Source organism: Myodes glareolus, chromosome 4 (assembly GCF_982192425.1).
Source record: "Myodes glareolus chromosome 4, mMyoGla1.1, whole genome shotgun sequence".
NCBI lineage: Eukaryota > Metazoa > Chordata > Mammalia > Rodentia > Cricetidae > Myodes > Myodes glareolus.
In genome coordinates this window covers 90,548,274-90,609,221 of record NC_142029.1, presented here as the reverse complement: position 1 = coordinate 90,609,221, position 60,948 = coordinate 90,548,274, and the positions used below count along the sequence as shown (strand labels likewise).

General features: G+C 43.0%; 4 protein-coding genes across 5 annotated transcripts; 1 reads left to right on the top strand and 3 right to left on the bottom strand.

Annotated features, from left to right (window-relative positions):
* Positions 1–8,314: 8,314 nt before the first annotated feature.
* Ddx25 (DEAD-box helicase 25) lies at positions 8,315–23,987 on the bottom strand. 2 transcript variants are annotated; one of them, XM_048458772.3, is made up of 12 exons: positions 23,832–23,987; positions 23,196–23,262; positions 22,903–22,947; positions 22,302–22,437; positions 21,641–21,733; positions 21,430–21,532; positions 19,870–19,984; positions 18,429–18,606; positions 12,193–12,430; positions 11,151–11,313; positions 9,897–10,085; positions 8,315–8,531 (listed from the first exon to the last, which is right to left on the bottom strand). In XM_048458772.3, the coding sequence occupies exons 1-12, from the start codon at positions 23,892–23,894 to the stop codon at positions 8,470–8,472; spliced, it is 1,452 nt and encodes a 483-aa protein (XP_048314729.3). In that variant the 5' UTR covers positions 23,895–23,987; the 3' UTR covers positions 8,315–8,469. The 2 variants fall into 2 exon arrangements, with proteins under 2 accessions (XP_048314729.3, XP_085545875.1); XM_085689749.2 differs by having other exon boundaries at positions 23,196–23,239; positions 23,832–23,947.
* Positions 23,988–24,890: 903 nt separating this feature from the next.
* Positions 24,891–32,615, top strand: Pus3 (pseudouridine synthase 3). The gene is made up of 4 exons (XM_048458721.3): positions 24,891–25,023; positions 30,009–30,416; positions 30,519–31,084; positions 31,883–32,615. Exons 2-4 carry the CDS (start codon positions 30,042–30,044, stop codon positions 32,382–32,384), a joined length of 1,443 nt encoding a protein of 480 aa, XP_048314678.1. The 5' UTR covers positions 24,891–25,023; positions 30,009–30,041; the 3' UTR covers positions 32,385–32,615.
* Hyls1 (HYLS1 centriolar and ciliogenesis associated) lies at positions 26,328–35,665 on the bottom strand. The gene is made up of 4 exons (XM_048458722.3): positions 35,376–35,665; positions 34,044–34,087; positions 29,329–29,446; positions 26,328–27,579 (listed from the first exon to the last, which is right to left on the bottom strand). The coding sequence occupies exons 3-4, from the start codon at positions 29,340–29,342 to the stop codon at positions 26,649–26,651; spliced, it is 945 nt and encodes a 314-aa protein (XP_048314679.1). The 5' UTR covers positions 29,343–29,446; positions 34,044–34,087; positions 35,376–35,665; the 3' UTR covers positions 26,328–26,648.
* Positions 35,666–52,664: 16,999 nt separating this feature from the next.
* On the bottom strand, positions 52,665–56,489 carry Pate4 (prostate and testis expressed 4). The gene is made up of 3 exons (XM_048458788.3): positions 56,393–56,489; positions 53,726–53,836; positions 52,665–53,400 (listed from the first exon to the last, which is right to left on the bottom strand). The coding sequence occupies exons 1-3, from the start codon at positions 56,457–56,459 to the stop codon at positions 53,279–53,281; spliced, it is 300 nt and encodes a 99-aa protein (XP_048314745.2). The 5' UTR covers positions 56,460–56,489; the 3' UTR covers positions 52,665–53,278.
* Between the last annotated feature and the right edge of the window lie 4,459 nt (positions 56,490–60,948).

Here is a 60,948-nt window from a genome sequence, read left to right as displayed (position 1 = left end):
CCTTACAACTCCCATAATGTGTCAGGTAGTTTTATGTTTCCAAGCTTGTACATACACAAATTTATATAGGCTTTAAGTATAGTTGTGACCAGTACTGAAGCAAGCTCCTTCTCTCTTGGGCAGTCTTACCCAGGCAAACATTCTGAAACTGAACTATACAATCCCCAAGAGACTGAAGTCAGTGCTGCAAAATGCAGTGGCCCACATGACTCTTCTCCACGCTGGGGCTGCCTGCTTTCCCTCCCCACTTTCTACTCTCTTCCCATCTTTGGGAAACACATGTTGGGTGCCCAGGCCTAGGAAGGGCATTGGTGCCAAAGAGGAGGAAATACAGAAGACATGGCTCTGCTGTCTCTAAGTCAGGGAAGATGAAGCAGAGATTGAAGCTTAGGGCACAGAGGCATCGGTAATGAAAAGGATTGCAGAGATGGGCAGGGCCTGGAAGCGATGCCATGTCAGGTAAAGAGCCTTCATCAAGCCTGGAGCTTCTGCTGGGGCCTCTACTTGAGCATGGCCCTCCGAGGACTACCTCACCCCTGCACCCATCCGATCAACAGCCACGGCTTCGTGGTCTGGTGTCTGTGTGTCTTTATACCTGGCATGGCTCCTGATGTTTTCCTTGAGACAGGACTGACTGATCCAGCACTTGGTCAAAATGTGTAAAGAAACCAAGATGTGGTGGTGCCTGGCTGTAATCTCAGCGCAAGAGGATTACAGGTGTGAGACCAACTGTATCTATGTAATGAGACTTTGTCTCAAAACACAAAACAAAACCTAGACACAACAAGAAACAGATTCTCGGCAGAGTGATATATGGACTACATTAATTATTATAGCCAAATGGTGCAGCCAAAACCCAGAGGGTTTGATTAATAAATTCTAAAGTTAATCTTGAAGAATGGGTGAGGATTTTGTTTTAAAAAAATGAAGCAGAGTAACCTAGAGGGGAAATAAATATTAAAAATACAGTCTGTAATGGTTAATCTTTCAACTGGTACTAGAAAAAAACAAAACAAAACAAAACAAAACAAATCAATAGATCCCAGAATCCTATGTGTTCAGGATATAGAAGTGTATTACGAAAACAAGAGATAGCAGAAGAAATGCAGAACAGATTTCTCCACAGCAGAGGTTAGACTTGCCCCACCCTGGCTGCAGGACAGTGGATCAAGGGCTTCACACACGCCAGGCAAGTGCTCTACCACGCGCTAAGCCTGGAGCCTCACAGTCATTGTTTCTTAAGCAGAAAAATATGGTATGAATTTGCTATGCCTCACGTAGGAAGATGTTTCTGGTGGGTTAAAGCAGGGTGCGGGCACTGGCTGCCAAACTGGTGAACTTAGTTTGGCTCCCACACGGTTGAAGGGGAGAACTGACTCCTGAAGATTCTCTTCTGACCTCCTCGTCCATACCATGGCATGGATATGCACAGACACCAAACAAATAAGTGAAATCAAATATTAAAATCACAAAATAACGTAGCATAAATCTGAAATGTTTCTAGAGTATTATTAACATTTAGAATCAATAAATGAAAAAATATTACAGGATTATGAACCTATTTCATTACAAGATTAAAAGTTATTTTTAATTGTGTGTGCACACGCATGCACCTACATGAGTTTATTATTTCAGTGCAAGTGTTTCAAGAGGCCAGAGGCTTTGAAACCCTAGGAACTGAAGTCACAGGCAGTTAGGAGCTACCTGATGTGGGTGCTGAGAATCGAACTTAGGTTCTCTGCAAGAGCAGTCTAAGCTCTTAACCTCTGAGCCACATCATTTTATATTGGACTGTAACTTAAAATTTAAAAAGGCAGGCATGGGGGGAAATATATTCTCAATAATAAGGTTAATATCTTTATTGTCTCTGGGGAAAAATCACACAGGTATTTCATACAACTTGATAGCATGATCTTACAAGACAAATGATACTACAGATGCTTTCCAAGTGGTAAATCACATACAAATAAATAATCCCATTTGCATGGAGAAAAAGTGAGCCTGCAGTTTGAAAATGAAACTACTTTGGCCTTGGGAAGCAGCTTGCTGCGTCTGTTTACAGTCATAAAAATCCTTCAGCTTGGCATTCAAACTTAACATCCAGACAAGATAATCTAGTTAATTATTTTATTAAATAATAATTCCAAAAGACTTGGCAACAAAAGGCAAAACCACACTTAGTTATTTTCCTATCAGATACACACTATGGTGAACTGTGCTTATGTCAAGATGAAAAGGGTACATCAAGGCAGCAACTGCTACAGCGGGGGAGAGTTTTGTTAACAGCACTTGCTTTTTATTGCTTTTATAATAGAAATATTAAACTAAAAGTAGCCCATATTCTGCATAAGCTGAAGGAGCATGGTGTAAAGACGTAACCACGTGAGGAAGAATCCAGTGGATCTGAGAGCATAGACGCCAATGCCCACCCACCCCTCTCATTTGGAAGCAACGGTCTGTACAAAACCTCCATAGCTTATATTCTTCATGTGTGTTGCCTTTTTGTGTGGTTGCAGAAACATGGTTGTAGTAAGAGGAGCGGATTACTAGTTCCGGCTGCCCGGCTAGCTTAACCCCCAAAATAACCACACAGAAATTGTATTAATTAAATTACTGCCTGGCCCATTAGCTCTAGCCTCTTATTGGCTAACTCTCACATCTTGATTAACCCATTTCTATTAAATCTGTGTATCACCACATGACTGTGGCTGACCGGCAAGATTCTAACCTACGTCTGTCTCAGGCCGGAGATTCATGGCATCTCAATTCTGCCCTTCTTCCTCCCAGTATTCCAGTTCTGTCTACTCTGCCTATCTAAGTTCTGCCCTATCAAAAGGCCAAGGCAGTTTCTTTAATAACCAATGAAAGCAACACAAATACAGAAGAACCTCCTACACCACATGGTGTCTCAAATAGGCAGAGCCTTAGAGATCATTTTATGCCAAATTTGCACTGATTGTACATGTGCATACAAGTCACCGTCTGTTTTCTGACTGGATATTCCCACGAAGGATGGTGAGTTCTCACCAATGTCAGCTCTCTGACTGGACACTCCCACAAAGGATGGTGAATCCTCACCACTTCACTGAGTGGACTGTTCAGTGCATCTCAGTACCAGCAGAGGCTTTTATATGTGACTGGGCCTCTGAACTTAAAACTGGGCTTCCTAGTCAAGCACTTCATTCCAACCAAGATTTCAAGCTACTGACCACGAACCATAGGCCTAGAGTAAGACTGTCTATTGGTTCTGACTTAGAAAATTATTAAGTTCAAAATAGGAGAACATCCATATTCAGTGAAGATATATTCTCAAATGTGAAATAAATTCATGGTTATTCTGATCAAGAAGAACAGTAAATGGGTTGCTATTAAATGGTGGATAGAGTCTCCCCCAGAGTTTGTCTTCCTTATAGCAGAGCTTTCTGTTTGTTTAACATCCCCAGAAGTAGAAGGTGAAAATGCTGGTCCAAGGAGGCTGGGAACTTAAGGAGCTGGGCTCGGGGGCCTTCTGTGGGGTTACTTTTAGACAGTTACTTTTCTCGTCCAGCCTCAGCATACTTTGTGTGCATTTCCTATTATTTTACTAGTTCTGTCTGAAGCAGAAATTCTACATTAAAAATGGAGAATGGGTACCTGCTTTAATCCTACTCAGGAGGCAGAGGCAGCTGGATCTTTGTGAGTTTGAGGCCTAGACTGGTCTAAATAGCAAGCTCCAGACCAGGCAGGGCTGCACAATGAGACTTGTCTCAAACATCTCTCTCTCTCATACACACACGAGGGTTGGGGGAACAAATTGGGGGCCAATGAGGTGGCTCATTGGTAGAGGCACTTGCCACTAAGCCTGACAGCCTGAGTTCCACACCAGAACCAATATGGTAGTAGGAAAGAACCAACTGTGAAAAATGCTCTCTGACTTCTACGCGTGTTCTTTGGTATGTACATGGCACGACAGTGTGAAAAAATAAATGTAATTAAGAACTGTGATTGGTACTTCAGCCCCACCCACATTATAAACAAGAGTTTGCAAAGCTGTTGGGGAAATCAGAAGAGTAGAGAGAATGGCCCAGGCCACACTGTATGAACAGGCCAGAGCATGGTGTATCTGACCTTCTGGGATGCCCAAGGCAAATGAGAAGGCAGAGTCTGTACAAGAACCCTATCCTAGAAATGAGGGGCAGCAGCGGAAGGAGAAGAAGCCAGCCGACAGGCATGAGGGGGTAGAGTGATACCTAATTCTCCCCATGGTAGACTGTAAAAGTCAGTATTCCTCAAAACTTATAGCTAGGCTATATTTCACGTGTGGTGGGGCAAGATGACACACGGGTCTTAGATAGTCCTGATTATTCTCTGGAAGTGGTGGAGGGCTGGAGCAGTCAGGATCGAAAGGAATGGAACCTTCTGGAGCTCCTTTGGAAGACTAACAGTGTCGCAGCGCAGCGCAGGCTCTGGGAGGACCACTGCGAGGATCAGTTGGCACGACTGGTCAGTGTGCCGAATGGAAGAGGGTCCCGTGGGAAAGAGCTGCAGGCCTAGTCTGAGAGGCCCAGGTCAGGACTTGTCTCCCTGTTAGCAGCCCAGCAGCAGGGATGTCTCTGGGTTCTTTTTTTAACCTGGGCACCTACATGAACCAAGAGGCCCAAGAACCAAAGGCAGGTTTGGCACAACCAGCTCCCCTCCCCCCCAAAACTCCTGCAATCCTCTAAAACTTTAAGGGGAGGAGCAACACTTTGCCTAATCACAATAACGTCCCTTGAGCTGTCAGACATCCTTACAGACTGTGGGGAAACCCTTCACCTTTCCTTAGATCTGGCACCTCACCTCACAGCAACAGGGCCCAGGCTGATCACTGGTCACTCATGGTTCCCCTGCAGGTCACAACCCTGCCACATGTGATCACCAAGTTCAGTAGGCTAACAGGATGGAGCTGGCCAATATAAATCTCCTGGATTTGGTTTGGTCTTTGGTGCCAAGGAACACACAGCTGATTAAGCCAGCACACAGATGTTCTGAAAGCATGTGGTTGTTTCTTGCCTATTTATTCCTTCCTCAAGCCAGCACTCAGACGACCCGGTCAGGTCATTGTGGAGACAGGGAAACTGCTTATGGTTCTGAGCACGGAGCTGCCCCTGCAAACAGTCTCAGGATGGCTGGCGTGCCGACCTGTGACAGCAGTTTCATACAGCTGTGGCCTTGCTGCCTCCTAGGTGGTGATACAAAGGGATGGGAAGAGAGGGACAAAGGGCAAGGCAGAAGAATGTCTGGTGTTTGCAGACTCCGTGGGAAGAGCTGCAGGGGAAGCCTCCCAAGGGCTCTTGTGGGGCAGTGACCTGCTGAGGCCTCGCCAGAGATCTGCACAGGGGATGGTGTGTGTGCGTGCGGCTTCATTTAGGACACTGAGCTGACTGGGATGGAGAGCCCAACTCATTTTTCAAACAGCGAGACAAAAAAACAAAACAAAACCTTATTATGTCTCTCACGCTTGCTTATCCTATGTTTTCCTATTGGGGTTTAAAATTATGGAAAAATGTGAATGGACAAGGAGGCATCAAAAGAAGAAAAATACTTACAAGGAGAGTTGCTATCATAGGCACCATGCCGGGCGAGGTACTGAGTACACAAGGTAACAGTTTCCAGTCACAGAGAGGAGAGGTGATGCAGTGTAAACAGGCAAGCAGATATTCCCAAATGACAGCTCTTCTTGCAAACTCTGTGCCTGAGAACCTCTTGGTCTCAGCGTGTTGTAGACAGTGCCCTTTCTATCCACTGCTCAGCCAACACTTAGAGTTCTCTGCCTAACATCTTCTGGATTCTAGCCTCAGAGCTTTGTTTATCCAGACGGGGATGGGCAGGATGAGCTGCATCTGGGACACTGTCCCAGCGGACCCATGGTCCTAAGTATGTTCCACCTCCCTGGAGGAGGCTATTAGGGACCCATCTGTGTGACACTAGATATATATGTTCTTCCGTCTTAGCTGTTTGGATGCTGGCTTATACTGGGTCTCCACCATTACACTCTGCTGAGGTGTCTTGAATCTTATTTATCTTCCTTTCCATGCTGCTTAATACAAGGATGCATGATCAATACCTAGTATTGCATGGGGGAGCCTGCTGGTTCTCCCATTCTTGTACTTAGGGATCAACATGGCACAGTGATAGCCAAGTGCACTGTCAAAATAGATAAGAAACAAACCGCATCCACAGCAGGGTGACAATCACTCCCTGGACAGACTGCATCCTCAGCAGGGTGACAATCACTCACTGGACAGACTGCATCCACAGCAGGGTGACAATCACGCACTGGACAGACCGCATCCTCAGCAGGGTGACAATCACTCACTGGACAGACCGCATCCACAGCAGGGTGACAATCACTCACTGGACAGACCGCATCCTCAGCAGGGTGACAATCACTCACTGGACAGACCGCATCCTCAGCAGGGTGACAATCACTCACTGGACAGACCGCATCCACAGCAGGGTGACAATCACTCACTGGACAGACCGCATCCTCAGCAGGGTGACAATCACTCACTGGACAGACCGCATCCACAGCAGGGTGACAATCACTCACTGGACAGACCGCATCCACAGCAGGGTGACAATCACTCACTGGACAGACCGCATCCACAGCAGGGTGACAATCACTCACTGGACAGACCGCATTCACAGCAGGGTGACAATCACTCACTGGACAGACCGCATCCTCAGCAGGGTGACAATCACTCACTGGACAGACCGCATCCACAGCAGCGTGACAATCACTCACTGGACAGACCGCATCCACAGCAGGGTGACAATCACTCACTGGACAGACCGCATCCACAGCAGGGTGACAATCACTCACTGGACAGACCGCATCCTCAGCAGGGTGACAATCACTCACTGGACAGACCGCATCCTCAGCAGGGTGACAATCACGCACTGGAGACGCCACTCGCAGTGTAGCGTATGGCAGAGCTGCAGACTTCGGGCTTTCTGAGACTCTAGCCATCATCCCATTTTTCTTCAAGTTCATGATTTAATTTCTAAGTAGCCAATGTGGTAATGAAGAACATATTTGCTGCTGAGCGTGGTGGTGCACTCCTTTAATCCCAGCACTCAGGAGGCAGAGGCAGAGGCAGGTAGGTCTCTGTGAGTTCGAGGCCAGCCTGGTCTACACAGAGAGTTCCAGGACAGGCTCCAAAGCTACAGAGAAACCCTGTCTTGGAATTTTTTTTTTCTTACAGAAATACATCTACATTATTGTGGAAGACTTAATTTTTCTTTGAAACAAACTATTGTTTGTTTGTTTGTTTTTAAATTTTGGGACAGGGTCTTGCTGTGTTGACTAAGCTGGTCTCGAACTTGTGGAGATCACCTGACTCTGCTCCTTGAATGCTGGGATTGCAGGTATGCACCAGCATGCTCTGCTACCACGAAGCTTTTATAAACAAAATCTTAGATTCCCTGACATGTTACGTCTAGGTTTATTTTGCTTTTGTTTAATTTTTTGGTGAGTTTGTGTGATGCATGCATGTATGGGGTGTGCATGCATGTGTATGTGGGTGCAGATGCTTGCGGGCACGTGAGGAACATCACTGTGTTTCACCTGGTTTCCGAGGCACTGTCTCTTACTGCACTAGGAGCTTGCCATTCAGTGAGACTGGCTGGGCCTGGGAGTTACTACATCTGTCTCCGGCTCCCAACTCTGTGCAGAGCCGCTCCACTGTGTCTGGCCTCTCCGTGGGGGCTGAGGACGTGCACTCAGACTCTGAGGCTGGCACCGGCAGCACAGCCAGCGCACTACCCTCTGAGCCGCAGCTCCCCAGATTCTCGCTTCTTGTTTTTGAAAACTTCACTGCCCATTTTTGGGAAATGTCTAGAATAAAGCCATATTTTCAAAGACTATGATATAACATGACACATGACAGAATAAATCTTTCCTAATTTGAAGATAGTTAACAAGCAGAAGAGGGAAAAATTCTGAAATTCTGGATGTCACTTAAAATATTAAACGGTAAAATGCTCTCTCACAAAATTTTAAAGTATACTTTTCACCTGAGAGTATGGGGCAGGAATGGGGAAATTAATATGCAGAAAGGACTAGGTGTGAGCAAGGCCTGACAATGGGTGGCTTTTTTCTATCTGTCCTGCCAGTTTAAAGTCTCCAGCTGAAATTTTAAAATCAGTGATGTTCTACTGCCCCCTCGTGGCCAGGTTCATAAGTAGCTCAAGGAGATGGTTCCTGAAAACAGAGGATGCAATCTTGAGTTCTCATTTAGAATGGTCACATGCTTTGAATCAAATAGGTTCAAAAAGATCTTGGGTCTTAGAATGAAGAGTATCATGACATTTATTTTTTTCATCTGTGACAGTTTTCATCTGTGACAGTTTCACCTTGACAGAGCCTCAACATAGAAAATTATCTTCAAAACCTGCTGAGCATTCTCGCACAAACTAGGAGAGCCCACAAACAACAAAGGCCTCTCTTCAGTATTCGATCTTTTCAATCTCGTCCAAGTCTTCTGGGTCGAGCTGCTTAATATTGCTATCTGAAAGAACAAAGAGAATGGGAGCAGTCTCAGCCCAGGTCCTCAATGCAAGTTCATGCCAGCCAGTGAAACAGTTCTCAAAACAGTGACACCTTTGAAGAGAACTGTTTCTAACTAAGCAGGTGTGGTGGTGGCACACGCCTCTAATCCCAGCACTCAGGAGGCAGAGGCAGGTGGATCTCTGTGCAGCCAGCCAGGGCTACATAGTTCCAGGACAGCCAGGGCTACATAGTGAGACTTTGTCTCAACAACAAAGAAACGAACACCTGCTCCTGAAACATTTTGTAGAGAAAGCCCAGTACAAGTGATAGACACTTATCAAACAGCTGACCCACATACAATAACACAGCACAGATAGACTGGATCGAGAATATTCATGTCCAGATACCTTGAGAAAAAGGGGTGATGTCGACAGTGAGAAAAGCTGGGGAGGACCACGCCTCCCCACTGTAGTTACTTCCCAAGAGTTAACATGACAGCGGTGGCCTGCATGGACCCTATCTCCTAGTCGCTCCAGGGGGTTTAAGATGGGGTCCTAAGCAATCCTTTAGAGGGTCAGTGGGATGGGCAGCAGTCAGCCTGAAATTCCACTCCAAATGTTCTATGAGTTCATTTCCTGGGGAGGGTGCCCACTGCTACCAACAAAGGCCCATCAGGAGAACGGCACTTAACACCTTTTTGCCCTGCTCCCCACCCGCATCTGTGCTCTCTTGGGCTTGCAGTAATTTTGTTTGTTTGTTTCAAGACGGATTCTTACTATGTGGCTCTGCCGGTCCTGGAACTCACTGTGTAGACCAGGCTGCCTTGAACTCACAGAGATCCTCCTGCCTCTGCCTCCCGAGTACTGGGATTAAAGGCATGTGCCAGTACACTTGACTTTTGCCAGTGAGGGGGTACAACTACTGGGTGATATAACCTTTGAGGTTCCCGTGAGGGCATCCTGCCAGTTCTGGGGCCCAGCTGACTAGCCGAAGCTGCTGGTTTAGGTGTGGGGCTGGGAAAGGGCTGCAAAGCTCAGAAGTCAGGACTGTCCTGTCAGAGAGGGGGAGACAAGAGAAGGAGAAACTATGAAAGAGGAAATTGGGAGACAATAGATCCTTAAGGGTGTCGTTACTTTGTGGTACTGCTCTATGGGCATAAAATTCTACAGACTGCAGAGCGAACTCGTGTGACTTCTACTTGACACGTACAACTTCTGCTTAACCACAAAGGAATCATGTAATCACTTGGCCACGTTATGACTCTCATCCTATGAATTAGAAGCGATTCCCTCATGACCTCTGCTCCACGCAGCCCCTCACTGCCCTCATGGCCGGTAGGAGCAAGTCTGTGGGTCCACTGTGCATGTGAAAGCCTGCTACTTACTGAAGTGGTCCTGTATTTTCATGAGCAGCGGCAGCTTATCCACTTCAATCATGTTGAAGGCGAGACCTTTCTTCCCAAAGCGTCCTGTCCGCCCTATACGGTGGAGGTAGGTCTCATAGTCTGGTTCTTCTGATTGGTTTACAGGAAGGTCAAAGTTCACAACGATGGTGACCTGCTTCACATCAATTCCTAGGAGAAGAAAGGCACTATGGTGTCTTGCAATAATTTCTTCAGGACAAATCTACCAAGAACTGTATTTGCCAAAGGAATTCTCACGAGTGGGTCACAACACAGATCAGTCTGCTTGCACACTCGGTGCCTGTGGTGCTCGGTAAGGATGCTAAACAAGGCTAAATCTGCGGAAATCTAAACAGGCACAAGGCATGGATGTGTATAGGTGAGCGGGGAAATGGAAGAGAGAGGCCCTCGCCAAGCTCCTCCCAATCTGTGGTGCTAAGTGCCCTGCAGGCTCCCTGGTCCATGGTCTTCTCACCCATTATGGGGTGCAGCTCAACTCTACTCCATGACTGGGTTCGCATCAGGTCGTTTTTCATCTCTTGCCCCAGCCATTACAACCTCCACATTACATTCCAGATTACAATGCTTTTCCCTCTGTCTCTTCTTCCCCTTTTCTGAAGTCTCACAGGATGGTCACCACAGCCATGTCCAGGGCACCTGGGCCACAGCCTAGAACACACTCCTCCAGCCACCCAGCTATGCACAGGTTCACCTCATCCTCATATTCAGTTCCAGTTATACAGGCAGCCATTTTCCAAAGCCACTGTATTTCCCTACCCAGTTGAACTGTTCTCGTGGCTAGTGACGTGGCTCCCACCTTGCAAGCACAGGGCCCGGGGTTCAATACCAGCATTAAGAACTAATTCGAACTATCTTCCTTCCTTCAATACTTTTCAACCCTATGCGCCTAGGATACCTCGATGCTCTCTGGGCCTTCTATTCCCACGCTGACAGGCTGCCCTCCCTGCTCTGAGCCTTCTATCCTTCTACTGCTGCATGTAGCAAACAAAGCCGGGGAAATTCAGTAGCATCATGTGAGGTGGGCAGAGTCAGCCACAAAGGTTACACACTGCATGATGCAACTCAGGCATTGGTTTGAGACAGAGAAATACAGAAATCTCATCAACGTGCTGGGAGGAGATAGAGCAATGTTGGAGGGTGGCAGGCTCTGATTTTGATTGCAGTGGTGTTTACACCACTGCGTACACTTCACAGTGACACCCAACTCTCACATACCTCGAGCACAGACATTGGTTGTTATCAGAACTTTCTCTTTCCCATCTCGGAACCTCTGGATGATGGAGGCTCGCTGCTCCACCGTGAGTTCCCCACTCAGCAAGGACACCTGGTGGCCGTCCTGCATCATTTCCACAGTCAGCCACTTGGCATTGCGACGGGTCTAGGGAGAGAAAGAACAGCAGCGGGTCAAAGCAGGCTGGCTCTCCCTGGGATGCTCACGGGTGTGGGGTGAAAGCTGCAGAGGGATTTTGTTTCCTCTCTCTCTAAGTCTTGCAAGAAGCCCTTAGACTGTGGCATGGCATTCTCTGCAATTCTAAGAATCATATTCTGTCAACCTGACCAAGCTTTGGCCTTCTTTTCCACAAACTGAAGCCAAACCAAAACAACAAACACTACAAGAGTTCTCTGCAGGAGCTGTGTGATTAACATCTTTATGTGCACAATACAATAGCTCCCCCATTTCTGCTGCTTCATCAGCATCATTTTTGCTAAATGGAAAAAGAAAACAATTGCAAAGCCAACACACTGCCAAGTTTCCATGGCTGTCCTGGGGCAGGGCTGGACTGTGTTCATCTACAAAGGATTTCAGTCTGTCCACACGCCAGCAGCGGCCAGCCGAGAGCAGACATGTCTCAACAACCTGCTCACAAGGCTTAGCATGTTCACATGGTAGGGACGAAAATAAAACATACGAACATGAAAAGTGTCAGAGAGGAAAAAGAAAACACAACACCCCTCCCATAAAATAAACAGTGGGATATCAGTATAAGTAACACCATAGACAGGGAAAAGCTACAGCAAACCTCAAGCCACGTGTGGAGGTGTCAGCAGCAGGGCTTCTAAAAGGGACCTTTATTTAAGATTCCATCCCATCAGTCAACCTTCCTAAGTTTTGCCCTGAAACTGGAGATTCTACTCAAAGTTGTTCTGCGGGTTAAACTGAACATGGAGCCTGGCTAGACGGCATGTATTCCTAGTACCGTCTCCCCTCTGCTCGTATGGAATCTGTCCATGGCAAAGACACAGGCAGCAGGCTTGCCTGGCAGAAGATGATGGCTTGGCCAATGGTGATGCCACCATAGATGTTACACAGGGCTTGATATTTGTCTTTTCTGTTTTCACACAACACATAATACTGTCGGATGTTGTTTAGGGTCAGTTCCTCTTTTCGTAACTTGATAACATTGGGGTCAGGAATGATCCGTTCTGCAAACTGCCACACAGAGTCCTCGAAGGTCGCGGAGAAGAGGAGCATCTGGCATTCGGAGGGTAAGGCTCTGGAAGAGAAAGGAAGGTGGCCGTCACCCAGCTGCCAGGCTGTCGCCCTTCAAGCCCTGGCATCAGCTGCTCTGTGCAATACTTGCAGCTTATGTGGTGCTGTGTGCCGTGATCAGCTCCACCTTTACACAGCAAGTCAAGCAGCCTGTCCCTGTCCGCCACCAAGAATCTGGAAAAATATATATGGAATGTGACTCTCAGAGCCAAGTTCAGACAGACAGTCTGGAGGGTCGGCAGTCACGTCAGTCTCCTCCTACTGAAGAGTCAGTCTCACACTGGCACACATCTGAGGGGATGGAGTGAAGAAGGGAATCAGAACAGGGGGTGGGGAGCAACCAACACAAGTGCTCCAATTATTATACAGTATCCTCCTGAGTAGGAAGTAGAAGGGGCCTTTTTTGAAGCCCCTTTTGACTACTAAATCTTGAGTTCTGACCCATTTACTTTACAACATAAACACATTAACTTACTGGTTAGAGGGACAAGAGGGGAGTCTCCCTTGACTCTGGCCATAATGAATGGCTGGATCTCTCACTTCAGCAGATAAACACTTACTGCCGGGAGACTGGTGCATAAATTCCATATTTGGAGCTATGAGCCTTAAGGGTAGGTGGAGATAGTCACGTGGCTGAAGGGAGTGAATCAAATGAAAGCATGCATACTTCCTGGTAGCCTCTTCTCACCCAGACTGCCAGCAGCCAATCTCTGCCACCTGGAAGGAGACCCGAGCACCACACAGTTCTATTCTAATGCCCCCGTATGACAACCACCCTAACGTGAAGCTTCCAAGAGATCCACCTTGAGAGCTGTTTACTGCAATTTAGTCTCTCAGATTATGGAAGAGCAGGCTAGTGTTATATAGTAGGCAGAGAAGGAAGGTCCACCTTTGTGAAAGGCAGATGCAGCAAACAAACCAACTAGGAGAAATGCCCAGTTCAGACCATGTTGTAAACTCGGAATAGACAAAATAGCAACAACAATACCCTACAAAAATACTGAAATCAGTGAGGGAAGGTGGATGGTACATCCAGAACACCAGAACAGGGAACGATGGAAAAGAAACAATCAGAAAATAACACCAGCAGGATCCAGACAGGAAAAAGAAAGTCAGAGACGGCATTTTAACCTCAGATAGAGGAAGTGCACAAACACAGATTAACACAGTACCTGGAGGAACGCGTTGAGACTTGGCGCTAGGGCCAGGGATCTCAGAGGTCAGTGTGGACACGGACTTGTAAGCTTAGAGAGAGAAAGGCAGTACTTCCAAACTTTTAAATGTGGCTTCCTCAAGGGCCGAGTGCTGCTGTGAAAACAGTAGCCCCTCAGCTACCTCAGTCCTAGCACCCAAATGAGCCTGTGCCACCATGTTGTCCCGAGCATCCATCAACATGACATGGAGTAGCTGCCACCATGGCTTACAGTACAGTGTCTTACTGTGGGCTGAGGACCCGTCTGGGTTGTGTGACTGAATATGGGGATTGTCAAATAGGTTGCAACAATGAACTCAAAGGAAAACACATAATGAACCTGAGGTGTGTCTAGCAGAGCTTGCCTGGGTCGCATAGCGCAACTTCACTGCAGTCTGGGTTCTTACGCTGTGTGTGCCACTGAGGCCATACAAACTATCAGCAAATGCGGCCTGAGACACTTGGCTCAGACTGGTCACTGCTGTACTGTATGTGGATGAGTCCTACACAGCTCCCTGCTCTCACATGGTCTTCTCAAGTCAGTATGCTGTAATTGCTGGGTATTTGACTTTAACTGCTTCAGTTGCTGACTTCAGTTCCATTAAGGAAAAATTCTTAACTGTGGCTTGGGATTAGGAAAAATTTCTAACAATTTCCAAAATGGTATGAAACACATTTCCACTGCTTGTATTAAATACTTACACAAAGGGGTATTTCCAGCATTGGCAATTTAATCATAGCAACTCTAGAAAATACAGAATAAGTTTTGTTTCGGACAATATTTCATTCTTGATATAAAGATAAAAGGCACATCTACCGCATCATTATGCAAATTTATCAGTAATGATAAAATTATATGCTTACTAAAAAAATTTAAATTTTTAAAAAAATAAATCTATTTATGACTTCTTTTCAGTAAATGCTTGATATGTATACTTAAGCCATGCACCTAAATATCTGGAGTCATATAAAAATTTCTCCAGGGAAAATGAGTTTTAAGGAGAGAAAAATTAAGACTGGTATACAAAACTAAGTGCGATGTCTCCATCACATCCTTCACCCCAGAGCTCAGGGAACCCTGAAGAGGAGGCAGAAAGAGTGTAAGAACCAGAGGGATGGAGGACAGCAGGAAGACAAGGGCCTCTGGAGCAAGGCTCCTACGGACTCACAGAGACTGAAGCACCAGCAAAGAGCTGACAGGGGCCGCACCAGGTCCTCTGAGTATATATTGTAGCTTTTAGCTTAATGTTTTTATGGGGCTCCTGCGAGCGAGAACAAGTGGGTCTCTGACTCTGGTACCTGCTCTTCTGTCTCTTTTCCTCCTGTTGGGTCACCAAGTCCAACTTCGATATGAAAAGTTTTTGCTTCACCTTGTTGTATTTTATTTTGTCAAGTTTAGTTTCTAATGAGAGACAGACAGGGAGTGGATCTGGAGGAGTGGGGAATGGGGAGGAACTTGGAGGAGTGAGGGAAGGGGAAACCATAATCAGGGTATACTGTATGAGAAAAGAATCTAATTTCAATAAAGGGTTGGGGGAAACCCGGTTTATAGACCTAAATAAAACATTCTGGGAGGAAACAAAGGCCGAAGAGCCGGTAATACAGGACACAGCTTTCGGTGTGAGAGTCGATTCTTCTAAATCTGCTTCAGACATGTACTCTCATGCTACACCAAATCACAGCAACAAAAACATGCCCCCGTTAAGCATGTTGACTCACACCTGTAATCTCAGCATTTAGGAGGCTGAGGTAGTAGGGACTGCCCTGAGTTCGAGGATAAGCTGGACTATATACTTAGTCCCAGATCAGCTCAGGCTGCAGCCAAAAAGTCTTTCTCAAGACACACATACACACACGCAGAGTCTAATATACTAAAATTTTAAAAATGAAGATTATATCTATGAACTTTTCATAAAACAAAAGACAGGTTTGCTCATATCTCATCCAAACATAAACTAATGGTAGAGTGTAAATATAAATTCTGGCAAATTCTATTTATCCCACAAACTCCTTACCAAACTAAAGAACAACCCTAACAGCTGCAGTCTTGCATACTGAGCACCTGACATCTTAACAAGCACTCAGTATCTGACCATGGCATTGAGCCTTTCATTCTCCAAGTTTGGGGCACTTTTCAGTTTAAAGTTCACATGTAGTTAAGATCTTTAGCTATGAGGACATATGCTCACGTGATGACAACACTGTTGGTGGCTCTGGAAAGATGTACAATGGGTGAAAGACAGGTGTCCTTCTCCAAACTGGAAACACAGTGAGAAGGAGAATAGAGAATGGGTGACCTGGAAACAGAAATGGCACCCTGCTTTAGTAACACATGTGTAATTATTTCCATTTTTAATACTTGTTTGCAATGCCTGTGTCCTATGTTGACTTTCTCAACAGTTGGTCATTCTAGGAAAAGAAACAAGTTCCAAGAATTTCCAGAACTTGCAGGCACAAGGCTTGATAATAAAAGTCAACAAACTCCAGTGAGAAATATCAGGATATGGAGGCGGCAGGAGACCCCAGCGGTAGGCTAAAGACAAGGTCTGGGAGAACAGGGTGACACCAAACCTTTCAGCCACAGCAGCAGACGCTCACAGGGCTAATTAAATATAAAGTTACCCCAGAAAACTGTTTTGTTTTCAATAAGCATCTGAAATTGGAGGAAGAACGGTTTTTTAATACAGGATTCCTATGCAATAAATACCACTCAAAAACCAGGTTTACAAGACAATTAAAAACATGCAGAGACACATACAAGCAAAAAAACCCCAACCATGAACTTCTTATATGCTTTAGAAAAGAGACCAGAAAATACAACCCAGCACATTAGGGGGATTACACAAGAACCCAGGAATTAGGAGATGCAAGGCAGCCAATGAACCAACAGCACAGCCGTGATTCCACTATACAGCAGGACACCGGCACAGAAGTCAGTGGATGGATGATTTGAGGCCTCATGGTCTTTCCTTCATCCACCCTGGCATGTCTCCTGCTGCTGTCCTCACTAAGCTCCTGTTGAAGCAGTCTTGTCAGCGATGCTTTGTGGGTGACATTACTAGGAAACACAGTATCACAGCAGACTACGTGTGCCTTGGGCTCCTACAGCCTCTTCCCCCCTCTTCCTCAGCGATCTCTGAGCCTTAGATTTCTGTCGAGGTATCCAATGGGACTCGGCTCTACAACTACATTTTGATCAGCTGTGGTTTTCTATAATGCTTTCTGTCTGCTGCAAAGAGAAAGTTTCCTGGGGTGAGGACTACGCGTATCTGTGGGCTTCAACCCTACACAAAGCACTGCAGACAGCAAGCCATGCTGAGAACAGGAGAACAGTCCTCCCCAGGGCAGAGCACACCAATTGGTTGCCCAGTACCAAATGGTCAGCCCTAAAAACACACACACAGGTAACATTACGCAGACCAAGCAGGTTTTACTAAGGAATCTATGTACAAACATATACATATATGTATCTAACAACAATTAAAATTAGAGGCCATGGATTTGAAAGAGAGTAAAGAGGGGCACATGGAAGATTTGGAGGGAGGAAAGCAAAGGAGGAAATAATGTAATTATATTATAATCTCAAAAATAAAAGAAATAATTGAACATTTTAAACATAAAAAGCATGATTTGACTATGTGAAGAAACCACTTGCATATGACACTTATGATAGAATGGTTAGGGAAAAGCTAAAGATCCTTACACAGGGATAATGCACAGGAAAAAGGCAATAAACAACTCTAGAGGGAAAATAATACTAACACTACAGTGCCAGGCCCAACAGTGAACAATGCATGTGTTCACATGCGTATACTTAGAAGGATGCAGGGTTGGCATAGTCAAACTCTTAGGATTTAAGCACTGAGAGGAAACAGAGAATGGACAAGGGTTATAGTTTAAAAGAATTCAGGCCTATTCTTTATACTGAGGAGACAAAAACTTTACATCACGAAAACAGTAAGGTGAACACATTATTGAAGGTCTGAAGATCGATATCAGAAAAGACAGGCATGCTTCAGGACTGAGCAGGTGGGGACTGCTGTTTCTCATTATCAGACTTTCAATACTACTGAATTTAAAGTTAAGTAAATACTACTCTCCCCCCCCCCCCCCCCCCCGGCCTTGAGACAGGGTTTCTCTGTGTAACAGCTTCTGGCTATCCTGGAACTTGCTCTGTAGACCAGGCTGGCCTCCAACTCACAGAGATCCACCTGCCTCTGCCTCCTGAGTGCTAGGCTTAAAGGCGTCCACCACCACCTTAACTTTATTAAGAAAGAAAGGAAGAAAAAGAGCAATGCAGATTCTTAACTTCCCTCTCCAAATCTCAAGGCAGCGAGTGTGAGAAGGCCCAGAACTGTGTTATTGGAAGCCCTTCGGGTGATCTGGCAGAGGAATCCGAGGAAGCAGTATGATTCACTTACAAATCAGAAGCAGGGATAGACCTGCTCCAGCACCACGTGCTTTCTACTCTAGCGCATTAGCCACCACAGTCACCACAGCCACCACAGCCTTCAGCAGATTCCATCGGGATTCTGCTCGGGATATAAACGTGACTGGCAACACCCTGTGCGATCCAGGACACACTTCACCTGTAGGCCTGCACTCCAATAAAAGTAGGGCAGAGAGGCACAGCACAGGGTGCAGGCAAGCACTGCGGCAGTCTGAGGGGTCCCTGGGCTGGTGAAAAACCAGTCAGTCCAAAGGTGAAGATGGCAAGAAATCAAGCAATAGAAGTAATTAGAAGAGTAGACAAACACAATTGATCATTTAGCCTGAAAATCTAGGAGGAACGGATGAATGCGCACATTACCTTTGGATACGAATACTCTGATCTGAGAATCCTTGGGTGTCAATCATCACATCTGCTTCATCCAGGACAAATACACGGATCTTAGTCAAATCAATCAATTTTCGCTTGAAACACCAATCTAGGACAGTCCCGGGAGTACCGATTATAATCTGTTTGGTGACTTCGGTGCCCCTAGGAACTGCGGAGAAAAGGGTTTTCAGTGTTCCTTAGATAAAAACAGCTCAACTCACTGTCACGGGGCACAGGCCAGGGTGAAATCATACAGTGCTTGGTGGTAAGAGAAATACAGCATCATTTTCCAAGTGCAAACCCTGAGGGGGCATGGATGCATTTAGATGCTGCAGAATTTTAGGATGGATTCCAGAGTTCTAGGGTTATGGTAATTACAGTCCTATATATTTGATGGTGCTCTGTGGTCATTTAAAAAGCTTCATTTTGATAAAATAGATATTGTGACATTCTATAGGCCCAGCTACTGAGAAAGCTGAGGTGAGATGACTACTTACTCATATAAGTTCAAGACACTGTCTCAAAAAAACCAAAACCAAAACCCAAACCAAATAAAACAACAAACCAACCCCTACCCCAATGAAACAAAAACCAACCAACCAACCAAACAACAGCAAAACCAAAACCAAAAGCAAATAAATAAAACCACATCCCACATTTCTATTGTCCCGTGGAAATAATGGCATGGCTAAGGGGACACTGGTCAGGTGTGGCAGTACAGGAGGGGATGCCAGTTGTTCTGGAGACTACAGTGGGGGTGACACTCACAGCCAGTCTGTCACCGCATGAGCTGAGAGACCGCGCTCAGCTACAGGAACTGGGGGACACTCAGGATGAGAGCACTCAGCTAGCATGCCCGTGGCCCAGTATCTATCTCCGGCACCCCAAATCAAACCAAACCCTCCAAACAACAAAGCCTTTCCAAATGGGAAACAAGAAAAACGTTCGGTAATAATCTAGACGTAAAAAACATGAAACGCTGGGAAGCCAGTCGGAGGGTGGTGTGACAGGCTTCCATGTTGTGAGCACACAAGGAAGCAATTATGCAGATGATTGGCATGGGCTCAAGGGAGCAAAGACTAGCTCCTGTCCCTTCCTGGGGCAAAGCAGGGCATACTTCCCTCTCCTCATCTTTAACGTTTCGGTTTCCATGATAAGCATGTAGTATTTTAGTGAAAAATCTCCAATAAAACTTGTTTGGCACAAAACCATCAAGTCTCAAAAAGCAGACCATAAAAACAGCATCCTCTTACGAGATGTGGAAATAACGTATTGTTTGCTGCACCCTCATTTTACGCCAGGCTGCACCAGTGCTTAAGCCTGGACTGCTTCATTGAGAGATATGTCCCCCACTTCAGAGGTGAGAAAGCAGGGGAGTTAGGTGTGAAGCCAGGATTTAACAAACAGCCAAGACAGGCTGACTGGTACATACTTCGATTTCCTCGAATGGCATACATCACTTCAACATCCACACAGAATTTCCCCATCCTTTCAACCACACGGCCAGTCTGTAGAGCCAGTTCATAGGTGGGAGCCAGGCAGAGGCACTGTGAGATAGAAGAGGGGAGGGGGCAGGTTCATACAGGCCACTGTTCACATTGGAACCACAGTTAAAAGTTGCACGGGAAGAGTCACAGAAAGGGCACTGAAGATTCTAGCTGAAGAAACATTTTAAATTGAATATAATTTGGCAGTTGATAAGTAGCTGACAGGTTTGAGGTGAATACTAGGGGCATTGGAACTGAAGGGAAAAGAAATGGTTACTTGGTAGACTTCTCTCTATGGGGCTATATAAAAACGCAAGTTACTGGCCACTGTCTTTTGACGGAGAGAGAAAGGGATGTAGGGAGCTGGGAGTCCATGAAGAAGGCATGATGGACCACAGCTGTAAAATACCTATCACCTTCTACTTCCTCCTAAGAGTCTGCCTGTTCCGGCAAGATCTGCTTAATCCATAGTAGAGATGCATAATCCTGCCAGGATACTGTTCCCCTCCTATGCCCGTTTGCGATGCCCTCCCATAGAAATGGCGACTGCTGAATGAAGACCGCCAATGGAAGAAACTGATGATATTTAAAGTGTTCATGTTCAGGGTCTATGGTAGAGAAGGTAACCACCAAAGCACTAGAAAGAGTTTCCACACACATTTTCAAAACATGGGCTCAAACGTGGCCCTCTTGAATAATTTAATGGATACTAAAATTTCAATAACCTTGTGTGGAAAGCACACTCCTAGCACTTGGCCTGCATCACATGCATCTACAATTTATAGGAATCGCTGGCAGCTGGCTGAGGAAGGCTTTTATCACATATGGGAAGTCAGCCCATGAAAGAACTTCTGAGTGCCCTTTGGAGGAAAAAGGGAAACAGTACCAGATTCTTTTTGTGAAAAAAAAAAAAAAAAAACGAGGCCAGAACTGTGAGCTGGGTGCCTCAACCAGGCACTCTGTGATCCTAGGAAGACACTCTGAGAAATGAGCGAATTGCATGCCTTCCTGACCCTACAGCTGAGTAGCCGTCACTACATGCCTACTTAAAACCAAGCACAGTGCCAAAAGGGTAGGTGGCTTCACTGACCCCACAAGATGACTTTAGGAGGAGAACACATACTCACACATTCGGTTATCATTCAGTGCTTAATGAATTGCCACTATGATCCAGGCACTGCATGGGGTGTAAGGAGTTCAGCACAGGTCAATGAACAGGTCAATGATGAGCCATGCCTTTAGAGAGATGGCTTTACAGAAAGGAAACGGACTCTGGGAAATGGGCAGCGGTGGCAAGGCTGGGACTGGAGGCAGCTGGACTCTAAGGCTGGGGCTGGGCATCACTCGTTACTATCCGCATACTCTACCCAATGCGCTAGGATTTTAGGAAGGAATGCCTAGCTGTCATTTTCCTGCAGTAATCCTAATATTTGCGGAAAGACCTGGCACTGCTGAAACGTTGCCGGCATTGCAGTCACGAGGATTCCACCGCAGTCCTTCCTTACCTGTGGGAACAATTCCAAGGCATTCACTCTGCTGAGCATTGCTAAGACAAAGGCAGCTGTTTTTCCCGTTCCAGACTGGCTCTGTGCTATGAGGTTCTGGGGACTGTGAAACAGAGGAGAGGACTGGGTATAAACTGAACACAAGATCCTGGGAAGAAATAGAAGAAACCAAAAACAGCCAACTTGGAAGACCACTACCCTGTAAACTCACGGATGTGCGAGCATCATCGGGAGGGCCATTTCTTGGATTTTGGATGGTCTGTTAAATCCCATTGCATAAATCCCTTTAAGTAACTCTTCCTTTCTGTAAAATAATAAATAAACAGATGGATACAAAGGTAGCTAAATAAATAAATAAAACTCTCAGACATGCAAAGTCTCTGTGGTCAGCAGTCTCTCTGTTGTGTGTACCACATTCAGAAACGTACACTTGCAAGGTACACTTCTGAGGGAAGCCACTTTGCAGCTGAGCACTGGACCTTTTCTATGACACGGTGCCTGACAGAAGCAACTTAAGGAGGATTTATTTTAGCTCCTGGTTTGAGAAAGGGAAGAGTCCACTATGGTGGGGGAGGGCATGCTGGTGAGAGTGTCAGGTTGCTGCTCTCACTGTGTGCTGCCGCGGCCGGCTTTCTCCTGCTCTACCTGTTACTCAGAGACCCCAGCCCACGAGACAGCGCTGCCCACAAGCAGGATGCTCTTTCTCCTCACCTCAACACCTTGAGTTATAGCTGAATGGCATGTAATATATTACAATCTATTTGAATACTGCATACTAGAGAATAAATGGGATTCTGGTGGTTTTAGTGCCAGCATTCTAGTTAGTGCTTGCTGACATGAGCTTCTTACGCACTAAGAGTTAAGGTACTCACAGCCGTAGTTCTTCAAAGGTTTTCACCGAGTAGAGTGGAGAGCTGGGATCCTTTTGTAAGACTTCCACTCGATGGCTGGATTCTACTAAGGACTGACGGATTAATTTATTTAAGAGTGAATTGGCTGCCAGATCCACTAGGAAAGCAAAAATAAAAAAGGCATCAAACCTCCTGAATGGCATCTAATTAACTGTTTTCTCCCACACAGTAAAGCATACACAACAACTACGGCTTAGTCTTATCTTTTTTCTAAAGAAAGTTCTAGAAGGAATTCCATAGCACCGAGAATTGCCTCTTTTACAAAGATCAAGTTTCTTATGCTCTGTTGCACCAACCCCTGACCTTGAGCAAACCAACATCTAATCATGACAGGACCAAATAGTTCTTCCTTGCAAAACTGAATATTCTTAACCCACTCCTTGCAGTTTTCATTTTGTCTAAAGAAATACACCCCTCCTAACTTAGTATTTTTGTCTGATAGTATTCATTCAAAAATAAAGCAAAGACAGTGTTTTCCCAACGCAATCCTATTCATTAACATTCCGGAAGTGATGATAAACCGAGCAACGCCAGAAAGCACGTGCAAACAAACGTCTCTTACCTACATCGTCTTCTTCATCTTCCTCTTCAGCGTTAAGAGAGCCATCTAAAATGGCAAAAGAGGAACAATGAATGTAAAGAAAAACGTTGAAAGGAAATACAGTGGACTCTTAAAATTTCCACAGGTTTTACAGTGTATGACATAGTCACCTCCAGGGAGATAAAGTGATTGGGAAGGTAGGGGGCGGTCGTGCATGCAAAATTAAAGGAGTCGAAGCTGTTTCAGCTGGCAGATACTGGGGGAAAGCAAAGATGTTTAATTAAGCAAGTCTACTTTAGCCTAACAGCACTCACCTATGTTTGGGACTGTGGTACTCCTAATACCACGGAGGTTCTTCCTGGGGTGGACGAGATTTGAAAACTATTGAAAGGCACAAATTTCAACCAATGTTAGGAAGCAGGACATCAAGCAGGAAGCCTGGTGCTATCCTACAGCAGCGGGAGGGAAGACCACCCCAAACAGCTTCCTTTGCAATGGTAAGGATTAACGATTTCATCAGTCGGGCCACTGAATGAATTATCCCACAAAAGGATGTGAATTTCCAGTCTCTTCTGGAGGTCTCTTAGTCTGAATATGGGCAGCACCTGGGTGAAAGGTGGTTCACAACACCTACAGGGGAAAGGTGGCTACGAAGATGGGAGACCTGCTAAATGGTGAAAATCAGGAGAGGAGAACACTCAGAAGAGCTAGGACCACCAGCTGTGTCCTCTATCAGGATTTCCAGGGGTCTTCGCCCTTTCAAACCCAAGGTCTGCCCTCCCTCTGGGAGGGTCCTTTCCCGTGGTCCTTCCACACCTGCCCACACCTCCCCCATCACCTGACACCCCACTCCAAACGCCAGAGAGGCGCTTCCCCTCCCATGGGACTTCCCTCGGGAGTCCTTGTTCTAGCTCCCGCCCGTGGGCCCTCCCCTGCTCAGCGGCGGTTACGTGGCTGTTCAGCCGCTCGTTCTCTGCCGCCCCAGCGTCGCCTCCCCAAAGTAACGACGCCATAGCTGTGGTCTCCGCGCTCGCCCCCGGCACGTGCTGCCGCCCCCGCGCGGGGAAGCGCCGGCTCGCCTCAGTGGCCAATGGTTAGGCTTCGGGACCGGCGTCCGCCTCGCGACCACCCGTGGCGCGGCGCACTGCGCAGGCGCGGGCCCAGCGCGGGGCGGGCGGAGGGAGAGCGAGGTGCGGGGCGCAGCCGTGCGGAGCACCCGCGAGCTTTCCGTTTGGCCAGCCGGTCATCGGCACAGCAGAGAGAAACTGAGCACGGAGGCGGTACCCGCACCGCGCTGCAGGCTCTCGGGCTGGTGTCTCTCCGGACAGCTCCGCCTGGTCATCAAAGGTGTGAGATTGCATAGGGCAGTGGATGAACAGAGGGACTTGACTGGAGGTTCGGAAAGAAAGCAGAATCCAAGTGCAGACATCTGTCTCATCCCTGGGTATCTCTGATGTGCCCTCCTACACACGTATTTTAATTTTTATTCTAAGGCGTGGTCCCGTTAAAGCAACACTGGTCACCACTACCTACATTATATATTTTTGCACAGCTCGGGAGTAGATCCCTAATGCTAAGTTTGGACCAATGAACCAGGATTTTCTGTTTTCCGACTGGAATTTTAAGAGTCGTGGCAACATTTCTGGAAACGACAAAAAATAGAAAAGGAACAAAACTGTCGCCATGATCTCTCCGTGGTGCTGAAGCAGCACTCCTTTGCCCTGTACTGTCACAGTCTCACTCAGGCTATAGCATTTCCCTTTAGCCTTTACGTTACCACTCTAATAGCAAATGTCTTTTACTCTCAATGTTAAATTTCTGTTAATTAAACGATATGCAAGATTGGAACACGATCTTCAATTTCCTAGTTTTTATATAGGATAGTCAGCATTAAAAAACTTATTTTAGACCATAATTATAATTTTGTCATTTGTTCTTGTATTGATTGTGCCTTGGGGTGAAGACAGGGCTGAATCAGAAACCTGTGCTTACGATGGGTTTTGGCTTAAAGCCGGCCACCGGACCTCGGAACTACATTTCCCAGAACCGCAGGCGCGCCTCCCGTGAGGCGGCGCATGCTTACTGGAGACACGAAGGCTCAGCTTCCTGCTAGTCGCGTGGCCGCGAGCTGATGACCGGAAGGTAAGTGTGCGGTCTTCTAGGTGGGCTGCTTTGAGTTCTAGAGAGGAGTGAGCAAATGGAAGCTAAATGGCTATCTCCTGCCCCGGTACTTAAGGGCTTCAGGAAGGCGCCGGTGGATGAAGTGGGACTTAGGACAGCGCGTGTGTGTGTGTCGTGTCTGGGACTTCTTGGAGATAGGTCCCACCAGCGGGGCTTAGAGTCTGCAACTGGCTTAGAGGGCCTCTGAATTGCTCAAATACAAACAATAGTAGCCCTGTAAAGAAAGTATGGGAGGAAGGCTTGGCGGAAACTAGTTTATTTTGGGTTTTGCTCTACGCTATACTTGGTTATACAGAGTTAATGATCATAGCGCGTTTTGAACCCGTTATCACGAGGAAATGTTTAGCCACACCCCTCCCCTTTTTTAAACTTCAAAAACTTCGAGGCTTACTATTTTAGGGTGGGTGCCTAGTACACCCAGGAATTTCCTTTGTGGGTCTATCTACCTTCCAAATTTCATTGATAAACCTAGTGTACTGGGCCAAGTCTTGGGGTCATCCCATTTAAATCTGCCTCATGGCTGGGTTGATCTCATGCTTAGGAGCTAAACTGGGATTCATACTTTCAAAACCCTTTTAGTTTTGGTAATTTGAACTTTGGGTCCAGGCAAAGGAAAACTTTTTTAAATCAACTGTTTTGAAAAAACTGTTATATTTTTTATCCTGCACCTAGAGTTGTCTAAACTTTTTTTGTGCTCAGCATGTATGATGGATCTTACTGTTTGAGTTACAAGGTACTTAATTTGTATCCCCAGGCATTTGTGGCATCATCCTTGCTCAGATGTACTATTGGAGTTTGCAGATTTTACTTTCCTGGAGTCAATGCCTCCACAGCATTTAGCTGTTACTGATTATCTTTATTCTTGATCATGTCCAGCTGTGGGTGGCCCTGGGTCAATGTATTCTATCTCTAGCCTCAGATATTGTTTGGAGAATGTTTCAGCAACTAGCAATGACCAGGACTATTCATGTTTATTTTCCTTTTTGAATAAACACTTTAATAAAAACGTCAGGCCCACATTTAGTGCTTGAAATAGACAACTCTGATCTTTAGGTATTCCTTACTGGATTATCAAGAATGTAAGTTCTAGCAAAAACCCAGAACTAGTGTTTTGATCTGTACCCAATCTAGTTCATTTCTGTGTCTTCATGTCAGACTATATACAGAAACTTTGAGTAGCATTAGATGATCAGAGAAGAATCATGGCCTAGAGCTGGCTGAGGTCCTCTTACACTGGGAAGTACTTAAAACAAGGTTCAAACTCATCATTTGCCAAATTCTTTAATAGTTGAGCTTAATACCCACTAATTAAAAAAACACCACAGTTTACAAGTCTTTTCAAAATGGCACTTACTACTTTGACAAAATTCACATTTCAGGTAGTTCCCCCAACCCCCCAAATTGCTGCATTTGAGAATGTCAGTTTAGAAATTTAAGTGGTGTATGGTACCTAATGTGACATAGGAAGGACCAGTGAAGTCCTTACCCTGTATTCTGCAGGCTTTTTAAGTCAGTTGTATTTAAAAGGAGAGAGATAAAGAACTAGGTTATCCTAAATACGATGGAAGGAGACAGGTAAAAAAGACTTAAGAAGGAGAAAGAGGGAAAGGAAGCTTCTTGGGCATGACACCATTTGCAAGGTCACAACGGACACCCCACCGAAGGGCAGATCTTTTCTTCTCGGTTGGTACTAGGTAATTGTTTGGAACATACACATGTTGAGGCTTGGACTGGGGTTCTGTTCTGGAAAGCATTTGTCCTCGGACATTCCAGCGTAGCTCCTTTCTATGATCTTCACCAGGAAACCGCATTGAATCCCAGTCCCTTTTGTATTCAAAATATCTGGCTACTCGGTCTATCTTGCCCCGGTTTCGGCTTAACTGATCCAGCCTGGGGAGAATAAAGGATTTGGGTCTGCTGGCAACAATCAAGTCTTGTTCATAAACAGGAGGGCCCATTTCTTCTCTTCGCAGATAGCAAATGAGCTGGTTTTCTTGTGAAATTCCTTGATATTCATATGGTAGGTTAAGTTTTTGTGAAGCATCACTTGGGGATTCTGTGCCTTCTTGAAATTGTAGGTTCATCAGCTTGTGTCGTAAGTCCCAGAGATCCAAATCACTTTCTGTACCAGATTCGGACTCACTGATAACAGACTCATCTGTCACTAGTACTTCCCCATCTGGCTTTCTGCGCAGAACCTTTCTCTTCATCACTGGCTTTCTGCATTTTTGGGAGGCCTCTGAAAATGTTGATGAAGTGACACGGCTTCTGATGTGGGGGCAGTGCAGCTGCACAGGCAGAGTAGGTCTCTTTCCTGGGGTCACTGAGGCTTTACTGTAGGGATCATACTGGCTAGCCTGGGCTTCTCTCCTAATATCTCCTTCGCCCTGCCCTGCACAGATATGTGTAAAAGCTGTAGCAGCAGCTAACATTCGTTCTTCTGGGTCCATACTGGCCCATTTTTGTCCACCGGGTCCTATCAGTTGCTCCATTGCTTCTTCTACACTATAAGGCTGCCTGTAAGAGATAACAACTGATCAGTTTTTACTTCATTAATTACTCATTCTTGTCTCAATTTTATAGTCAAATGGAAAATCCAAAGCAATAATAAATTCAGTAGTTGTGGTAGAGATCTATCTATTACTGCTTTCATTTCTACTCCTTTCTTAACTATTATTGCTGTGTTACATTTAGTGGCTCCTATGGTGTGGGCTGAGTTCTGGCATATGGGAAGCTTGAGACTACATGTAATGGACATGATGCTTACTGAACATTATATAACATGCTTAGAGAATGCTTTATGCATATGGCTTTATTCATATGTTTATTAATCCATATAATCCTTATATTTTAGGATGAGTTCTTTTTCATAGGAAGCTTCAGGAAGTTAACTTGCCCAAAGGTAGTAAACAGCAGAGCTGGAATTGTACCTTGGCAGTCTGAATCACACTGAGTCTTTGCTTTTACTCCTAAGTGATAATGGCCTGAAGTTCAAAAAATCAACATACTGGGCTGTGCACATACATAAAGCACACATATGTATGCATATACTCTGTGTATATGTTTAAGACAAATCTGTCCCAATAAAATCCAACCACCTAAACACCTAGTGGTTGGTTTCCTGACTGGGATTGAGGTAGTTTTATCTATTGCTTGCTACTTTGCTTTCCCTATGCTTCTCTTGAAGTTGAAATACATGCTTATAGTTTCAAAGGATTTCCCCTCCTTGATGAAACCTCTCTAAAAGGCAGTTTCTTAGCAGTTTTCTAATTTTCTGTATTCACACTAAAATTTTTTCACTGTAAAGGAACATGGCACAAAATCTTTCTGAACTTCGAATTGTGGTGATTCAACTGTCAGCACATGAAAACTACTTTACCATTTAATGTTGCATCAAATTTATTTATCCAGTTTCTTATTCACATAATCTACACTTATAGTTACTTGTTAATTAAAGTACAGCAAGTACCTTGTAAGCTTTTACACACTTGCACAAGCATGTAGCATAGGTCATAGGTTCAATTTCCAAGATGGCATTACCTGTGAGTTTTCCACTCCTCCACAGTGGTATACCATCAAACTTTCCAATCCTTGTAGACTGTTCCACAATTAATTGTTCTCAAATACTTGAACATATTTTACTTAGCTATGCCTTTCCCCTAGGGATATAGCTTAGTGACTGAGTAATTGCCTAGCACATCATACAGGAAGCTCTAAGTTCAGTTTTTTTTTTTTGTTTTGTTTTGTTTTTTGAGACAGGGCTTCTCTGTAGCTTTGGAACCTGTCCTGGAACTAGCTCTTATAGACCAGGCTGGCCTTGAACTCACAGAGATCCTCCTGCTTCCCCCTCCCCCTCCATGTTGGGATTTAAAGGCATGCACCACCACTGCCTGGCTTCTAAGTTCAATGTCCCACCAGGCTTTCTCTGATAGTTTAGTAATATTAAAAATGTCATTTCCCCATATTTCTTCTAGTAATTTTAGTTTCACCTGTAAGATTTTAATGTTTAATCTTCCATCACAAACTCCAAAGACTAGAAGGGAACCATTTAGTTACAGTCAGCCCTAGAACAGATGTAGAAATGCTATCCAAGTAATTACAGTCATAGATTAGTTAGAACCACCTAAGTGTTCAGACTGGTATTGTTGCCGTTTGGTTACTGAAATACATGAGAAATTTCAACTTCCAGATCTAAATTATGTCACACTAACTCTTGTATAACTGTTATAGAAATCTTTTGGTTGTAAAAAAGCTAGTAGTTATTACCTTTTTTCTGCCATTACAACTGCTTAAAGAAAAATTTCTCCAGGTTCTACTTCTAATGTGAAATATAATTGTTGATTATATTATATTTCTTCAATTAAGACAGCTTCTATTGGGCCACCTTTAAAACAAAACAGAACATTAGATAACAATATATATGCCACTTACTTGAAAGATTATAAAACAATAAAACAGGAGTAGTCATAAGGAGCCCATATAAGTAATTGTCACTATTGAAAATACTGTATAATTTACTGAGAAATCAAGAGGAAATTATAGGGAGGAAAACATTTCTACACGAATCATCTTGGTTAGTAAGGAATAGAGAAATGAAATTGAGGCATTTCCCTAAATTTTAAAAAATAGGTGAATCTTTTCCTTTTCCTATGTGAAGTAGCCAGATAGAATGTAAAGGGACAGTGTCTGGGTGATGAATCCATACTAATTAAACTGTACCTTGGGCAATCTAAACCTACACTTTTAACATCAAATTAAATCTGAGCGTTCTTTTGTTTTCTCGAGGTAGTATCTTGATCTGTACCCCTGTCTGGCCTAGAACTTGTGCCCCCAGGTACTGGGGCTATAAGATTGCACTGCCATGTACAGCTTAGATGATAATTCAGTCACGTGACACTAACATCTAGCACTGGAACTGATGTATTACTTCACTCTTTTTTCCACAGGGTGGACCTGCATGATTTCTTCCTACAGCTGTTATGGCTGAAAACACAGACAGAAACCAGATTGAGAAACTTTTAAACAGAGTAAAGGAACTGGAGCAAGAAGTGAAAAGACTTAAGAAGGAACAGGCCAATAGTATCAAAAACTCAAACATCAGAGAAAATCCTTTAGGCTCTGGAAAAGCTAAGCGTGCATTTGATTTCAGTGCTCATGGTCGAAGACATGTAGCTCTAAAAATAGCCTACCTAGGCTGGGGATACCAGGGCTTTGCCAGTCAGGAAAACACAAGCAATACCATTGAAGAGAAACTGTTTGAGGCTTTAACCAAGACCCGACTGGTAGAAAGCAGACAGACATCCAACTATCACCGGTGTGGTAGAACAGACAAAGGAGTTAGTGCCTTTGGTCAGGTAAGGGCCAATACCTTATTTCTCAAAGCAAGTAATAATGGAAATCTGAGTGTACATACTGAGTCTTTAGATCATCTCTGAAACAGTTTCTTTCTGTTACAGGTGATTTCTCTGGACCTACGTTCTCAGTTTCCAAGGGGCAGGGATTCAGATGATTCTAACTTAAAAGATGAAGCCGATGATGTTGCTAAAGAGATCCGTTATACCCACATTCTCAATCGGGTGCTCCCTGCAGATATCCGAATATTGGCCTGGGCCCCTGTAGAGCCTAGCTTCAGTGCTAGGTTTAGCTGCCTTGAGCGGACTTACCGTTATTTTTTCCCTCGTGCTGATTTAGATATTGTAACTATGAATTCTGCAGCTCAGAAGTATGTTGGCACTCATGATTTCAGAAACTTGTGTAAAATGGATGTGGCCAATGGAGTGATTAATTTTCAGAGGACTATTCTGTCTGCACAAGTACAACTAGTGGCTCAGACTCTGGGTGAGGAGAGAAGGCAAGAACCTTTCCAGTTATGTCAATTTGAAGTGACTGGCCAGGCATTCCTGTATCATCAAGTTCGGTGTATGATGGCTATCCTCTTCCTGATTGGCCAAGGAATGGAAAAGCCAGAGATTATTGATGAATTGCTAAACATAGAGAAAAATCCCGAGAAACCTCAATATAGGTAAGTTAAACTAGTACATTCTTCTCTCTCCCATGATTACTGAAATAATAATCTGGTTCATTAAACTTTATACTACTAGATTTTGTTTTGTTTGTATGGGTGTTTTGTCTGCATGTATACCTGCACACCACTTGTTTATCTGGTAACCACAAAAAGGGTGTCAGATATTTTAGAACTGGAGTTACAGAAGGTTGTAGTCTACTATGTGGGCACTGGGACTTGAACCCAGTTCCTCTGGAAGAACAGTGAGTGCTCTTAACCACTGAGCCATCTCCCTAGCTCCCTTCACAAACTTCTGATTTGTAGAATGTTATGAACATATACTAGATTTTTCCATTAATAAGGAAATAGATATTTGGATTGGGCTTCTAATTCCCAGCTTCTGAAACTATAGGTAAGGTAGAAAAAAGGCTTTTCTTTTGTGAACAGGCTGTGGCTAAACAGTGATACCAGTAGTTCATTCCTAGGCTGTGATAATATTATGAACAAATCTGGATAAATAACTGGTCTTAAATTTTATGGTATGGGGAGCCAGAGTGTCTTATGGATTATCAACCCACATCTTGGTCATTTGTTGCCACTGACATTAACTTAATACCAATCAAATTGATCATTGCTTTTTTTCCTTCCTTTTAAAATGGAGTTGCTCCAGATTAAGACAGTGTAGTATTTTCTTAGATGTTACTAACCATTGGCATTAGTAGATCTTCCCTGTCCCCTTAATCTCAACTAAAGCTCGGTATTTTAAAAAGAACTATTGGCTAACTGCTGTGCATTCTTGCATTTGTTTCTCCTTAGCATGGCTGTTGAATTTCCTCTAGTCTTGTATGACTGCAAATTTGAAAATACCAAATGGATTTATGATCACGAGGTTCAGGAATTCAATGTTACCCACCTACAACAGCTATGGGCTAATCATGCTGTTAAAACCCACATGCTATATAGCATGCTACAAGGACTAGATTCTGTCATGATAACAAGTGGGGCAGGAACAAAGATGGATGAACTAACAGAATGGAGAAATGTTAAGCCCTCTGTCATAAAGCAAACTAGTGCCTTTGTAGAAGGAGTGAGAATGCGCACATATAAGCCCCTCATGGATCGCCCTAAATGTCAAGGACTGGAATCCCGGATCCAGCATTTTGTACGTAGAGGACGCATTGAGCACCCACATGTACTCCACAAGGAAGAAACAAAGGCCAAAAGGGACTGTGCTGACACAGAAGAAGAAAATAACGTTTCAGAGAATCCAACAAAGAGGGTCTGTATAATAGATGCAGAAGTTAACACTATTGTATAGGCCCAGCAAGCTAGACTCTCTATCAGGACAAGAAGCAACAACCAGCTAAAATTCTAAAGACTGGCTCATAAAAAAGATCGAACAAGTCTTAAACAGTAAAGGGTCTAAATATCCTCTAATCCCTGTCCAGAAGAATTATGAAATGAAAAAGCAAAAAGCACTTGTTAGCTATACCTCTGGAAATCTGTGCCTTGCATTTAAATTCATTAAAGCCTGATGCTACAAATATCATATGCTCCTTTTTCTTCTTTTTTTTTTTGCTAAGTCAACAGCATCTCACACTTGTTCCTTTTCAAGTTCCTTTTCAAGGCAAATGGTATAACCTCTTATCAGAATGATCTTTGCCAGAGTGTCTTCTAAATTCTACCAATTAAAGATTGGATAGATGCGTTTAGTGCCAAGTGTGATACTTCTTGGAATCTACCTCAGTGTAGTACGGTATATGTCTTTTTAAAAATGTTTATTTATTTATTACGTATACACTGTTCTGCCTGCAGGCCAGAAGAGAGCACCAGATCTCATGGATGATTGTGAGCCACCATGTGGTTGCTGAAATTGAACTCAGGATCTCTGGAAGAGCAGCCAGTGCTCTTAACCTCTGAGCCATCTCTCTAGCCCACACAGTATGTTTTTAATGAGGCAGCTAGTGCAGAAGTGCAGAGGTTGGCAATTTTTTTCTACCAAGGGTAAGAGTAGATATTTTAGGTTCTGAAAAATAATTTATGTTGCACTCTTCTTATGACCCTTTAGAGATGTCAGAACATTTTTGGTTTTTGTTGGCCAAGTTCTGGAGGATTCAACTTTGCAGAACTGGGAGACAGAGGGGTAAAATCTGTTTTGAGCTAATCAGGTGTACTGGCACACACCTATAATCCCAGCCTTTGGGTGGGAGCTGGAGGTTCAAGGCCAGCTGGGCTATAAGAAACTCCTCAACCAAACAAGAAAAAGTTTTGATTCCATGGTAGAAAATACAAGTCCTTTATAGGGTTGGAAATTAGTACATACTTAGTGTGACTACAAAGCGACAAAAGTTTAATTTAGGTAAGCCACTATGTCACAGTCATATCTTAAGGGGTCACTAAGAAGTTTTAAAAGCCAGAAAATTATGTAGCAAAAGCATTGCTAATATGCAAAAATACGAAATTCTTGACGCATTGTCCTTTGTAACAATGCCATAGCAAACAAACTTACAATATTCCTACTTTGGTAACTGTCACTGCAAGTGTTCTTCACATTTACTAGACATGTTTATAAAATCAAAGGTTTGCCAATCAACCAGTAACTAGTTTGTTTTTATGTTCAAGACTCAAAACGGATTGTATCTGGATACTGCTCAATACAAGGAACACACGGACAGTTAGAAACAATATTTACAGTAATCTGGTGCTTCCTTAAGTCCTATGGCTCCTAGGGGTGGAGTATATAATCACAGACTTGTGGGAATTCCAGGTTTAGAGGAAAAAGCAACACGATCATAGCTTTCACAGCCTAGCAGACGCCAGAAAAACAGTGATACCAAATGACATAACATTTAACGTCTTAAACGTCTGTATGTGTGTGTATCACATGGGTGTCCTTAGAGGTTGGGAGAAGGCATCTTAAGATTGGGCAGTTGTGAGCCATCACTGGGTGCTGGGATCTGTTTGAGCAATTTCTTACCATATTTTGGCTTGCCTTGACTTGAGTTAACCAAAAGGAAAAACCTAGAAAAGAAAAACAGACTTTAAGAAATAGCCCATATTTAAAAAGTCCCCCTCCAAAGCCCTAACTAAAAGGTGTTCTGCTCAGGAGTCTAGAGAAGCCAGAGTCCAAGGCTTTAAATTCGAATAAAGTTCTTTTTAAGACGCTCTGGTTCAGCGACCTTATGGTTGATAGTAAGGCATCTCAGAAGAAGCAAATGAGAAACCCCAGAATGTATGCTTGCAAAATCACTGAAGTAATATTAAAACTCCAAGGTAGGATTGATGTTGGAAAGATGTAAAGAAGGGCTTAAGTTGTACTTTCTCCATTTAAAAAGGTTTTGGAGTTTAATTGAAATATGTGTGTGTCTGTCTCTCTTCTGGAGCTGGCCTGGGATGATTGTGGACACTAAAGCCAAGAGGACTTTTAAATAGCATGCTTACAAAACATTGATAAGCTGTTGTCCCTTTGTGTTCAAACCACATTCCCTTTATTTTACCCCTCAAATGTGTTGATGCTCACAGAGTGAAATGCAACTTTTCATAAGGTTTACAGGTTATGGTCAGTTTCTTTTGTTTCTAATAAAACACGACGATCTCACCAGCTAGAGAAAAACTTACACAGAAGTTAAACCACCAATCTTATATTTTGTGAATGACCAAAATACTTATCTTAAAAAAAAAACTTAAGCAGTGTAATGGTCCAGGGTTATTACCTAGTTACAGCTGAAAGGATTCGGAGGGTGGGATTTTTAACTATTAAATTCCTGGATTCGGCTATAATTGAAATGATGGTCAAATTCCTGCTGTCTAGGAAATCTCATTACCCAACACAAGCGTTAGCGTTCACTTTCATCAGCACTGCGTATTGAAAAACTTAAAACTTAACAAACCTGAAAGGGCACTGTAATATTTTTGTCTGCATTATCAATGTACAGCTTTTATAAGGTTTATCTCTACCCGGGAAACAGTCATACAGAGCGGGTCCTTCAGTTTTACCCGCTATCCTAAATCCTAAGAAAACACTATGGAAGGCTGGTTATAGGTATGAGTCCACAAAAGGTGTAACCCGAACGTGAGACGACTTCCCTGCTCTTCGAACAATAACTACACGGGTCGCACCATCTGGCCGTGGGCGTGCCGGGAGCTCCGCTCCTTCCCCAGAGACCGGTCCCCCAGCCTCCAAGCTGGCCCCGAGGGCTCAAGTCAGCTCGCTCAGCCTCCGGGCAAGAGTGGCGCAAAACAGGGTGCACATTGTGACCTGGAGGAGCTTGGGCGGCCTCTGCCCCAGGCAGCCCACCCCGGGATTTACCTTGAATGCAAGAGCCCGGCCAGGGAAGGGAATGCAAATCCACGCGCGGCGGTCCGGGGAAGGAGCACGGGCCTCCGCCGCACCCTGGCCTAGGAAGTGTCCACCGCTGCCGGCTCCAGGCACGTCACCAGCCGCCACCACCGCTGCCGCGGGTTGGGTCGTCTCCTCGCCGCCCACTGAGGACCACAGATTCCCAATCACGCAGGAGGACCAATCGCCCTCGCTCACGCTCAAGGCTGTCGTTAACGGTCGGCCGTTCAAGTTTAAATCCCGGAGCGAGCCCACGCCCTTTTGCTCCGCCCACCAGCTCTCTCATTGGCGTAGAAGCCCGACGTCTTCCACGCTTACATAGGGATTGGTGCGTGTTTTCGTTCGGCCCTCCCCCGCGGGCCTGGAAGCGGAGTATGGGGCGCCGAGCTGAAGTGGGAACCCGCCGGGTAGTGGCGCGGAAGCTTTGGCCGTGGTTCCCTTGGCGTTGGCGTGGCGGAGGGACAAGGGGCTGGCCCTGCTCGGTGCTCCAGCCGCCCTTGGCCGCAGTTGGCGGCGGCGGAGGGGAGCGGAGGGGAGGGTTCTGGGGCGCCGCTGGCCCGGCTCGTGGGTCCGCCTCCTCTGCAACCCGCTGCAGGACGTCCTGACCGGTGCCCCCGCAGCCCTCCCGCGGCACAATGTGCTATCTCCCATAATGCACTATTATTACCCCTTTTCTGAGCGTACTCTTGACAAAATAAGAATTTATTTTTTAAATTATCAGCTGACGCTTTAAGGGGGGTGGGGAGAGTGTATGTATGTACGTGCCTTGAAAGAAAAAAAGGGCCCCAGTGCTTTGGGAATTGCTGAGGATAAGATCGGAAAAGAGGCCCCCATACTTCAACATTCTAGTCATTGGGATTCGAGTCTAAAGAATTTTTTATCCTAATCCTTACGGTTTTATTTTCTAACACAAAGAAGCAGAGAACACAATTTTATTTCTTAAAATCTAGAATGCGTAACTCAAACACTCCTCCTACCGTTTCGTAGCTCACTTTTTCTCAGGACCTTGATTTATTTAAGAAAACTGAGTGAATAAATCGAGATAATGGCAGAGGTAGACCGGATATTTTTTGGTGGCTGCCCCTTGATTGAAACATAACACTTCTTTAGTGAACACACCCTTTCCTCGGGAACAAATATTCAGTTTTCATGTTACACTACAGATTTTTCTTTTGCATAGAATGTCTAGTTAACGTGTCTCAAACAGAAGGGTAGATGATTTTTTTTTAAAAAAACCTACTTTTTGACTTTCAGTTTTATCCCTATACCTCAAGTATAGGAGCTTGCTGTGTAGCCCAGGCTGGCCTGGATCTCAAGAGTCTCTTCTGTCTGTCTCTACTAGGACTGCAGCTGTAGGACTGTCTTCACCTGCCCGCAAATGAAGATAAATTTAACAGTCCTATAGCCACACTTACTTCATACCTGATAGTTCAGATGATTTAATGTCCATGTTTAGTTTTTCACTTGCTTCTCCTTAAAGTCAGAATTCATCAGATTTGCACATCGTGATTGGTTTATCTTAAGTTTCTTTTATTCTAGAAACATCTCCATTTCCCTCCCTGTGCCTTATGCTAATTGGATTTTGATGACTCCCTCTAGCGGCTGTCTTTCCTCTGACACAGTTCGCTTTTGTTTGCTCCCCCTAAGTATAATTTATTTTAGCCCGCCAGCATCTTTATAGATTCAAATATTTTCAACTCGTTATATAGTCACGCTTAAGTTAACCAACCCTCATGATATCTTTACTTCCTTACCCCTTTGCTGGCATTTTAAAATCTCCTTCACTACAATTCTCAGGTTCTATCCTGTCTCTGTCATTTTCAATTTTTTTCTTCTTTGTCTTCTCAGTATAGAGGAATAATAGTAATGACAACAGCAAAATGAAAACAAGCAACTTTCTCTTGACAACGCTGCTGCTCTTTCACTTTGTCTGGCCCTCCTCTTTTCTTCACTTTCTTGTTCAGTTGCTTCTGAGTTTTGCCTCATCTGTAAACTCAGGCTACTTTTGACAGTCGCCAGTGGACTTAACAGACATCGACTTCAATTCTCTTGCTTAGTCCTATGATTATTTGATTATTTATCCAATAAATATTTATTGGGCACTCATGCAATTTACTGTGATATGTTTTGGTGATTTGATAACTGAATAAAAATTCCAGCAAGTGGGAGACTGTGAATGCAGGATCTTCAGTTTGAGGCAAGCCTGAACTACATAATGAGACTGTCTCAAAACACAAGAAGCTGGGGTTGTAGCTCGTGATCAAGCACTTGCCTAGCATGGACAGGATTCTGGGCTTAATCCTTAGTACCAAAACCAAAAGACACATACTGTGGGACAATGGTCTTGTATCCTGTAAAGATTTGTCACTTGTATTGGTTTAATAAAATGCTGATTGGCCAGTAGCCAGGCTGTAAGAATGTGGGGGAGGCCAGAATAGGAGAATTCTGGGAAGAGGAAAGGCTCAGTCTGCAGTTGTCACCCAGACGCAGAGAATGCAAGATGGGAATGGCTCACCTATAAAAGGTAGCAAGCCATGTGGCTAACACAGACAAGAATTATGGGTTAATTTAAGATGTAAGAGTTAATAAGAATCCTGAGCTAATAGGCCAATCAGTTTGTAATTAATGTAGGCCTCTGTGTGTTTCTTTGGGACTGAATGACTGCTGGACCGGGTGGGACAGAAACCTCTGTCGACAGACACAATCTCAAGCCTTAAGAAACTTCTTGTCCTTTAGGAGTAATTGACATTGATCAATCACAAATTTAAATTATGGTCTGTCAGCACCAACGGGTGACAAATTATTCAGAGAGAACTTCTGATACACAGTTTCAAGTGTAAACCTGAATATTTCCTAGCATACCCCAATTCTGCTTCAGATACCCAATTTCCATAGCTCTCTGGATGAAACCAGAATCCCTCCCATTGTCCTACGTGACCTACCTCTTAATTTCATCTCTACCACCTACCTTTTTTTCTGGTTCTCTTTCAGTCTCTCATCCGCGACCTTTGCCTACGCTTTCCCACTACCTATAACACAGCGCTCACTGCATCTGCCCTCTGTCAATCCTTTCACTTGTCTTTGAGTTCTTGGTTCACAACATAACACTGTGTATCCTTTGATCCATGATGTGTACACAGTTCTATGTAAAATCTAAATGGGAGCGAAGTGCATATTCCAGGTACAGGTTGTGGTGCTTTAGACTAAGTTGGTAATGGCCAGGATGTTAAGAAGGGGACAGATAAATGTATATTGTTGCTGCAGCTTAACAAAGAAATGTCAGTGGAGGAAAGATTTATTGTGCTTAAAGGTTGCATTCATGCTCACTTAGCTCTACCATTCCTGGGGGTTAGTGAGGCAGAATATCATGGTGGGTGCATGTGGTAGAACAGAGCTGCTTATCTTATGGCCGCTGGGAAGCAGAGAGATGGAGAGGTAGCTGAGAAGGGGCTGGGGCATACCTTCTTACCTACTTCCTCTAACTAGCCCCCACCTCCTAATAGTGTCACCAAATTATGAACCTTTACTGAGTTGATCAACTGCTGAGGTTGGACCCCTCTGATCTAATCACCTTCTAATGAGTTGATTCACCCACTGGGGTCCCATCCTTCAAACCACTGAGCTTAGGAGATGCTACACATCCAGAAGATACCTTGAGATATGCTGGGGAGATGAGAATAAGCAGTTAGATTAAAGAAGTTTGTTGTGTTGATGGAGAGCCGACTTGTTGGTAAAGAGCTCTAGCAGAGGACCCAGGTTCGATTCCTAGGGTCCACGTGTTAGCTTTCAACTCTCTGTAACTCCTGGCCCAGGGAATCCATTGCCTTCTGACTTCCACAGGTACCAGGTGTGCACATGGTGAGCATACATATGTACAACAGGTAAAACACTCATGTATGGAAAATAATAAAATAAATAAAGACATGTGTTAAGTGATGGGTGAGAACTGAGGGGAAGTTTTTGCTCTATGCAGCTACCTTCTTTTTGTAAGCTTGGATAAACTTGGAGTGGTCAGAAAATGAGAAAATGCATATTAGCATAGTATCTATGAAATAACACATTCGAACACAGTGTGCTATTTTTACTCTTTATTTTCATTAGATAATGGCTCCATCCCTTTTCTTATATCTTTTATGGACCAATCTGTCCTCAATATCATTTGATGCAGGAGAATTCCCTGTATTCTGTCAATCATATTTTAATAAAACGCTGATTGGCCAGGCAGGCAGTATAGGCGGGAAAACCAGACAGGAAGTAGAGGTGATGCAATGAGAACAGGAGAATTCTGGGAAGCAGGGAGGTTCCTGTGCCACTCCTGCGCAGACCACCAAAGAGGCAGCATGTAACTTGCCCAGCTGAGAAAGGTACGGAGCCATTATGGCTAACATAGATCAGAATAATGGGTTAATATAAGTTATAAGAGTTAACAAGAAGCCTGACCTAATGGGCCAATCAGTTTATAACCTTATGGAGTCCTGTGTGTGATTTTCCTTGGGATTTGCCAGCTACGAGGTACCGGGTGGGATAGAAACCCCAACAAGCCAGCCCTCATGTTACAATCATTGCCCGATGAGGTTTCCTAAAATGATAATCAAGTCACTCTGCTTACATACCTGCAGAGTAAATTCTGTGCCTGTACCCTATATAATCTGGACCAATACAGTGGTATGAGTAGGAATGACTCATGTATTTGAATGTTTAGCCACCAGGGAGTGGCACTGTTTGGGAAGGATTAGGAGGAATGACGTTGATGGAGTAGCTGTGACCTTACTGAAGGAAGTGTGTCATTGGGGATGGACTTTGAGGTTTCAAAAGCCTATGCCAGGCCCAGTATTTCTCGCTTTGCCTCCAGATCAGGATGACTCCCTCAGCTGCTTCTCCAGCTCCATGTCTGCCTTCATGCCACCATGACAATAATGGACTGACTAATCTCTGAAGCTGTCAGCAAGCCCCAATGAAATACTTTCTTTTATGTGAGTAGTCTTGGTCACGGTGTGTCCCTGTCAGTTTCTGCTGCCACAGTAGCAGCCTGCCTCTGTCGTCAAAGCAGTTACGTCATCGTATTCGGCATCCCCTATTCCAGGTTCCTCCCTTTCCATAACAAACAAATGGGAGGAATGTTTGTTTCTGCCTCTGCCCCTAAAGTGGTTACGTCACCACCTATTGCCAGGTGCTGTTTCACCTTCAGTTATGCTACATGTGATGATTTAACTACACTTTTTAAAACAAATATTCCATATATATATATATATATATATTTGTATAAGATTATAGCTATTATGCTTCCCATACATTGCTTAATAAACTCACCATCAATACGGCTTGATTTTCTTGCCATATTTAATATGCTACTACTATACAACTAGCTTTTATAATATCAATTTAATAATTAGATTTGATATAGTTAGAATCTGAATTGGAATTCTGCTTTTAATGATTGTTGTTGTTGAAAAGACAACAGTTCTATGAGTCTTACCTTATGACACAGTTTTTGATGCCCACAACATCTGGCAGTACGTTATTGCATATGGCACCTTTTCAAATGGCAGTCTTTAAATGCAGCACAAAGTCTCTAAATGCTAAGAAGAATGCTTACAGTTTTTTTTTGAAAAAGAAAACAGTCATATGCTCACCTTTTGTTGACTAATATTCTTTCATTCATAATTTTTCCTTTGTTTGCGTTCTGTTTTATTTATCTTTTTCTTTATAGAAGAATTTTTTTGGAAAATGATAAGTGAAGATTTATGTTTTTTAAAATAGAAGTTCATTCAGTGATAATGTGCATTTTACAAATATAGTTTGGAGCAAAATTTAATTTGATAGTTTAAACAAAGCATTGTCCTTTAAGAATCATGTTATAGGGCTGTATCGATGGGTCAGTGGTTAAGAGCATATACTGGCCAGGCGGTGGTGGCACACACCTTTAATCCCAGTACTCAGGAGGAAGATCTCTAAATTCAAGGCCAGTTTGGTCTAGAGAATGAGTTCCAGGAGATGCAGGACAACCCGAGAAACCCTGTCTGGAAAACCTAAAAAACAAAAACAAAAACAAAAACAAAACCCCAAAACAACCCCTCCCCCACAGAAACAAAAAACAAAAACAAAAACAACAACAACAACAACAAAAACCAAAAAAAAAAATGTGCTGCTCTTGAGAGGACTTGGATTTGGTTCCCAGCACTCACAATGGGCAGCTCACAACCACCTGTAACTCCAGCTCTAGGGACTCCAACACCCTTTTCTGAACTCCCCAGGTACCTCCCCTCACTGGCACAGACACAGACCTACATGGGACGCACAGGCACACGGACTCAGGATATCTCAAGAGCAAGTACTCAGCACAAAGGAGATTTATTCGCCCCAGGGGAACAAAGGGCAGGAGATAAGAGAGGCCAAAACAAGAAATAGAGGAAGAGGAAATAAGAGAAAGTGGGAAGGGATATTTGCCCCAGGGGACAAAGGACCACCTCTGGATAGAGAGGAGACAGATCTGGTCCATAGGCTAATGACAGTTTATAAAGGTAAAGCAGGGAAGCCCATATAAGGGTGAGGGGTTTAATTTTAACTGCGCGTGTTAATCAGGTGAGCCAAGGGGGGCTTTTGATTGCTGGACTTCAGAATGAGGAAATAGACAAATGAGGGGATAGACTAGCTTTAGGAACATAATCTAACTGTTTTTAGCCAGGCAGAGGGAATGGGGGAGAAGGACAAGGCCTGCCAGAGCCATGTTTGCCATGCTTGGGCTGATTAGAGTCCCTTCATACATAAAATAATAATAAAAAATAATAGCACAAATTCCTTTTGGAATTATGTTTAGAGAAAGCATCTAAGATTTAATTAGAAAATTCATAGTTCACAAAAATCCATGCCTTGTGTTGACTACTTGAGAGAATCATCATACATTTCCTGAAGACACGGAACAAAATGTACAGACTTTACATTCTGTGTGCCAAAAATTTGTACTGGACCTACTGATACTTTGGATCTCCTGATATTTTGGCTAATGAAACGCATTTGAAGTGACTGATTATTTTTATGAACCAACTGATATTTTAGCTTGTAACCAAGATCTGTTGGCTTACAATGTGTGTACTAAGCAGTCATTATTATGTAATATAATTATTATTATGTCATTGTTTACCCCAGTTTGCCTCCTTATCTCAAGAAAATGACAGGTCCAAAGTGAAGGGGCCTTCTAACTCATCACTTACGTAATTTAATTTACCCTGGTTGTTCTGGAGAAAATTAGAAATCCTAACCTGTGTATATTGCCTTCTACCTCCACAGGAACCTGGCTGATAAGCCAGAGCACAGGCAGGCACTATTCTTTCTTGGAATGTGCCTCACAGAACTGTCTTCTGTTTGGGAAGCATGTGACTAGCTCAGATGACAAGCCCCACTTTGTCCTCTGGCCTTCCGGAGAGAAAGATATGGATTGTTCGCTAAGAATTGGTTTTGGAGAGAGTACAGTTAAAGCTTATGATACACAACAAAGGGACTGTGTCTTCTTCTCTTTTTAGATTTCTGTATTTAGTATGTACATAGTGTTCTGCCTGCATGTTTGCCTGTACACCAGAAGAGGGCACCAGATCTCATTACAGATGGTTACCATGTGGTTGTTGGGAATTGAACTCAGGACCTCTGGAAGAGCAGTCAGTGCTCTTAACCTCTGAGTCATCTCTCCAGCCCCCAGGGTTGTATCTTCTTAAGGAAATCCAAGAGAGTTACACTTCTTCTTCTTCTTCTTTTGTTTGTTTTTTCAAGACAGGGTTTCTTTGTGTAACAGTCCTAGCTGTCCTGGGACTTGCTCCGTAGACTAGGCTAGTCACGAACTCACAGAGATCCTCCTGCCTCTGCTTCCAGAGTGCTGGGATTAAAGATAAGTGCCACCACCACCCGGTAAGAATTACACTTCTTAATAAAACAATCTAATGGTAGACACAAAAAGGCCACAATGCTACACATCCCTGAGTGCTGTGCTGTCTACTCAGGTCCTGTAGGTGCAGATACCTTCTTTAAGCCTTTGGTTCCAAAAGCATACTTTGAAACAACAACAACAACAACAACAAAAAGTGGGGGCCAGAGAATACTGAAAAAAAAAAAAGAAAAATAAAGAAAAAAAAGGCAGCTCCGAAGGCGTAAGAATCCAATTATGTCCAATCAAACCAAATCAAAAAGCCCATCGTTTTTATTAAGAATGACACTCTCGGGTGGCCCAGCGCATGGGCTGGAAGACAGGACAGCAGGGAGCCCATGCAGACCGGAAAACCACCTGTTTCTCCTCTAGGAGGCCACTTAAATACCCTGTGGGAGTGGTCCTGACCCCTTCCTGGGGGGATTTGGAGTCCAGAGCAAAGCAACTCCCAGGCCAGGAGCTGGGGCTACGCTCCCAACTTAACAAATACAGTTTTTAATTTGTGTGAATGGTCTTATAATTATTTCTAGGAAATACAGGGCCGGTGGCAAACACAGCCGACTCACAGGAGATGAACCTTGACAAGAACCACAGAGTCATAAGAACCACGTTGTCCAGTGTGATAAGCCGGGCATCTGTACAATAAATTCGTGTAAGGGGAGAGAGGATAGAGAAAAAGCCGCAAACTTAGCTCAAAACGATATTGTTTTCTTTTCTCACATTTTCTCTGAAAGGCTCCTCCTTGAGGCTATAATGAAGACCATTCCTGGCAGGGCCTAAACTCCCTTTGGTCTACTTTCCCTTTTTCTGAAGTTTCTGTGGGGCAGAATTGTAGGGGCCAGAGTTTCCAGGAGATGGCGCTGTGCATCTGCGCAGTAAAAGGGTGGGGGAAAAAAAAACAAACCGGAGGGAATCAATGACAGTGTTCTGCAAACTTGGTGACTCAAGACAGTTAATGTTAATGGTCTCTTACTGTTTCCAAACCCACCCAAGGTTGACCACTTTGCCGTGAGTGTATCATTCTTACTGTCCCCCTTCCTTGTGATGGTTTTGGGGCCACCTGAGTGGTCTCACCTAATCTACCCTCCAACTCAGTTGATTAGCAATTTTAATTCTGCTTGCAGTGTCAACTCTCCCTTTGCCCCAAAACAGGACACACCCACAGATAGTTGTATAAAGCCTTCTTCTTTTCTTCTTGATTACTCTCATGAGAAATGTGTTGGATTTAATAGTCTTTAAAATTTCCCAACTCCAACTTTATTGATTCAATTGTAATTTGCTACCTAGTTTAAAATTAATTTGATTTGTCGTTCCATTTTATTTTTGTACTTTTCTCTCTGTGTGTAAATGTGTGTGCATGCACATGTATGTGTGCAGGTGTGTTCACATGCATACGGAGCCAGAGGTTTATGTTGGTTCTCCACCTTACAGTTTTTTTCCCCCTGAGACAGGATTTCTTTCCTGGAACTAGCTCTGTAAACTAGGCTGGCCTTGAACTCAAAGATCTGCCTGCCACTGTCTCCCAAGTGCTGCAATTAAAGGCATCACCTGCCCAGCTTTCCACCTAAGATTTTGAAACAGGGTCTCTCACTAAATCTAGCATTGCCACATTCAGCTAAAATAGCAGGCCAGAGACCTCCCAAGATCTGCTTGATTCTGCACCCAAACCCTAGGGATACAGACATGCGCCACAATGCTCAGTTTCCACACGGGTTCTGGGGAACTGAAGTCAGGTTCTCAATCTCGGGAAGCAGACACATCACCTCCAGAGGCATTTCCCCAGATCTATCTATAGTCTTTGTTATTCCCCCTTTGCTACGTTCTTTACATTTAATTTGACGATTCTTTAAAAAACAACTTGTTAAGAAAGATCTTTAAGTCATTGCTTTTTCAACCTTTCTTTCCTACTGTAAACACTGTAAATATCTTTCAATTTTGGCTCTAATTCACATTCAAGTTGTTTTAAAATATGTAATCTTGATTAAAAAACATTTTATGTATATAGGTGGTTTGCCTGTGTCTCTATCTGTGCACCAGATGTGTGTCTGGTGACCACGATGGACAGAAGAGGGTTTTGGATCCCCTGGAACTGGAGTTATAGACGGTTGTGAGCCTTCATGTGTATGCTGGGACTCAAATACAGGTCCTCTGCAAGAGCAACAAGTGCTCTTAACCAAAGCGTGGTATTTGGGGGGTTCTGGAGACGGGTTAGCAGGGGCAGGTTCTTGGGGAAAACTTGAATCTTGACTCGTTCTGTCTCTTGCTCTGCTTCCTGTCTGTAATGAGATTAAGCGAATCTTTGCTATCACATTGCTCATACTGCCAAGATGCTGTGCCTTATAAGATCCCCACGTCAGTAGAGCCAAGGGACTGTGGACCAAAACCTCTGAAACTGTGAGCTGAAATATATCCTAAGTTTCTATCATGCATGTTGTCACGGTAACACTGGAACTGACAGACAGTAGATGAAGAACTATCATAGTGAGTGGACATTTCTAACCAGACATGGAAGACATCCTCAGAACACGAGTGATAAAATGCTATAGTAGTCATTCAAAAATAAAATTATCTTAAATAGTTTGGGTTGCTATCACAAGAACATCAGAGCATAAATAATATAAACAACACAGGTTTGTTGCTCTGGATTCTGGAGGCTGGGAAGCCAAAGGCCAAGGCACAGTCAGGTTTCAAAGCTTCTCCCTGTGAAGTGCAATTAATAAAAACTGAGGGTCAGAAATTGGGGTTAAACCTAAAGATCTGAAAAGCAAAACAGCCAGCCAATGACTCTTTCCTTGACTTCAGTCTGAAATGGCGATCTTGCCTCCTGGAATCTCAGGATGAGACTGTGTTTTGAGAGCTGTTTCCTCCTGTTTTATAATCCTCTCTAGGGCTGGGACTAAAGGCATGCACCACCTGATTTTTATGGCAACTAGTTATGGCAACTGGGTCTGTAAGACTGATTAGTGCGATTGTTTTACTCTCAGATTTTCAGGCAGTCTTTATTTATTAAAATACAACTGAAAAGCCACTACCTTTCTCCTTTTTGTGTAAAATAAAAAAGAAGGCTATAACTAATATAAGAAAACTATATACAAAAGTACAATGACTATATACAATATATACAGGCAATAAATATGTCAGCAATGTCTAGTCCATTTGCATTTGACAAATTCATATGTATTCTATCTTGGTGAGTCCAAAGTCTTATACCTAATTTACTTTCTATCATAACTTGCTTTCTGTGCCTGGGAAATTATAACTGTAGCTATCTAATCTTCAACTCACTCAGAGACCCAAGAAGGAAATAATATTAGGAAATAATATTAGCTGAGTAAACAGGAGGTGTAAGCAAGTGACTTCCAAAAAATATGAGTAATAACAGAAACAGCTGGCTGGGTGGACAGTCACCCAAAGTTCCTCTGTAATGTTGGGACATCCATCTTCATCCTACAGGCCTAGCATATTCAACAGACTTTTCTCTGAAGCAGCTATTTTGTGTTCTGCTTGTCCAATTATGACAGCATAATGTCAGCAGTCAAGGCAGGGGCATTTTTTTTTTTTTTTTACCCAGTGGCTTACTTTTGCTACAAGGAAAGCAAATTCCATGTGGAGTTTCTTTGATGCCCTTATCTTTTCTGAAGTAGGTTGGTGCTGTCAGGAGCAGACATGTCTCATTGTCATAAAAAAGAAAAGCCTAGGTTTTTAAAACATCTTAAATGCCATATTCTGTAGATCTCTAAAGTGTTTGAAGATGACTTGTCTATTGAAATTATATTTTTGTTTGACCTTGAAAACATACCTAATGTGGCTACAAGTTTGATTATACTACAAGTTTGTGATTAACTACTAACCTATATTTCTTTATTATCCTAAACAGTTGATAATAATAATTTTCAAGGACTAGAAATTTGTATTGCATTGTTAAATAGGGTAAATAAGTACAACACCTTGAACAAGATTAGAAATGTATGTACAATATGTTTTAACAAAATTAATCTCAAACTTGTAGCAATATATAAAATTGGTATATAATATACAAAAGTAAAACCAATTGTTAAACATTTATAACTAATAGGTGTTTTTAAAAAATAGATTCAATAATCTACCTTTTTATCTTATTATATCTACATCTTCCCTTTTCAGAGTAGATTCAATAATCTACCTTTCTATCTTATCATATTTATATCCCCTTTTTTCTTTTCCTTCTTTCCTTCCTTCCTTCCTTTCTTTATTTCTATTTTTTTGGTTTTTCAAGATAGGGTTTCTCAGTAGCTCTGGATCCTGTCCTGGAACTTGCTGTGTAGACCAGGCTAACTTTGAACTTACAGAGATCTGCTTGTTTCTGCTTCCCAAGTGCTGGGATAAAATATGTATACCACCACTGCCTGGCCTTTTATTTTTTTGAAAACAAAAACTTGAATCTAATCTCCTTTGTTTAGCTTTTCTCCTGACCATTATCCATAACAACCTGTAACCCACACATTAAACAAAAACAAATATCCGCAATCCATTTTTGGGGAATGGGCATAGTTTTCTAGGCTACTTCCTGCTGATTGGGGGTGCTAATAATCTTATGGGGACTCAAAGAAAATTTAGGATTATGGTCAAGTCTTTACTGGAGTATTCTGTGAGGCTGGATCATTTAAGCCATTTTTTTTTTTTTTTAGTGTGTGTGTGTGTTGTGTGTGTGGTTTCAATCTGAAGATCTGAAAAGCAAAACAGCCAGCCATTGGTTCTTACTTCGACCTCAGTCTGAAATGGTAATCCTGCCTTCTGGAATCTTAGAATGAGACTGTGGTTTGAGAGCTGTTTCCTCTCATTTTATAATCCTCTCTAGGGCTGGGATTTCAGTTTCACTGTTAGTGATGTTATTGTGTGTGTTTTTCCCTTCTTTGGGATTTGCTGCTATGAGATCATCTATTGTCTGTGTTTTTGTGGATGTAGCAAACTTCCTTGGGTGGCAATTTTCTTTCTAGTACTTTGTGTAGTGTTGGGTTTGTGGCTAGGTATTGGTTAAATCTGGTTTTGTCATGGAATATCTTGTTTTGTCTATAGTGATTGAAAGTTTTGCTGGGTATAGTAGTCTGGGCTGACATCCATGGTCTCTTGATGTCTGTATAATGCTTGACCAGAATCTTCTGGCTTTCTTTGTTTCCATTGAGAAGTCAGGTGTAATTCCGATAGGTCTGCTTTTATATGTTATTTAGCCTTTTTACTTTGCAGCTCTAATAGTCTTTCTTCATTCTGTATGTTTAATATTTTGATTATTGTGTGATGAGGGTACTTTTTTCTTGATCCAGTCTATTTGGTGTTCTTTAAGCTTCTTCTATGCGTATCTTTCTTTAGGTTGGAAAAGTTTTCTATGACTTTGTTGAATATATTTTCTATGCTTTTGAGTTGGACTTCTTCTCCTTCTTCTATCCCTATCCTTAGTTTTGGTCTTTTCATGGTGTCCCATATTTCCTGGATATTTTGTGTTAAGCTTTTGTTAGATTTAGTGTTTTCTTTGATCGTTGAGTCTATTTCCTTTATCGTATCTTCAATGCTTGCGATTCTGTCTTCCATCTCTTGTATTCTGCTGTTTATGCTTGCATTTATGGTTCCTGATCATTTTCTCATAATTTCCATTTCTATAATTCCCTCTGCTTGTGTTTTCTTTATTGTCTCTATTTCAGTTTTCAAGTTTTGAGTCATTTCTTTCATTCTTTTGATTGCATTTACTTGGTTTTCTTTAAAGGATTGGTTGATTTCTTCCAATTTTTGTTTGTCTTTTCCTCCATTTTTTTTTTTGAGGAAAATTTTCATTTTCTCTTTAAGGTCCTCAAACATTCTCCTAAAGTTATTTCTTAGGTCATTTTCTTCTGCTTCATCTATATTGGGGTGTTCAAGTCTTGCTGTTGTAGGGTCACTAGTTTTAGTCCTGTTGTTTTGTGTGGTGTTGCATGTGTTCTTACCTTGTCTACTCATCTTTTCCTCTGATTGGTGTAGTTGGGGCTGTGTCTCTGGTGATCAGTCTTCCAGGTGCCAGTGAATCCGAGGCTCAGTTGGTTACTCCTTGTGATGCAGTCAGGGCCATTGTTCCAGTCACCCTGGAGGTCACTCAGTGTTCCTGGAAGGCACTCAGTGCTCCCAGGGTTGTTCAAGCCTGCTCCCATGGATGTTGCTTGCTTGAACCTCCTCTGACTGAGGTAGCTGCCTTGGGCCTGCTCCATCAGAGGTTGCTGACTCAGGCCTGCTCCCTCAGAGGTTCCTGATTTGTGCCCGTCCCACAGAGGTCACTGGCTCAAGCCTGCTCCTGTGGAAGTGACTGCCTTGGCCTGCTCCAGGTGAGGTCACTGGCTCAGGCTTGCTCTGGTGGAAGTCACTGGCTTAGGTCTGTTCCGGCAGATGTCCTTGGCTTGGGCCTGCTCCTGCAGAGGTCCCTGGCTTGGTCCCGGTCCTGCAGACATCTCTGGCTTGGGTCTGCTCCCTTGGAGGTTCCTGACTTGTGCCTGGTCCCACAGAGATCTCTGGCTTGGGCCTGCTTCTTCAGTGGTCGCTCCCTTGTACCTGCTCCTATGGAGTTTTCTGCCTTGGGCCTAGGGCTGGGATTAAAGGCACGCACCACCATTATTAAGGGCATGTACAGCTTGATTTTTATGGCACGAATGTAGCTACTGGGATTAAAGGTGTGTATCATTGTGGTTACTGGGATTAAAAGTGTGTATTACCATAACCTGGTCTGTAAAGCTGACCAGTGGGACTGTTTTACTCTCAGATTTTCAGGTACTCTTTATTTATTAAAATACAATTGAAAAGCCAATCCATTCCTGTTTGCTTTTGTCGCAGGTGGTGCCTTCTTGCTGAATTTTGCCAGCTTGGGAAGGGCAGAAGGCGCCTCTGTATTCTCTTATAAGATCACCATTCCTTTTGATGAATCCCACCCTTAAGGCATTGTCACTTCCTCAACTATTATTATATTGGAAACTAGATTTCAACATCTGAATTTTGACACCTATATACTGTAGAACAAATAGACAATCAAGTCGAATGGTGTGTCTAGTGATGCAACACAAAATCCATACAAATAGTTTCTCATGCATAATTGCTTAGTAGTTTGGCTTTTTGACAATGGCAGAGGGTGCCATTTGGTAAGCATCACACATTGAAGTTTGAATTTTTTTCTGGGTCAGTGACGTAAAGTTTACTATTGTTTTGCAATGCTGAGCAGCAGCAGGGAATTGTAGCCCCCAGTTAGCACTACACTCAGAAGGTAAATGTTGGACACCCTATAATGCACTATGTTGCTGGGCTAAGTTTCTCAGGCTTAAGTATATTAAATTTAGTTTTATCTGCATGGTATTTCCAGTGGGCAGTGGGTGAGATGGGGGTGTTTTCTACCCTAAGTTGAAGAGTAGTTTACTTTGTATTTGCACATGGTTTCTGGCACTAAAATCCCTGTGATTTTCTAAGTTATACTCGTAACAGGGACACCTTCTGTAGTATTTGACCTTTTGTTCTCAGCTCCCGAAACATCTCCATGTTTTTCACTACTGATAACAGACTTCAGACAGACCCAGGTTCACACTGGGGAGATGATTTTGGGGGACTGACTTAGATTACTGTAGAATTGGGATTGATCATAGGGGATCTAACCAATGTGATTGAGAGTTAGAGTTTTCAGCCCCCTCCATCCCTCCACAATCTCTGGGAAGATAGGAGGAGGAATGGAGGTTGAGATAAAACCAACAGCTGATGACTCAATTAAAATCATTGCTGTATTATGAATCTTCCATTAAGATTCCCAACAAAATGAGTTTGGAGTACTGTTGAGCTGGTGAATAATAACATACTTGTGTGCTGGGAAAATGCCTTCTCTCACACTCTGTAGGAACAGAATCTTGCAGTTCATGGCAGAGCTGAGTTAAACTGTAGAACACTCTGCCATTGTCCATGAAGATGCGGGAGATTCCTTTGCATGGGGAAGCTCATACCTTTGATATATCAGAAATTTTTTGTGAGGGAGATAGCAGTGAATCTTCTTCTTTCAATATATTATAAAACGATATCACAAATAAAAGGATAATTTCTATTTATAGCAAAGCATATTAGGCAAGTTTACTCTATGAAGAAAAATTGTAATGGATAGTTTTCCTCAACAACATACTGTGTGTCATTTCTCACAATAAATTAGGGGCCTGCATATAAAAGTGCCAGCATAATAAAATGAAAGCAAAATGATGTGTAGAGAAACTAACAGCCAAGAGAGCTAGAAGGTACAGTTAGTATATGAACCATTGAGAAGCTATAAGTTAATCTGTTAGAACATATATTTGATTGCTTTAGAAAGTGGTATGATGGGGAGTTTCCTTCTGTATGATGTGACTATCATTGGTTAATAAAGGGACTGCTTTGGGCCTATAGCAGAGCTATAGGGGAACAGAGCTAGGTGGGGAAAACAAAACAGAATGCTGGGAGAAAGGAGGAGGAGTCAGAGAGAAGCCGTGTAGCCCTGCAGGGGCCAGTTGGAACTTTAGCTGGTAAGCCACAGCCACGTGACGATACACAGATTAATAGAAATGGGTTAAATTAATATGTAAGAGTCAGCCAATAAGAAGCTAGAGCTAATGGGCCAAGCAGTTATTTAATTAATATGGTTTCTGTGTGATTATTTCAGTTCTGGGCGGCCGGGACAAACAAGTGGCCTCCTTATTACAGTGGTAGGGTACGATTAGCTTCAAAGTCATATCTAAAAGATTACCTGCATCATTGGTGAGGTTGAAGTTTTTGGACTAACTGTTATTTGTCCACAATACTTTCTCTACATTCCTATTGTGGTTTGAAAGAAAATGACCCCCAGAGGGAGTGGCACTAATGGGAGGAGTGGACTGGATGGAGGAGGTGTGGTCTTCTTGGAGTAGGTATGTTGGAGGAAGTATGTCACTGTGAGGGTGGCCTTTGAGGTTTCCTATGCTCAAGCTACACACAGTGAGTTAGACCACTTCCTGTTGCCTGTGAGTCAAGATGTTCAGCTTCAGTTTCAGCACCATGTCTGCCTCCATGCTACCATTATGATAGTGGATTATACCTCTGAAATTTCAAGCCACCCCAATTAAATGTTTTTGTTTAGAAGAGTTGCCAGTGTCATGGTGTCTCTTCACAGCAATAGAAATCCAAACTAAGATACCTCTCCTCTTGCAGGTTGCCCTAAATCTGGAACAAAGAATTTTATATTGCCCCCTGAGTAGGGGAGTCAGGATTGCCAATTCTTTTAATTCCGAGACACTTATTGGATTGTTTTAATTTCTTATTATTGAGATAATAAATGACTACAAACTTAATTGCTTAAAACAACACATATTTATTCAATTTGTAGAACTCTGGAGTCACAAATAAATCTTCTGGGGATAAAATCAAGTAGCAACATTGCGCTGAGAAAATTAATTTCATTGTCCTTCTTAGCTTTTGAACCTTTGATCCATCTTCAAGGGACATCACTCCAATTACTGCTTCTACCACCATACAATCATTTCCTCTTCTATAGTCAATTCACCCCTCATCTTATATGGACATTTGTACTTGCAATTAGGACCTACCCTGACAATCCAAAAAATAACCTTCCATTAATAAGATCCTTACCCACATTTGCTATGTCTCTTTTGCCATCTACAGCAGCATTCACAGATTCCAGATAACAAAATAAAAACCTTTGGGAGACTATTGCAGGGCTAGAGACTGCAAACTGGATGAGTAAAATCACATGTTAGGTACAGGAACATTTGGCAATGGTCATGAATGTAAGGGTCTAATGGTCCAGTCAAGGAGCCCTTCACTGAAATGAAGACACAGCTCCTGTTGCTATCTCAGGGATCTCAGGCCAGTGTGGAAACAGTGTAAGAAAACACATTCCTCATATTTCTTGGTATGTAATTTTGGATCTTGTACAGAAGATGATCTTCTTCAAGAGACTCTTCTCCATCTAGAAACTGTTACACAAGTTTCTTTCACAGCACATCACAAAAATAGATTTCCCTTCCTCTTTGTAGTTATTTTCCACACAGTTAGGCATGCACAGTTGCTTGGAGGACACATGCTTTGATCCTAAAAATAAAGAAGCTGGTTATACACGTTGGAGGAGATTATCTTAACGCAACTTCCTAAAATCACTGCCAAGAGGAAAACTCCTTCCCACTGGATCCCCTTCCCTGGACCCTTGGGGTCACACTCCCATTCTGACTCTGACTCTGGATGCCAAGCCCCTCAACGATAAATTAGAAAATACTCTTGTCCCTCCTCCCCACATTTTACTCACTGCCTTACCACTTAGCAAGGCTCAACGATGTTAAGTCCTATATCCCAGGTACTAGAAGGAGTAATAGTCCTTTGACAGCACTTTTTTTTTGGAGTCTGCATCAGCCTCACTTACCTATATATGTTGATATGGAAGCACATGACTGACCACGCTGTGCAGTACATCTGCTTTCGCCTTTTTTACATCTTGCTTTGTCTGCCAAGTCACAGACATTACAGGTCAGACCTGTATTTGTTGAAGAAGAAGAGAATAGGATATTTAGGATCAGTTCTAAGGCTATGGGAATGAGTGATTACAAAATCAAAGAGAGGCTTTGGTGTTACACATAGACCGTACTGTCCATTTACTCCCTTAGCTAGTATTCAGTTTAGCTTTGGGAGTTAAGCTAGGGGGTGGATTAACATAATGGTGGCATTATTTCTGTTACCTGGTTAGTGCCTACATATATTCGAAGATGAAATAAAAACAATGAGAATCAAATTATATATGTAGTCAATTGGATAAATTGTGCAATACAGTTTGAGTATAACAACAGACAGATTCCACTGGGCTGAGAAGGCCTTGGACTTGACTTGATTATTGGAGATGCGGAGATGTAGGTTAGATCTGGGTAATTGTGTGTTGAGGATCTTATGAGGGCGGACATAGAGATTGGAATAACAGTGGAACATATAGTTCCACTGACTGAGGTTACATTTGTTGCTGATGGTCCCACCTAGCTCAGCTCTACTTTCTTTCTCTTCAACAAGCAGAGAAATGATCTAGGAATCTCTGTGATCAGGTAGCAACAGGGCAAGGGAGGCAGGGCACAGAGATGACATTAGAAACGATGGCAGACTTAGCATTTAGGATTAAGCAATATTGATGGAGAAGAGGTGGTACATTATTTGAACCTTTCATCTTAGACATTTTGAGATTATTGAGTCAGACTCTGTATGGAGCCGAGGAGGACCTGAGTGCCAGTGACTTACGTCCGGTTTTGAAGATGGCTGTGCTATATCTGTCTGACATATCCCATGCTCCGTGCCTCACTAACACTGCCTTTACAAATGCTGCTCGTAATCCCTAATGACACATCTACTTGTCCTTGCATGACCAAGGGTTTGTTCACTTCTAAGTAATGATGATTTAAAGCATATGGGAAGATGTTCACAGGTTAGAGGCAAACATAGTGTAAAATTTTGTATCAGGAATATGAACATTCATGGATTTTGGTATCAGGATCAGACCTGGAGTGAGTTCCTTTCTATAATTCAGTGAGATGGCTATTCACCATACATAATATGCACTTTGATTTCTTTTGAACAATATATGATATTAGAAAAATATTCCATTAAAGCTTTGTATCATGCTTTAATTAATCAATTCCTTAAGTATATTTATTTCTATGTTTTGATATTACTTGGCACAGTAAATAATCCTGAACACTATTCATTATAATATAATGAGGTTGTTATTATATAATTCATTTGCATGTGGTTATATCTGTAATATAATTTCATATAAGCAGAATTGCTGGATAACAAATTATTGTTTTGATAGTATTGCAAGATGCACTTTAAAGGCAATGAAACTATTTATACTCTTGTTATCAATTTTTAGGCAATTCTTACCTCAGTACAACAAGGACACTATACAGTGTTATTCAGTTTCTGAATGTTGACAATCTGATAGGTTCTGTGAATATGTACTTCTTCACTATATAAGGAGTGAGTCTGAGCACTTTTTTTTGTACATTTAATAGTTATTTGTATTTACTGTATGATGAACTTTTGATGTCTTTAACTTGTTTTTCTGTTAGATTATTAGTGTATTTTTCAGTGTTTTTATTGAAAGTCATCATATATTAGGGACATCAGCCATTTGTTCACAATATGAATTGACTTTTTGCCTTTTATTATGAGGAATTTTTTGATTTTTATTTCTTCTTTATATTAATTTTATTTTTTTGAAATTGTAGTGTACTTACATCACTTATCTCTTCCTTTTCCTCCCTACAAGCCCTCCATATGGCCCTCTTTGCTCTCTTTCAAGTTCATATGGTTTGTTTTTTTTTAAGAACTCTAGGTTTTTGAGTTATAGTTAGAAAGGTCTTTCCCAAACTTGCAAAAGAATAATCTTACATTTTCTCTAATGGTTTATGGTTTAGCATTTCTTAGTATTAAAGGGTGGCAAAATAGAAACACCATTTTACTTTGAGTACATTTAATAAGTAAGATGAATACAAATTAGACATTAATTTTCATTTAGTCATGAGCAACAGCTATGTGTCAAGGCTGACTGTCAAGCAGAGTGTGCACTCACTGGTGTAAGACGGAGTCTCAGCAGAGAGCTCTGCCTGAGGAGTGGGGCTCTCTCTTTTCAGCTATAAGTTATAATTGGAGCCTTGGAGTGGAAGAGGACCTGTGTGAGTAGTGTTGAGTTTGGAAGGTACATAAAGATTCCTGCTGACCTAACACCTGCAAAATACATGGAGAAGAAGTAATGAGACAAAGAAGGGGGAAGAAGAAGGGTCTTGTGCAGGGTGCAGCATAACAGTGTTTCAAGAGAAAGGAAGATAAAGTGAAAACCTGTGCACAAGACCTGGAGATCTGAAAATTGCTGTCCTGTTTCTCTGCGATTCTTCTGTTTTCTTCTTCATTAGTATATCACATGATCTCCCTAATGCTCAGAACCTCAGTCTTTAGATTTGAGCTGCAGTGCCCGAGTGTGACTGAGGGACAGTGGTTTAGGTAATAACACCCCTAAATCCTCCCTCCACTCCCCATGGTGGAAACTTACCCTCTACCAAGCAGAGAAAAGACAAGGTCACGATGAGCACTGTGCTGACTTTGGTCGCAGGATTCATGCTGGGTGATAGATGGTGGCTTGAGGTACTGTATAAAGGAAGGTCACCCAGCCCCTTTATAAAGCGGGAGAACAGGAAGTAATCTCCAACATCAGCACAGGAGGAAATGCCCTTTCCTTTTTCAAAAAGCCTGATGTGCGATAACGTGGGAAGCACAGGGTGCCCAGCGGTCTAGCTACAGCTGAGTCAGATGATTTCTCCTCCCTTATCTCGTCTCCTGTGTGTGCAAGTGTGTGAGATGCAGTTTTCTGCTCCTCCAGAAATCCTTTCTATACACTAAGTGGAAAATGTCTGCTCATCCTGGGATTCAGACATGGGAAACGGTGGCTTTGAATTCAAAGACTTCCAGAGAAGGAACACGGAACATGAAGATTTCCTGTACAGCTTATTCCAGTGTTGGAGAATTCTCCAGTTTGAGTCACAGGAAGGGGGAGTTTAGAGACTGGAAGTCTACACACAGCTCCCTAGCTCCTGTCTCCTAAAGTCTCCATCTTTCCCCCTTAGAAAGTTCTAGTGCTCCTCACTCTGGAAGTCTGGGATCTCAGGTTCCCAGCAGATCTTATGGTTGGGAGTTCAGGGGTGAGGGGAGAAATGACGGTGCTTCTTCTTCTTTCTTTCTTTCTTCTTCTTCTTCTTCTTCTTCTTCTTCTTCTTCTTCTTCTTCTTCTTCTTCTTCTTCTTCTTCTTCTTCTTCTTCTTCTTCAAATTTATTTATTTATATATAGTATATAGTATTCTGGGCACCAGATCTCATTATAGATGGGTGTGAGTCACCATGTGGTTGCTGGGAATTGAACTCAGGACCTCTGGAACAGCAGTCAGTTTTCTTAACCTCTGAGCCATCTCTCCAGCCCCTGAGGATGCTTCTTTAAAGGCATTTCCAGTGCTCCCTCTTGGAATCTGAGCACAGATTCTGTGTATTACCTGTCTTAGTCCTTCTGGAATTAAAGCTAGGACCATGCCTCCACCACACTCAGCCCTGTCTCAATGCCCCTGCTGTGTACTCTAGGGAAATGTAAGGTCATGGTCCCAACCTCGCTCTGAGCCATTCAGCTCCATTCTAGAACAAACTTCTAAATGGAAATTTCTTGCTTGTCCTCGTGGTCTCCCAACATCTCAGGGAGATTTGCTTCCTTCATGAATGCTGCCATCTCTGGTGGGGTGCACTGTCTCCACCCCACTTCTAGTTGTTTCAGGACTCACTACCTTTCCTTTCCAGGCGACCTTGACTTTGTGTAGCTTCATTGTCTGGGCTTCATTTCAAACCAATAACCATGTGGGTCTTTTCTGTTTTCTTGTTGGCTTTGTCCTCTGTGGGATTAGTTGTGTGGTATGTTCTAAGACTGTAACAGATGGGTTCTCTCCCATTTCTTCTGTTCCTTCCATATACTGGATCCTAAAAATAACACTGGAAAGTTTATGTAATAATTATTGTTTCCTTGAATGAAATAATAAGTCCAGAAATATTCAGTATTGGACCCAAGGTCACATAGCAGCTAGCAAGTTGCAGATGAAGTGAACCCATAATTGTCTGCAACAAGGTTATATTTGAGATAAATTTACAGATTTATTCCTATTAGTGGGATTTTGGTGAATTTATCAACCCTTGAGAAAATAATATTTTTTAGTCAGCTTACTGGAAGTGCACCTTAGTGAACAAGAAATTCAATTCTATATTCTTAGAGTTATAAACCTATGAGTTTCCTATGAAACTTCAAACAGTAGCTTATGATGCCATGAATTACTCAAGTTTAAGAGGGATAACATCTTATGGAGCTAACCAATAAAGATGTCAGCCACAGGATAGTTCCCTCTGGAGACACTAAAGAAAAAACATGTATTTTCCTCCAGTATCCCATAGCTCATGACCCATTTCTCCATCTTCCAAGCATATAACTTCCAAACCTGCTTTCACTGTTACACCCCCATCCCTCATTCTGTAGTCGACCCCTACTCCCAGACTCCAGCAGTCAAATACTTGACTTTGCAGTGCTAGGCAAGTTTTCTACCTTTAAACTCTGACTTCGACCTCTACTTCTCTTTCATAAGGTTATTTGTGATCATATTTAGGGACCCAACCACATGAAACATGATAACCTTTCACCCCACAATCCTTAACATAATCCAGATGTTAAAAGTCCTTTGGGGACATATATAGTAGCATTCCTTGAAAACAGAGACTGGGCTATAAAAATCTTTGGAAGTTATTATACAAATTTCCCTATTTAGTACTCTCCTCTGGACACAGCCTGGGTCATTAGAAAAAGACTCAATTTGATAGTTATCTTTATCAGGTTAGTCTGTGGTCATGTCTGTGGGGGGATTTTCTTGGTTGTTAAGTGATTCAGAAAAGTCCAGCCCACTGTGGGTGGCACATTCCTATGCAGGTGATCCTGGGATGGATAACTTTGAACCTGTGTGTGTGTGTGTGTGTGTGTGTGTGTGTGCGTGTGTGTTCCTTCATGGCTCCTGTCTCGAGTTCATGTCCCAACTTTTTTCAGTGATGCATCATGGCAGTGTAAGCCAAATAAACTCTTCCCTAAGTTGCCTTTAGTCTTAGTGAGAATGCTTTATCATGGCAGCAGAAAGAGACTAAAATATCATCCACCACACACTCTCAGTATCAAGTTTGCCCAATGCTGCCTCTACAATAAGGTCTCTCTCTCTCTCTCTCTCTTTCAATATGTACATCCTTATATCCACATCATTTATGCAGCAGTAAACACCTGCTTCTTTAACAGTCTGTCCAATTATTTAAAACTTCCGTCCTTTGACATATGCGGTCCCTCTGGTGCCTTCATGATCAGTCTTTCCCACTCAATTATGTTCTTACTAGTTTTCAAAGTCTCCTTTTTCTCTCTATTAGTTAAAATTTATTTTAATTAAAATTAATCATAACACCCCCTTCCCCTTTCCACCCTCCAACTCCTTCTACGTCCTTCCCATCACTCTCTCAAATTCTTGGCTTTACCTCTTTTTCTTTGTTTTTATTATGTTATACATATATAAATACAATCGGATGAGTCCTTTTAGGGTTGCTTGTGTGTATTTGATTTCAGGGCTGATAATCTATATCCATGATATCTCCACACTATTGCTGCCTAGACAAGATGTGAACAGTAAAACCCCAAAGACATGCTAGCATGGAAGGGGGAAATGTCATAGGACCCCACTCTTAGACAAAGGAGTCCATGTAATTAATAGTTGCCGAGAGAAGGAGAATTAGTCTTTTCCAAGGAATAAACTCCTTAATTGACTATGTAATACCGAGTAGCCCATCATAGTCCTTCTTTCTGAAGAGAGGCTTCCCTGGTAAACCTGTTTAATCTGAATCCCTTCTGGCCCCCGCTGGCCAGCTATGCTGGACACACTTGTGATCTTGTTACGATGGTTTCATGTGCTGCGAGCTCCTCAACCAGTGTCTTGGTTTAGCAGAAAGCCTCACACCTAGTGAAATGATCACTGATGGTTTACTGAGTTGTAGAATTAGTCAGTGAGGAGAAATTTTAAGGACAGGGACTTAGTTCAACTGTAGGGAGGATTTTACGATAAAGAGCGCAAAGCTACAATAGGCCACGGTGTGCAGCGGCTTTTCAGGGACTGTGGAGTTAGTGTGCACACGCTCCTGGAGGTGCAGGGGTGAATCAGCTAGGGGTGCTGTGTTCTTGGAAATGTCCTTTCTGGAATGCGGTCTTATGATCTGTGACATTAGGTGACTAGTCTAAGGACAGATCGCCAAGGGGACAGTGAGCACATCCCCCAGGAAGGAATGTGCTGGACATCTGAGAATACTGATCCATGCCTTTGTCCACACTGAGTCCAGTCATTCTGCTCTGTCTGCTTAGAAACAATTCCTGGAAGTGCAGGAGCAGTTGGCAGTTGCCTGAGAAAGAGAGAATCATATTGTTTTAAAAAATGGCCACAAGAAAATATGATAGTTGAGTGTGAAATTATAAGAATTTTCAATAGCACAATGCTAGGATAAGTCTGTGTCCTTGTGAAGCCTTTGAGGAATGTTTACTTAGGAGGATGCATTTGACTCCCTCACTGTTAGTATCTCCATCCCTCTATTCTCCTACTTGGTCCTCAGCCTCTTGTCTTCTCCCCAGATTTATCCCTCTTCCATTGTTAGACTTACTGGCTAAGCCAGAGTTCTTGCCTGTGTTCCTTGGATAATCTTCATAGTAACTCTATCTACCTGAGAATATAATACTGCTTCCACATTTGTGCAAATTGTCAAATGAGAGGTCAGGAGAACCACAAATTATCAAAGGGCCATAAATTGGGCAATATTGAAATTAACTTTCTTCATCAGTGAAATAGAGAATGAAAAATATCAGTCTCAGACTCGAACAGTTCAACTACTATTGACAACTGAACCCTGATTATTCTCTTGAAAAACTATACATAAGGACAAGCACACTGCTTAAAGTCTTAGCTAAGAGCACTAAGATGAGAGAAGGAAATAAATGGGATGGAAATAGAACAA

Excerpts from the sequence above, each read along its gene's own strand:
- Pate4 (XM_048458788.3), bottom strand. The coding sequence starts at position 56,459 with ATGAATCCTGCGACCAAAGTCAGCACAGTGCTCATCGTGACCTTGTCT. Across the intron at positions 53,837-56,392 it reads TTTTCTCTGCTTGGTAGAGG|GTCTGACCTGTAATGTCTGT; the intron begins GTAAGTTTCCAC and ends CAACAAATACAG. Across the intron at positions 53,401-53,725 it reads TTCCATATCAACATATATAG|GATCAAAGCATGTGTCCTCC; the intron begins GTAAGTGAGGCT and ends CTTTATTTTTAG.
- Ddx25 (XM_048458772.3), bottom strand. The coding sequence starts at position 23,894 with ATGGCGTCGTTACTTTGGGGAGGCGACGCTGGGGCGGCAGAGAACGAG. Across the intron at positions 21,533-21,640 it reads CCGATGATGCTCGCACATCC|TCCCCAGAACCTCATAGCAC; the intron begins GTGAGTTTACAG and ends TCTGTTTCACAG. Across the intron at positions 8,532-9,896 it reads GAAAATACAGGACCACTTCA|ATAGCAATATTAAGCAGCTC; the intron begins GTAAGTAGCAGG and ends TTGTTCTTTCAG.
- Pus3 (XM_048458721.3), top strand. The coding sequence starts at position 30,042 with ATGGCTGAAAACACAGACAGAAACCAGATTGAGAAACTTTTAAACAGA. Across the intron at positions 30,417-30,518 it reads GAGTTAGTGCCTTTGGTCAG|GTGATTTCTCTGGACCTACG; the intron begins GTAAGGGCCAAT and ends TTTCTGTTACAG. Across the intron at positions 31,085-31,882 it reads CCCGAGAAACCTCAATATAG|CATGGCTGTTGAATTTCCTC; the intron begins GTAAGTTAAACT and ends GTTTCTCCTTAG.